This window comes from Beta vulgaris, chromosome 4 (genome assembly GCF_026745355.1).
Source record: "Beta vulgaris subsp. vulgaris cultivar EL10 chromosome 4, EL10.2, whole genome shotgun sequence".
In the NCBI taxonomy this organism is placed as follows: domain Eukaryota; kingdom Viridiplantae; phylum Streptophyta; class Magnoliopsida; order Caryophyllales; family Amaranthaceae; genus Beta; species Beta vulgaris.
Genome location: NC_079205.1, coordinates 53151563 through 53223324, shown reverse-complemented (window position 1 = coordinate 53223324; position 71762 = coordinate 53151563). Strand labels below are relative to the sequence as shown.

At 34.9% G+C, this 71762-nt stretch overlaps 6 protein-coding genes across 11 annotated transcripts; 4 read left to right on the top strand and 2 right to left on the bottom strand.

Annotated features, from left to right (window-relative positions):
* The first annotated feature begins 2920 nt into the window (after nucleotides 1-2920).
* On the top strand, nucleotides 2921-9733 carry LOC104890815 (uncharacterized). 2 transcript variants are annotated; one of them, XM_010676413.4, is made up of 3 exons: nucleotides 2921-3442; nucleotides 6019-6771; nucleotides 7233-9733. In XM_010676413.4, the coding sequence occupies exons 1-3, from the start codon at nucleotides 3440-3442 to the stop codon at nucleotides 9054-9056; spliced, it is 2580 nt and encodes an 859-aa protein (XP_010674715.2). In that variant the 5' UTR covers nucleotides 2921-3439; the 3' UTR covers nucleotides 9057-9733. The 2 variants fall into 2 exon arrangements, with proteins under 2 accessions (XP_010674715.2, XP_048497686.1); XM_048641729.2 differs by lacking the exon at nucleotides 2921-3442 and adding an exon at nucleotides 3555-3759.
* A 19070-nt stretch (nucleotides 9734-28803) lies between these two features.
* On the top strand, nucleotides 28804-33469 carry LOC104890816 (uncharacterized). 2 transcript variants are annotated; one of them, XM_010676414.4, is made up of 7 exons: nucleotides 28804-29125; nucleotides 29329-29429; nucleotides 31139-31206; nucleotides 32173-32286; nucleotides 32397-32562; nucleotides 32690-32836; nucleotides 32923-33469. In XM_010676414.4, exons 2-7 carry the CDS (start codon nucleotides 29340-29342, stop codon nucleotides 32947-32949), a joined length of 612 nt encoding a protein of 203 aa, XP_010674716.2. In that variant the 5' UTR covers nucleotides 28804-29125; nucleotides 29329-29339; the 3' UTR covers nucleotides 32950-33469. The 2 variants fall into 2 exon arrangements, with proteins under 2 accessions (XP_010674716.2, XP_048497720.1); XM_048641763.1 differs by lacking the exons at nucleotides 28804-29125; nucleotides 31139-31206.
* Nucleotides 33470-34569: 1100 nt separating this feature from the next.
* On the bottom strand, nucleotides 34570-52880 carry LOC104890817 (E3 ubiquitin-protein ligase JMJ24). Of its 4 annotated transcripts, XR_007272946.2 has the most exons (16): nucleotides 52751-52871; nucleotides 51687-52277; nucleotides 50031-50173; nucleotides 49854-49953; nucleotides 49600-49732; nucleotides 49447-49501; nucleotides 48594-49269; nucleotides 46195-46524; nucleotides 44268-44660; nucleotides 44090-44162; nucleotides 42050-42135; nucleotides 41277-41396; nucleotides 41075-41145; nucleotides 40745-40866; nucleotides 38662-38875; nucleotides 34570-35272 (listed from the first exon to the last, which is right to left on the bottom strand). XR_007272946.2 is itself a non-coding variant. In XM_010676415.3 (15 exons), exons 2-14 carry the CDS (start codon nucleotides 52230-52232, stop codon nucleotides 40767-40769), a joined length of 2826 nt encoding a protein of 941 aa, XP_010674717.2. In that variant the 5' UTR covers nucleotides 52233-52271; nucleotides 52751-52880; the 3' UTR covers nucleotides 34570-35272; nucleotides 40745-40766. The 4 variants fall into 4 exon arrangements, 3 of the variants coding, with proteins under 3 accessions (XP_010674717.2, XP_048497682.1, XP_048497681.1); XM_010676415.3 differs by lacking the exon at nucleotides 38662-38875 and having other exon boundaries at nucleotides 51687-52271; nucleotides 52751-52880; XM_048641725.2 differs by lacking the exon at nucleotides 38662-38875 and having other exon boundaries at nucleotides 34570-37842.
* On the top strand, nucleotides 34965-36793 carry LOC104890818 (psbP domain-containing protein 7, chloroplastic). Its single transcript, XM_010676417.3, has 3 exons — nucleotides 34965-35298; nucleotides 35458-35674; nucleotides 36395-36793. The coding sequence occupies exons 1-3, from the start codon at nucleotides 34965-34967 to the stop codon at nucleotides 36705-36707; spliced, it is 864 nt and encodes a 287-aa protein (XP_010674719.2). The 3' UTR covers nucleotides 36708-36793.
* Nucleotides 52881-60117: 7237 nt separating the features above from the next.
* On the top strand, nucleotides 60118-61071 carry LOC104890820 (hypothetical protein). The gene has a single exon (XM_010676421.4). The coding sequence runs from the start codon at nucleotides 60422-60424 to the stop codon at nucleotides 60743-60745; it is 324 nt and encodes a 107-aa protein (XP_010674723.2). The 5' UTR covers nucleotides 60118-60421; the 3' UTR covers nucleotides 60746-61071.
* Nucleotides 61072-67597: 6526 nt separating this feature from the next.
* Nucleotides 67598-69035, bottom strand: LOC130591195 (pentatricopeptide repeat-containing protein At1g62930, chloroplastic-like). The gene is made up of 4 exons (XM_057394132.1): nucleotides 68861-69035; nucleotides 68362-68426; nucleotides 68051-68306; nucleotides 67598-67695 (listed from the first exon to the last, which is right to left on the bottom strand). The coding sequence occupies exons 1-4, from the start codon at nucleotides 69033-69035 to the stop codon at nucleotides 67598-67600; spliced, it is 594 nt and encodes a 197-aa protein (XP_057250115.1).
* Nucleotides 69036-71762: the final 2727 nt, after the last annotated feature.

Sequence of the window (71762 nt, the reverse complement as noted above, 5' to 3'; positions counted from 1 at the left end):
GCGGCGGGGTGGGGGAAAGGGTGGGGTGGGGAGGGGTGGTATGTGGGTGGTTAGGGTAGGTTTAAGATTAGAGGGGAGATTAGGGTAGGATTTAGGGTTAATTAGGCTAGAGGGGGTTAGGGTTTAGGTTAGTTAACTTGGGTTAGGAGAGGATTAGGGGTTAATGACTAACGACCGTTAATGTCGTTAGTCATTAAGGGTAAGTTGGTGTATTTTTTGAAAAGTGAAGGGTATATGGTGAATTTCGAAACTTGAAAGGGTATATGGTGCAAAAAAAAAATTGGTCAGGGGTATACGGTGAAAAAACCGTATAATTTATAAATGAGATTAACAAATTTGACTAAGAAAGTTAAACGTGTATGTTATTATTTTAAGTTGGAGGGTTTTTATTGAGCTTTGCCCAATCTCAAAAGGATATACATTACTCTCATGTACATCAAGGATATTTTTACTATAAAACAAATTACAACATTTTAAAATTATATAAATTATTTGATACCTATAAAAACATGACTAAATAGATATGTAAGATATGTACTTGCATAGAGAACATAAACTAAGAGATACGTTTCGCCTAGTTGTTTGGAGGCCTTCCTTCCACTCTTGTGACAGAGTTCCATTCTTGCCCCTTGTACAATGAAATCTCCAAATTCTCTGACACTTACAAAAGATCTTTATCTTACCTTGAAAAATATACTTAAATATACATTCATTGATCTGTAAAAACATTAACTTTTTTACAACATAGACATTGATATATGTGAATTTGATTCATATTGGTTCGAGATTTGACAATTGATCTACTGATCACTTAAAGAGGGGTGATAGACAAAACCCTTCAAGTGCACCTTATGATTGAAGACTAATCCCTCTACCATAAGGACATATGTTGAATTATTGTGACTGCTTACAACTTGCATCATACATCCGAGAGCGTATATTAAAAGTGTTCGAAATGTATAATAAAAGTTATACGATTTTAACAGTTAGTTAAATATTTCCTTTGTCTTATAATAGTTAAAGCAAGGTGCGTGTTTGACATTTAGTTTTAGATTACAATAAAGAAGGTAAAACAAACAAAATAAATAATTTAATTACCTACTGTTTCTGCTAAGAAATTGAGGGTGATCATGAGTGTTGATGTGTGCTGAGAGACTTGATGTAGGCCCCAAGAAGGTATGCCTGAGCTCCGTTCTCCGTACATCGGAATCCTGCAAAACAAGGTTAGCCTACCCCGGGGGTGGTCCCGGGATCGCCCCTCCGACGCTCAAGTCAGTTGATGATTGAGGTAGAGAGAGAAAGGGATCAATGTAGAGAGAGATGCTCTCGTTTTTGTAGCTTAGAATTGCGTACCTTTGTCTGATGAGACAACCCCTATTTATAGAGGAGAGGAGCCCCAATAAATGAGGGTATTTTAGTCATCTCCAGCTGGTGGAGGATTTGCTTCCCTAGACGTAGGGGTATTTTAGTAACTTTGCCATAGGTGGGCTGGTCCAAGAAATGGGCCCAAACACCTACTAATTCAATCACTCCTCTTAGGCTCTTACTGATGTTTATATTATATTAAATCATTTGTTCATTTATCTTGTTTATCGTACATTAGTACTTATAAAATTACATATCAAATAACTTGATTACAATTACTATGAAACGAAAAATCAAGATGTCTTAATTAGTTAAAGACTCTCATTTCACCTCTGCAATACAGATTTAATTCTCGTCCCTTGTAAGGTGAAATCCAATTTTCTTTAACTCACAAAAAATCTTCTATCTTACTTTTTTTTTTTATAAAAAAAATTATCATGAAACGGGGGAATTATATACCTGTAGGCTGTAACACATCTATCTACGGTGTAGTAAAACTTAGCATGTAGGTCATAGATCTGTATGTTCTCATAAAAGCAATCTCAAAATCCCTGTTATGCTAATGGACTTATTCTTCACTGAATAAACTAATGGCCTTAAATTTCTATTCCACTTGTTTGTGGTGCTACAATATAATTTTGAGGTGCAAGTAATAAATTCAAACTCATCAATTGGTTCTATGTAAATGAGATACATCATATACATATATTGCTGATTAACATATATTTTAGAGGCATCTTCGTAGATTACATGTTAATTATTACTATTTACTAGTGGGATACATGCATCTTAAAGAGTACATTTCCATTCCACTATTAGGTTTTTTTCAAAAATAATCTAATATTGAAGGATTCTTTTTATTTATATATATTACTTGATTACATAAGAAGGCAATTTAGGAAAAAGATAATTTACAAATGAATTTTTCTATACATTCTATGGGGAAAAAAGAATCACGATCTTGCCTTGTCGTTTAATATAGCAATCACTCAACCCATCAACAAAGAAAATCGATTATTCACTAGCTCGTTTGGAATGGCCAAAGGATATCCAATAAGCGTAATTTTTATACAGGTGCATGGAATTTCGGGTATGTGATGCCTTTTTCCTCAAACGATCTTGGTAGTAAGATAAACAAGTTATAAATAATTCATTAAGAAGATAGTAACAATCCTTACTCTCTCTCTGTCCTTATAATTCGACCAAGTCATAACAACCATCTCCCCATCATTTTAAACCCTGTTTAATCGATTCATATAAGGATAAATAATTATAAGTAAATATTACCTCTCTATTCATTTTAACCCCTAAATGATTGGTTGAGCTTCTCTATAGAAACCATTATGAAGAGTTTCATGAAGGATTTTGCTTACTAGGTAGAATATCTAAAATTACAATCTCCAGATACTTATTTCATGCACATTTATGATAGATAACTCTAATAGAAAACAAAAATAATAGTATATTTTAAATTATATACAAAAAAGCTTAGAGAACCCATCTCTCCAATAACAATCTAATTTTAAACCAATCAACTTTCAATTTAATATTACAATATAATTAATAATTTCTTTAACCTTAGGCAATGTTTTTCCTCATATCCCAAAACTCAAACTTCTATTTCACCTTTTTAACCAAATTAATCCAAATAGTAATAAGATTAAATCCCCAAAAACTTTACTAAAAAACACACAAAAAAGCCATCCAGCCCATTGTATTAAAATTCTATCTCCTAACTTTAATTGAAAGGTCCAAAAAGTCCTATAGGACAATTTAGTTGGCCATATATTATTAACACACTTATGACAAGTATCAACATAACATACTATGGGGTTATTTTTGACATTTCTCTTTCACTTCTCCAAATATAAACAAAACCCAAAAAAAAAACTAAAAAAAAAAATTAATACCCCATCTCACTCTCTCTCTAAAAACTCGTAAACACAATTACACATTCTCTCTCCTCTCTCTCTCTTATGCAAAGAAGAGGACGACTTTGGCTTTCTTATTTCTTCTATCAAAATTTTTGTTGCTAAACCAAACACTTCCTAAAGCTTACACCTCTGAAGAAACTATGGTAAACTATTTTCTCTCTCCTACCCACCATTTATATGTAGTTTTTGCTTTATGGGTACTTATATTTTATATATTATTTTTATGTCTTGTTTGGTATTGTGTACAAAGAAATAACTTAAGAATATTATCAAAAGTCCTTAATCAAAAACTAACCCAAAATACCCATTTGTTCAAATTTGGTTCCTCACGTTTTTTATGACGTTTTAAGCTTCTTTAATAATTAGTTATAGTCAATGCAAATGTTCTTCTTCTTCCCCTTTATATTTTGTACTCATGTATTTTTGTTTTTATGGTTGTAGAAGAAAATAATGCGTTAATGTAAGTGTTTGTTTGAACTATTTGTTGGGTTATTTTTCTATGATGATTTTATATAGTAATAAAAGACTTGGATCACGTGTTATTTTTGCATATTTGTGTTTTAACTCTTGCATATTTATTTTTTCTTCTTGGGTATGTTTCGTATTTTTGTTTTGCTGCTTTTTTTTGCTTGTTTTTGTTGCAGGTATATGTTGTTGCTTTTGAAGTTGAATTGTATGGTTTATTTGTGTGTAATTTATGGTTTGAACATGTTTGTTGTTGATGTTATTATTGTTTGGTTTACGTGCTTGGTGGTTTTTGTTCAAATTTTGGAGAGAAAATGGATCTAAAATGCTGGTTTTTGTATCATTGGTTGGTGATATCGAAGTATTAAATGGGTTTTTGTGGAATTTGGTTTCTGGGCTGTTATGTAAGTTGTGTTATAACTGTTTTTTGCTGTCAAATTTGTGCTTGTTTGAGCAGAATAATTCTCTGCTCGAGGGGGAGGGGGGTGGTGGTGGTGCTGGAGAGGTGGTTAGGAGGGTGGAGGAGAGAGAAAGTTTGGAACTTCTCGTCCCCGGTCGGGCTTACCGTTCACTCTAAGGATGGGTTTGATTGGAATCTGTGATATAACAATTAGGTTTTTGCTACATGAATCTTTTGGAAAATTTCATATCAAGAATCCTGAATTTGTTGGGTGGTTTTTGTTATTTATGGGCATGGTTGAAGCTTTTCTAATATTTTGTAAATTTCAGTATAATATGTTGAGTGCAAGGTATGTATCCTCATTGATTCTACTCATAAGGAACATGTCTTGATCAGATACCAGATCAGATTTTTTTTTATGAAATGGAGATTACTGTGTGTGTGCATTTAGGTGCTGGAACTGTATAAATAATGTCAGATTTATCTTGCACAAATTGTTGATAAAGAAAATGACACGACTATTAAGGTGACATTGTAGATCGAGTTCAATGAAAATCCTGGGTATTGTTGTAAATCTGATTACTGGAAATAAATAAAATTAAAAGGAGCCTCATTGTATTTGGTTGAATCTAGGTATCCAATTGTGTCATCATATATATCTTTATGTAGGGATTGTTGTTTGGAATGAGGAGTAGGAGTAACGAACATTAGAACCTTTCAGTTGGTATTGAAACTGTGGAAAGTGCTTAGAAGTCGGTGGAAGACAAAAGACTACATATTCACCCAACTCTCTAGTCTTTATTTGAAGCACTTTGGGAGATATCTTCTCTATGATTTGGCTATAGCCGTCTTGGAGATTGGTTTGACAATTACTCCTTTGTTCATTCTCCTCAAAAATGTTAGAATTTTTAGGTTTAGCATTAATTGTACCTTAGTGATTTACTGCAATTAGCATCTTGCAGTTTAGAGCACAATTTGGATACATGGATGCAAATGTGCATAGAATAAGAGGGGGATATAATGAGAAGCTAAACCAACAGATGGATAGATGCAAGGGTAAAGATCGTCTTCTGGAATTGTCATAGTTGCCAAGCCTTGGTGCAGTAGTAAATTAGTAATGTTTCCCCAGTGTTTCTTGTGATTTATCGGTTTAAGCTGATATATATCAGATTGTTCAGACTCTTCATGCAGTCCGCTGTGTTATAGCTGTTGATTGACGTGTATGATTTAGCTTTGCTCTTTTGTTCTTTAAAGTAAAATAGTTTCCGGAAAAAATATGTTGAGATTAGTCCTAATAAGAGCTACCCTAATTCAATTCTCAAATGAGTATAGTTTTGATAAGCTCGATTGGAAGTTCATATAGGTGATGATACCAAAATCCAACTCTTGGCAAATTGCCATCCAAATACTGCTGTTTCTTACAGCAAATTTGCTTCATGTCTTGCAAGTTTTGTGTAATAAATGTCTTAAGAGCTAAATTTGACTCCACCTGGTCCAGTCTTAATGAGACTTTTCTCTCTTCTTTTTTTTTTTTTGGATTTTTGAAAATTAAGGATTGCATCTGATAAACTTCGTTTGATTGTACTGACTTTAAGGTAAGCATCCATTAATGTGCTGATGCTACAAAATTTATAGTTGACATTGCCTACGGCCAACAGAAGTCGTAATTTATCGAAAAGTTATTCGGATTAGATCATAATTGTGCCTTTTTTTTTAAACTTCAATATTAGTGCACTACATGAACTAGGAGAACTGTTCCAATGGTTTTGCTTCCTGATTTTGTGAAGCAGTTTTCCCCCTTCCCCTTGCCTTTTGCAAATACTCATGTGGTTTCTCTCCAAACTCCGGTTGCAGATGGATTCAGGTCACCTGGATCAAGCAGACAAAAGCTCACCAGAAACATTATCTGAATCCTCTCTCTCGCCGGATTCTCTTGATTCAAATGACATATTTGGAGAACCGCTGGTGCATCCACGAGTTGGTGATGAGTACCAGGTGGAAATCCCATCTATACTAAACAAGTCTGAACATCTTCAGTTAATGATGAATCCAGCAGACACAGAAGGCTTAATGGACTCTTCCCATTCTTTTTTGATGGGACTTCCCTTACCAGTGATGTGGGTCTATAACAAGGCAAATCTAACCAAAGATGGGATGGAACTTTGCACCAACTCCCATGCAGTTTGCACAAATGGGGTTGTCGAATCTGAAAAAGTTGCGGCAATGAGCCAGATGGCTTTAGTAAAGGAAGAGTCCAATGTCAAAGCTGATGCCCCTAACCGAACATACTGCCTCGTTCCCGGTCAATCAAGGGGTTCATGGAGTGATTTTGAAGCTGATTGCTTCCTACTTGGGTTGTATATATTTGGGAAGAATCTTCTTCTAGTGATGAGGTTCATGGAGAGCAAACGGCTGGGACAAATTTTGGCATATTATTATGGGAAGTTTTATGGGTCCAGTGGATATCGTAGATGGTCTGAATGCCGGAAGATGAGAAACAGGAAGTGTGTACTTGGACATAGATTTTTCACAGGATATAGGCAGCATGAACTTTTTGCTCGTTTATCCCCTCATCTCTCTGAAGAATCCAAAACTAAATTATTGGAGGTATTTGCTGTTATTTGCCACTCATACTTGAAAATAAATTTAAAGGAGTATAATTGCATGGGGTCTTCGTCCTTGTATTATTTACCTCCAAAGTGTGAAGGCCAGTATATCCAAAACAAAACGAGAAAGATACAAAGACATCAGAAGTCCCAAGATTATGTGATTAGCCTGATAATAGAAGAAATTGAATTATTGAAATACTTTTACTTGTGAGACCACCACTGCATCATATTCTCCTCATTGAACATATGCATCTAAGCACCATATAGTATCTTGATCTAATCTCTCACTTTTAGCATTTCTTTAGCAAAATTACAAATAGAAGATACACTGTTTCTGATTTTCAAAATAAATGGAGAGATGGACTTGGAGACATTGCTTAGTTACATGTTTGTTCTCCATTTATCTATTGTCTCCTGCTCTTCTTGATCTTAACAAGGATCCATTTGAACTTTTGTCAGGCTTCTAAGGCATTTGCTGAGGGAAGGACAACATTAGATGAATATGTTTCCTCACTCAAAACGTTGGTTGGCATACATGCTTTAGTAGAAGCTGTAGGAATTGGCAAGGGAAAGGAGGATCTCACGACATTCATCTTGGATAGCTCAAAGAACAGCCAAATGTTCACTCACCGGTCTGAAATTCCTTCCGGCAAGGCCTGTTCTTCTCTTACCTGTGCTGAGATAGTAAAGTATCTAACAGGAGATTTTCGTCTTAGCAAAGCTCGATCAAATGATCTCTTCTGGGAAGCTGTTTGGCCTCGTTTGCTAGCAAGAGGTTGGCATTCTGAGCAGCCAAGAGGCGATGGCTATGCAGGCTCAAAGAATTGTTTAGTTTTTCTTATGCCCGGGATTAAGAAATTTTCCCGTAGGAAGCTCTCGAAGGGAGAACACTACTTTGATTCTGTCAGTGATGTCTTAGCTAAGGTTGCCGGTGAACCAGAGCTTCTCGAGCTGGAGGCTGATGAAACTGGACCTAGCAGCTCCAAAGTAGAAAATGGCTGGGCCATAGAATTGAAATCAGACAATGATCAAGATTCTTCTGATCATGAACGCCATTGTTACCTGAAGCCTCGTGTTTCCTCAGTAATTTCAAATCTTTTCAAGTTCACTGTAGTTGATACCAGTCTGGCTAATGAAGATAACCCAACGAAGGTGAGAGAACTGAGGAGTTTACCTCTTGAAGCTAAAAGATGTTCTTTTAGAACAACTGATATAAAATTGGAGGTTAGTACTGATACTATGAGAAGTGGTCTTCAAAGCCAAACTTCTTTTACTCATTCAAAAGGATTAACGAGTATAACTGGTCCAAGCGAAAGAATGCCAGGCAGTAGTAACTTGGAACCTCTAAAAAAGTCCGCTGATGCTAATATACTGACAGACCACAAATCAAGAACCATAAAACACCAATTCAGCCGTCGTATAAAACCTGGCCCCTCAAGCTGCGCAGGTTCAGTCACAAAAAGACGGAGGGTAGTTTCTTGCGTTGAGGCGGAGGTGACTTGTGTTTTGAGCTTACCAGCTAGAGCTAATAAAAGAGGTGCTGCTTCTAGGGCTATGATGACAAACAATGCTGTTCCGTCTAGTGAGAGTAAGCCTGGAAATGTGAAAGTATCATCTGCCGAATCTTTAGTTGCAGGAATTGCCAATGTGAGGATTCTCCAAGGAAAATGTTTGACCCATGATGGTTCTATATGTCCCCAGGAAAATGAAAAGTTGCCTCGAGAACAGAATGTTATCGACTTGAACTTGCCTCAGGTTCCTGAGAGTGATGACAACGTAAAGCTGGAAGAAGGAGAAAGTAGTTCCCCTCAACAGCCAGACGGTGAGAAGCCAGAGCATACAGATGCTGCCACCATTGGCCCCTCTGATACAAAGGAGCCCTTGGTGTGTTCTGTCTCTGTGGGATCCACTAAAAAGAGCGAAGATCCATCAGATCAACAGCCGAGAAGACAAAGCACTAGGAGTCGACCTCTTACAACCAAAGCACTTGAAGCTCTTGAAATTGGGTTCTTAAACCCAGTTAGGCAGAGTCGAAAGCGCTCTTCGTCTACAGCACAAGATCAAAAGCCTAAACGTACTCGTCAACCACGCAGCAAAAGCAACATGTTCCCCTCTGGTATGGATTTTGAGGTGAGGGAAGCCGTTGATGAGAACTGTAATGGAAAGATGGATACTCTGATCAATGCTATCCCTACTGAGAAGGCAACTATAACTCGTGAATTGCTAGGGCGTTCAGAAACTTCCTTTTCTCCAGCAGCGACATCACAGGAGATGTTTACATAGTCAAACACTATTATGTGATATCTTAAGTGATATTAACCAAAAGCACACCTCTCTGCTATAGAAATCATTAAACAATTTAGGAGTGCGATCTTTAGGCTCGTATGAAGTCATGGCCAGGCATTCCATGATTCACAGCTGCTTGGTCGTGAATCATGAACGTTGCTGATACTGTATATACAGCACACAAAAACAAGAAAATTTTTAGGCTGAAATTAGAGCTGTCGAACATGAGTTTGCGGAGCGCGAAAGTTAAGCTAGAAATTTGACAGTTTATTGAGGTGAGGTGGGAGGATTATTTTAGAAATTGCTCTTGGCTTGTCAAAATGTCATTCACTGGCTGACATTGTTTATAGAAGTATGTCTAAATACAGGTAAAAGACCAGAAAGAGCTCTTTGATACCTGCTGATTGACATTTCCTTTGATTCAGTAAAATTTCAGTTTCCTACATTCAAAAAAGTGTATTATTTTTGTTACAAGTTTTCATATTTCTTTCTTTGGATATATTGTTGGTAGACTTTATTTAGATACAATTGATCAAAGTTTTTTGAACACTATGGCTGAATCAATCGAGCTGTGCATAGTCCAGTTTCATATGGTGTATCATGTAGCAATGTTGCTTGGCTAATGACCTGTGATTGATGTTGGTTTTTTGTTCATTGTGAACACTGTAATATCAGACATGTGGACGTATTTAGACTTTAAAGGATGGTACACCTGAAGTTATTCACAGCTGTGTACATGCATGCATTAAGTATTGATAGTTGCACTGCTCGGGCTTGTACGCTCAAGTATTGATAGTAGACTAGAACTTGATTTCTCATTTTAGAAAAATAAGATAGACGTACCATCGTCAAAAGGATGTTGGTTGTCCCTAGATCCAAAATTAGAAATAAGGTTGCGAGAAAAAAAGAAGAAATAAAATAAAGTTTCTTGTTAAGTTATTTTATTACATTTTATGTGTATTTTGGACTCAAATTCAAACTCTCTTTCGCTCTTTATAAGCATGCTAAGATTATCATATGTTAAACTTATTTTAATTTTGTAATATAAGTTTTAAATTTCAAAAGAAATGTGAACTTATTTATGAAAAGAGAAAATTGACCATATTTTAGGTGTAAAGGGATCATATTTTGTTAGTTAATTAGCATTGTAAATTTGTAATCCTTGTAAATATACTAATATATTAACAGCGATTTTTCAACAAAGAACTATGTCACGTGGCGCTATCCGTTAAAGTTAAGATTTGATCTCATGGCTTCAATCTTATATAAAAGTCTCAACCACTATCCGATGTAATCTTTGTTGTTACAATTTTAAAGTAAAATATTAGTGAATGGAAATTATAATTACTTGAGACATAGTCTAAGCCGCCAAAAAACTAATATAACTCATTTAGGGCCTGTTCTCTTCGGCATAAAACAGATGAACTGAACTGAACTGAACTTATTGGAGCTGATCTGAACTGAACTGAACGGAACTGAACTGAATTGAATTGAATTGAATTGAATTGAATTGAATTGAATGTAATAAATATATAAATAATATTTAAACAATAATAATATGAATATTAAATAATAATATAATGATAATTAATAATAATGAATAATAATAATAATAGTATTTTGGATATTTTTAAATTATAGTTATAAATAAATAATATTAATAATAATAAATTATTATTAATAATAATAATTAATGATAATAATGATAATTAATAATATTTATCATATTATTTGTATTATATATTAATACTTGATGATGATATATAATAACAATAATATCTAAGAAGTAAATTAATATTACTATTTTAATAATTAGATTTAATAATATAATAATATTTAGTAATAAAAATAATGATTGGGTTGGATCGCGAAAATTACATCATAAATCATAAATCATTTTGACGCGATTTGATCGGTTAATGGGCTAAAAAACGTGGGTTTTTGTGCGTTGACGTAAACCATGTTCCTCCTAATAATAGTAGTAATAAGAATGAGTAAAGCTATAATAAACAAAATAATATACAGAAACAAAAACAACAACAACAATAACAATAGTAATAATAATAATAATAATACTTAATAGTAATGATATAAAAATAATAATAATAATAATTAATAGTAATGATATAAAAATAATAATAATAATAATAATAATTAATAGTAATGATATAAAAATAATAATAATAATAATAATAATAATAATAAGAGTAATTAGTAAAATAAATTATACCAGCATAATAATAATATTCAACAAAATGGTAGAGGTGATCATTTTGGCCCGGCCCGGTCTTTTTTTTGTTTTTGTTTTTGGGCGGGCTTTGGGCAAGCTAAAAACGATGTTTTAGTCTATTTTTTGGCCCGGCCCGTTTTGGCCCGCAAAAGCCCGCTAAGCCCGGCCCGAAATAGCGGGCTTTGGACACAAAAATTCGGCCCGAATTTAGGCCCGGCCCGGCCAATGGGCAATTTTTTTTGGCCGCGGCCCGGCCCGACCCGGCCCATGATCACCTCTACAAAATGGTTACAAAAGAATGTAGCTGAACTGATTGGAGCTGAACTGAACTGAATTGAACTGAAAATAAGATGGGAAAACAGGCCCTTACTGGGTAAATTTATCAAGGTAGTGTTCAATTCAACTTATCTTGGTTTACATACTAAAAACAAGTTATAATAAGTTACAATAAGTTACAATAAGTCATCTAAACAAATCGCAATAAACTTCTATAAGTTTGCATAAATCAATACATTCTAATGGTTGAGGAGTAATTGATTTTTGTAGTCCATGAGACTTGAGAGAGAAGGGGGCAATAATTAAGTAATGAACTACTCCCTCGAGTCTTTATTAATTTATTCGTATCCTTTTTTTAGGATGTCCCTTACTAGTTTACCCCTTTTTTTGTTTATATTTTCGGAATAGGACCACTAACTTTTCATCACACTTATAGTTTCTCTTTCTTTCTATGACCCACAACATTATTTCTCCTAAAACTCTGTGCAAAAGAGAGGGTAAACTAATAAAGACTTGAGGGAATAGTTATTAGGCTCGGGCTATGCCCCGAGTAAGAAAAAATTTCATTTATTAATATAATATTTTATGATTATAACACTAAAAACAACTTAATTTAGTGGTTAAGACTTTAGTATATGTACTTGAGGTTGGTCTCGGGATCAAACCCTATACTGTGCAATTTCTATTTTTTTATTGTACATAAATTACATGAACTAAAACCTCCGTGTTTGGATCCTCTAGAATATAACTCTACAAAATAGAGTTTGAGCAATATCAACCATTGAATAAAAGTTCAATGGCTCTTATATTCTTTTGCCAAAATCCTCCCTATTTTATCTCATCAAAATCCACCCCTAAATCTTTCCCCTTCCACCAATACGAGCCCTTGATTTTGAAATATATGGCTAAGATACAACTCTACCTCATAGAGTTTTACTAAAACTCTAGAAGATCCAGACTCACGTGAAAAAATGTCGGGCAAATTCAGCAATTAGTCTTCCTCCTGCATGTGAGTTCTTTTTTGTTTGACAAATAATCAGTGATAAACTTTCTTTCTAATATAAAAACAGAAACAAATTAAAGAAATAATCTTGATTATTATTTTTCAATAATATGCAAGATCTAGAGTAAAATCAAAGACACTCCACTAAATGTAGCCAATAAACAAAAAATATTTATTAATTTTATTTATATATAACTAATTTGACAAATACAAGAACCTATTGAGCTAAACTCATAAAAAGAAAAACACTAATTTCTGTAAAACTATAGGATAATTTGCCTCTAACAAGATTAAGATTCTAAAACATTAAAATTCATCAGAATACTAATTAGGCAAAAACTAACAAAAGCTCGGAATACTAGATAAGAAATATATTGGAGAGTCCCTTACGAGGATAGTACTAATTATTATAAAAATAGTCCCAATCCATCGTGAGTATGATCAACAGCAACTCCAGAGATGTCGGACGATAATGGTGCTGAAAATCGATAATTTCCATCATTGATCGTAGATGAAGAAGATAAACGAACTTCATCAATACGTTCTTGATTACGAACTTCGGTAAACGTTACATTAAAAATAAAAAGACTGATTGCCATTAAGCAAATCATTATCATGCCCAAATAAAATACAAAATTTGAATCATCTTGATCAGAATATTTTGCTCTTCTTGAGTAGCTCATTGTCACGATTTTTTAGTGGAATAACGTATGATTTAATTATGAATAATAATGTTAAACTATGTGTGTATTTATAATGATTTTGATACGAAGTTTAATAGGAGTTGGATTTGTAATTGAACTAGGACTATAAGATATTGGATTTATAATTGAACTAGGATTTTTTTTTTTTGAGAAGAATTAAACTAGGATTTTAAGATCTAGAGTTTTGAACCTTGTGGACTTCTTTTATTTGGAACTCTATAGAGTTTAGGGATTCATGTCTTGTTGGCCGATAATAATATTTTAGGATCGTGAAATCTGAATCGAAATTTTAATAACAATAATCTACAACTCTATATCGTTACTATTTCGGTTTTAATATTGTCTTAGCTTGTTAATCGTAGATTATCTTGACTAGAGGTCTGTTCTTCCTAGTTTATTTTTAGTCCAGTTCAGCTCCATTCTTTTATAACCATTTTGTTAAATATTGTTATTATTATTATTATGTTGGTCGAATTTATTTTACTAATTACTCTTATTATTATTATTATTATTATTATTATTATTATTATTATTATTATTATTATTATTATTTTTTATTAATTATTATTATTTATTATCATTATTATTATTATTATTATTGTTATTTATTTTTATATCACTATTATTAAGGGCCTGTTCTCCCCAACTTAGTTTCAATTCAGTTCAATTCAGTTCAGTTCAGTTCAGTTCAGACCAGTTTAGTTCAGTTCAGTTCAGTTTAGTTCATCTCTTGACAATACTTTTACTCTCACATATCACTATTCATTTCAGTTCAGTTCAGTTTAATTCAGTTCAATTCAATTCAATTCAGTTCAGTTCAGCTGTTTTATGCCGAAGAGAACAGGCCCTAAGTATTATTATTATTATTATTATTATTATTATTATTATTATTATTTCTATATATTATTTTGTTTATTATAGCTATACTCATTATTAATACTATTATTATTAGAAGGAACATGGTTTAGGTCGAAAACACAAAAGTTTTTTTAGCCCATAAACCAATCAAATCGCATCAAAACGGTTTATGATGTAATTTTACGTGGTCCGACCCAATCATTATTTTATTACTAAATATTATTATATTATTAAATCTAATTATTAAAATAGTAATATTAATTTAGTTCTTAAATATTATTGTTATTATATAATCATCATCAAGTATTAATATATTAATAAAAATAAAATAAAATAATAATTATTAATTATCATTATTATCATTAATTATTATTACTATTATTATTAATTTATGATTATTAATATTATTTATTCATAACTATCATTTAAAAATATCCAAAATACTATTATTATTATTATTTATCATTATAATTATTATTTAATATTCATATTATTATTGTTTAAATATTATTTATATAGTTATTACATTCAATTCAATTTAAATTAGCACTATTTCAGTTCAATTTTCAACTCAGTTCAGTTCAGTTATTTTATACCGAAAAGAATAGGCTTTAAAAAGGAACATGGCAGATTGGTCTAATGTTTACGAAAACAAAAAGTAATGGGCTAAACCAAAATAATTTTCTCCAACCTTTCAAATTTGTATTGTGACTCACTCACTTTCTCATGTTTTAATAACTAACTAGTGTTTATCCCGGACGACACGCCACGTATTATTTACCAACATGCATTTGAAGTCTTCAAAATAGAAATATTATCTTGTATTTATTTTTTCCTCACAAAGACACATTATTATTGTAGTGTAGCTTAATGCATTAGCATATCAAATGAGAGTTCATGAGTTCGAGTCTTCAAACACACATTTTTATTGTTTAATATTTGATATAATTATGTGGAGAGGGGAGAGTACATATGGCAGCATGACATTTTTTTGTCTTAAGTTTTAGATATATATATATATATATATATAATATATATATATTTATATTATATATATATATATATAAATAAATAAATTAATTATTATGAGGCCACTCGCAGCTTGCCGCCTAATCAAGTACTTCCTCCGCTTTATATTACTCGTCACACTAGCTTCTCAATTCACGGACTCCTAGGTAATTTTTTGAGAAGAAAGTGGTGGAGAGTAAAAAGAAAAGGGGCATATATGGTGGCGTATCCAGGAATTACGAGATGGGGGTACGGATGAGAAAAAATCAAATAAAACAAAATGCAATACTTGAGTTGATTTACGACTAAAAATTCAAATCAAAATACAATGACAATATCAATTTATGATTCAAATAACAACTAATTTAAAACGACAAAAATACATAAGTTTCAAATAAATAAAAATTACAAGTGCATCCGACGACCTTCCAAAAAGATTCTAAACTTTTGTTTTTCATCTTCCAAATATAGTATAAGGAAACATATTATTAGATATTAATACCAAAATTCCTTGTTTCAAATTACATTTCACAACATTTAATTCCAAATTCAACTAATTTTAATTCACAACCTTTATTTCAATTTAACAATTTCTAATCTCTAATTTCAATTCAAGTAATCTCAATTTCAATTCAAGTAATATCTAATTTCAATTCAAGTAATCTCAATTTCAATTCAAGTGATCTCTAATTTCAATTCAAGTAATCCCAATTCCATATTTCACAATTGCACAACATTTAAATTTCATTTTTCATAATTTCTTATTTCAATTTAAAATATCAATTCACATCAAAATGAGAATTCTATAATTTATAAATTAGCAGAAATTAAAAAAAAATAAAAAAAAGGAAAGTGGCGGCCTAGTAGCTACTGGAAGTGGGTACTGGTTGTGGTGCTGCCGTTCTGGCCTTTTGGCTTCTGAGTTCTGGCGACTGGCGATGGCGAGTATGGCCGGTGGGTGGTGGCGTCGTGGCGACAAGAAGAACTTCGGGCGACTGCAAAGTGACGACATAAATCAAGAAGAACTCCGGGCTCCGACTGCAAAGTAGCGACAAGAAATCAAGAAGAACTCCGGGCTCCGGCTGCAAAGTGGCGACAAGAAATCAAGAACTCCGGCAGGCGGCAGTCGGCAGAGGCGAAAAAGAAAGAGAAAGAAGAAAAAATATGAGAGAGAAAAAAAAGAAACGTTAAGAGTTTAGACTGACCAAAGGAGAGAGAAAGAATGGGAGTAGCTGAGTAGGGACGCGTGAGTGAGTAATGAGGAGCGTTGTTATTAGTCAATCTTGGGCAGCTTTTTTTTTTTCTTTTTGCTTTTATTTCCTTCAACTTCTTTTTTGAAATGGGGGTACAGCTGTACCCATTGTACTCCTGTAAATCCGCCCCTGGACCTATGTGAGAGGAGAGAGATAGAGAGAGTTTATTGCCCAAAAAAAAGTGTAGCAAGTAATATGAAACTTCTCATAATAAAAAGTGTAGCGAGTATTACGAAACGGGAGAAGTATAACAATTCACCTGATTATTTACCCTTAAAAACAGCAATCAGCAGTAATAACGGTCGGGTTGTTTATCCATTAGTAATAATAGAGTTTAATGTATGTTAGAATCTAACTCACTATCAAGGCATTAAAGATTGGTTTTTAGTAGTTATGTCCTAATAATACCACTCAAACTAGATCTTCTACTCCATCTCCTTTTCTCTGAAATATTTACCCTTTGACTTCATTATTGTTAATATAAATTTCGAGCATTAGGGATTGCCTAAATCAAGGGTAATGTGCTGAAAATTTTAAAGGAATGATTAGTATGATCGAGCTCAAACCACATGCCTAGATAAACTGTTAAGGTTACTTTTTAGACTTGTATTACGGCTTTCTATACAAATTAAAAAGCATACGTGATACGTGACAATGTATACAGGCTACGTGGCAAAATTCGCATGTAACAAGATTTGAACTTGTGACCTCTTGCTATTATAAATGACACAATTATCATCTCAACCAACGACTTTTAATTGTAAGTTCTATTGACTATCAATCTAAGAATAATAGCAAACAATAATAGAATATCAAATAATAAAGCAGGAAAGAACACACCAGAAATTTTACGTGGAAACCCAAGAACTGGGAGAAAAACCACGAATATGCACTAGGAATCGATGAATATTCAAGAAAAATTACAAAAAGCACTCCAAGAACTCTCTCTATTACTTTTTCTCTCTCTAATATGTGAATAATGATGAATAATACAATAAAAGGCGTATTAGGGCACCTATTTATACCCCCCTCGAGAAAACCGCGTTTTCTGATCGAAAACGGCCCAAAACAGACCCCGCCCGATCCGGTAGGGCGAGACCCGCCCGATCGGGCGCTTCACGCTCGAAGAAAATTTTGCTCTCGGGCCCGATCGGGCAACGAACGCCCGTGCCGTAATTCGGCCTGCCGCCCGATCGGGCGAGATGGCCCGATGCCATCGGGTGAGCCAACACGAGCTGCCAAACTGCCCAGTTTCACGTTTCGTTACAGGCCCGATCGGGCTCCCTCGCCCAACCCGATCGGGCGAGACTTAAAACAGCCATAACTTCTTCGTTTCTTATCGGAATTGGGCATATGACCTATCGTTGGAAAGATTTCGGAATAAGCTATCACCTCCACTTTGAATCACTTCAAAATATTTTATAGATTGAAAGATATGACCATTCAAAGTTAGCCTTATGCACAATATGACGTTTTCCCTTTACGCAACCTCATCTCCACACCCATACATCTCCATGAGCTCCATATCACGCCATATACCCAACATTAATCATGCTTGAAGTATCCACATTATTATATTTGTATCTTTTATATGTTGAGTTTTCCTTAATATACTTTAGTGAGAATGGAAAAAAAATGCATATCAAGTTCAGGAAATACAATACCAACCCGGGGCAACGCTTACTAGTTACCCTTCATAAGACGGTAAAAGTAATATCCAAAGCACCGTAGAATAACCGCTTGGAACAATTATCATCCAGCTCAACAGGTTCCTTGTTAGGACCTGTTCTCCTCGGTTTATTTTTCAGTTCAGTTTAATTATGTTCAATTCAGTTCAATTCAATTCAATTCAGTTCAGCTCTATTAATACTTTTACTCTCATATATCACTATTCATTTCAGTTCAATTCGGTTCAGTTCATCCGTTTTATGCCAAAGCTAACACGCCATTAGAAACCAAATACAAAATAAACTTTATTCCATTTATTTATTGTGTTTTTCTCGTACTAAAGTAAGATGCAAATATTGTTCTCCATCACCTTACTATATTAGGGTTGTCGGATAACTACAATGGACTAATATTGGAACTTAATTAGAAGCACCACTATACTGCTCATAGAAACACTTACTACTCCTACAATAATATAATATAGCGCATCTGCATATATCTTAAGATCTTTGCTATATGAATTTTAGAAAGGTTTTATAATTAGTGACCAGCAAAATTAAAGTGAGATGCATGATACCAACAGGCAACATGGTACCATAGATGCCGAGATGCGCCAGCATAGCTTAAGTATAAGACATTTACGTATGAGTTTGAAAGCTATACAAGTGGATGGAGGACTATAAATTAAAATAATAGTCAAATTGCCGATGCAACTTCCTTAACCAGCGGCGGGCAGAAGCTCAATGAAGGAATAAACTTTGCATCTCAAAAAATTAATCTCTCGACTAGCGGCAAGCTATTTAATAGGCGACTCTTTTTCGACTTTACCTATTTTTGTTTTTTAGGTATATAAAAGCTCATAAAACTCCTTTAAATTTTCCTTTATTTTCTGTGTGCATGTTTTTTCGATGTCAAAAAACAATAATCCATATTTACTAACTATAATCAATGTATGTTATCCCGTCTCTCCTACTAGAATAAGAGTTTTGTGTCTTTGAAGATCGGAATAATCACTCATGATATCTTCTCTATATTTTACTACGACAGTTTATTTATGCAGATCTATTTATGTGCCTATGCGGTTTGTAATACATGATAAATCATGCAAGTGTTATTGAAGTTAATGAGAGTCGAACTCCCGACCATGAGGTTGGGAGGTGAGAGCTCCAACCATTGGACTCGCATTTTTTTAATAGTTGTTCCACTTTATAAGTTATATTAACATAATTATTACAAGTATTTGCTGAGTCAGCATATATTGTTAGAGAGTTAGTTGTATAAATAGGGGTGTAATACTAGCTCTTAACTAATTTTTCTCTTGATGTAATATCTAACTCATTGAGTCTTCTTCCTCTCTGAAATAAACACATTCCTTCTGTGTTTCTTCTGCTTTTATGGTATCAGAGCCACAATCTCGTTCGTGAGATTGAGGTTATTAGCTTAATTTCGATTGAAATTGCTGTTTGCAATATTAAAATTGCAAATTATTCTGAAATTGAAGATTATCTTGAAGTTTTCTTGAATCTTTTCTGAATTGTATAATGGCGGATTCGGTTGTGAATTCTACTCGAATCAATGAAGAAAATGTCCAAAATTCGAATAATGGAGGTAATTGTGATCCTCTCTTTGTTTCAAATTCGGACAATCCTACTGCTTCTCTTGTTTCTGCTACATTCAATGGAACGAATTATAATAGGTGGAGTAAAAATGTTAGACGAGCACTTATTGCCAAGAACAAAGAAGGTTTTATAACTGGAATGATACCTATACCTGAAATTACTCATAAAGACTATTCTAGGTGGAATAGAGCTGATTATATGGTTACAAGTTGGATTCTCAGTTCCATGAATTCTCAGATTGCTGATGATTTTGCTTATATCAATAATTCTGCTGAATTATGGAAAGAATTGCGTGAAAGATTTGGTCAGACCAATGGTCCTTTGATCTATCAATTAATTAAAGAAAGAAATTGATGGATTAAGGCAAGAAAATATGACAATAATTGCATATTATGGAAGAATTAAGAAGCTGTGGGATGAACTCAAATCTTTAAGAGTTTTTCCAGTTGTGAATGTGGTGCCTTAAGTAAATGTAGTTGTCAATTTCTTAAAAGGTTGACAGATCTTGATGATGAGGACAAGTTAATGCAATTCTTGTTAGGTTTAAACAGTGGTTTTGACAACACTATTACAAACATATTATCAATGGAACCTCTGCCTACTATAAATCGAGCTTTCTCAATTACTCAGCAAATTGAGAAACAGAAAGAGATTGCATGTGCTTTGGAAGTTACTGAAAGTAGTGCTATGGCTGCACAGAGGTTTAATCATGGAGGTATGATGACTGGACAGAAATTCCAAGGAAAGAGAGATTGGAAGAAGGAGAAAATGGATAAAAAAATGTGATAATTGTGGAGTCAAAGGTCATACTGTTGAGCAGTGCTTCAAGATTATTGGATATCCTGAATGGTATAATGCCATTAAGTCTGCTAAAGCTGGTGTTCCTGGAATGTTTGGTAACAAAGGTGGTTATAATTCTGGAGGCACTTTTAATTTTCCAATTCTCAAACTATAACTTTGTTGACCGATCGGTTTTTGAATCATAAATTATTTGATTTTTCCTTTTATAGATATTAGTTAAATAATAGTATTTGTTTCATATACTCCACTTTATTTTACTCCCTCCGTTTCCTAAAGATCTTCACTCTTTCCGTTTAAGGGTGTTTCCAAAAGATCTTCCCTCTTTTGCTTTATTCCTTATTTGACAAAACAAATTTCCATATTTACCCTCTCATGTCACTATTGGTAGGCGTGTCGCGCACCTATCAAAAGTAATTACCTAACTAACTTCCTAACTATGTAGCAGAGCAAGTCAGGGTCGAATCCACAGGGACAAACGTATCAAACACTAGCTATCTTGACTCAATTTAACTAAACGAGTGACAAACAATGATGAAAAGGTATTGACTAAGACTAACACTAAACTATGACAATCACTAGAAACGCACAAGGTATAATCAGTTAATTAAAACATCTAGAATTAAGCATCACCACTAGCAATGACTAATACATGAATAATTTCCATCCCAAATAAACATGATCAACGGTTCAAGAGGAGTAATGCACCCTATAACTACCAAAGACCTCTCCCGAGTACTAATGGCTACTCTAAACAAGCAATCAAACCTATTCCCATAGAATCATGCAAGAAAGAGGCATTAAGCATAGCATCACAATTAAATTCCTAACAATCCCATCTAACTATTCCCATAGAAGATATTCATACCATTGATTGGATCAACAAAACCATCTAGATTCAATTCCCATTGAAAATAAGATATACGGAGTCAATTCAAAATCACCTATCCCTACACTAGTACAGAATATGCGATTTGCGTCGGATGTGAGGCGCCTATTTGCGTCGGACTATGGTGCGACGCCAAAGCCCTCGACGCAAATGACTATCAATGGTCTGCGTCGAATGCAGATCCGACGCACATTTTCGCCTATTTGCGTCGCACCTCGTATACGGTGCGACGCATATGGCTATCCCAGCCTGTAATGCAGAGATAATGTGCGTCGCACGTAGCCCAAGGTGCGACGCACATTAGTGATTTGCGTCGCACCTTGGGCTACGTGCGACGCAAATTGCAATTTTTTTTTTAAAAAAATTAATTTTTTTTTAATTAAAAAACTAGAATGAGGGTGAAAAAATTGTCTGCATTCGTTCTTCAAACATCAAGATCTCAAACAAGTTCTTCAAGCATCGAGATCTCAAACAAACAAAATGAAAAGCTTAAATTACTGTATGTATTGCACTGCATCATGTCCAAACAAATAATACATGATTACAGAAAATTAAAAAGAGAAAATTAACACCAGCATAAAATTTAAATTTAAAAATCTAAAATGAAAAAAATTACAAGTTACCAAATATTAGAATCGAAGTGACTAATTAATATATCTACAAAAAAAAAAACTAGTCACAAGAAACTAAAATTTACAAGATAATTCCGAGAAATGATAAAAAAATTTAAAACGAAAAAATCCAAGACAAAATTTGCAGGAAATCAAAAAAATTAAAATAATCACGAACACTAGATCTGGGCCCTAGCTTCATTCGTACAATTTTCCCAAAATTGTGTTTCTTCCTTGGCTTCATTCGTAGAAAAATAAAAATTGTTCTTGTTGATGTTGTTGGTTGGCGCTGTTGTTGTAAGCGAATGAAGATCGAAGAACACTTTCATTTTTGTTTTCTGCTGTTACGAACGAACGAAACCAAGAATAGGCGATTTTGTTGTTAGCGAACCAACGAAACCCATATTTTCTTCGAAGATGGTGAACGAACGAAACCTAGAATAATTCTTCTTCCCACTTTGTACTTTCAGATTGAAGAGGGGTTAGAATTTGTGGTGGGTGAGAGGAGAGATCGAAGAGGGGTTAGATGGGGAGGCCTGAGAGAACGAACGGATCTAGGGTTAGATTTAAAGTGAATTGAAGGAGAAAATGGAGAGATTGAAGTAGAAAATGAAGAGTGAAGGCTGCTGAGATGAGAGTGGAAGTGAAGGCTGCTGAGATGAGAGTGAAGGCGCTGAGAGTGAAAGTGAGGGGGGGAGGAGATCTAGGGTTTTTTAGAGGCGTAAAGTGAGAGGGAACGAAATGGGCCTTTTATGTTATGAGCCCATCTGCGTCGCACTTCCAGCCTGTGCGACGCAACATCGTTTTTTTTTATATTTTGATCAATAATTCGCCAATACATCTGCGTCGCATGGACCTCTTCGTCCGACGCAAATCAACCTTTTGCAACGCACCCACATGACGTGCGAAGCAGATAGGAGTTGTTTTGCGTCGCACTTTGCTCCCATACGACGCAAATTATATTTTTGCGTCGTGTCCGTTTTAGTGCGACGCATTTGGGGGGACGCAAATCGTCCTTTTTCTACTAGTGCTAGTATGATAATGAGCATAAGAACAATCCAATCAAACAAGAACAATCGATCATATAAATTGGGATTAATGGAGAAATTCACATATTAAATCATTGCTAGGGTTTTACTTAACCCTAGATTAATGGACTACTCACACATAATTGAAATAGCAAAACAAATAATGAACAAATTAAAAGACATGATAATAATGAAAGGAAAGAAGAGATTAAGAAAACTTAGTCTTTACTTGAAGGAATCAAAGCGTAGTAATCAATGTTTAACAATGGAGTAAACTCAAAAGCTCTCAAAAAAAAGTTATAAAATGTATTCTCTAGTAAAAAGGCGTAATTTCTAATTCTAAGAAAATAGGTATTTATATGTCTCATAAATCTGGCGCAACACGCGGTTAAAACGCTCAAAGATCGTCTTGCCCGACCGGTCGGGCGGTCGTCAGGTATTATGATCCTTCGTCGCGCCTGACCGGGCGCCTTTCAGCAGGTCTTCGTTCGCCTCGCCCGACTGCCCGGGCGGCTTTCGCCCGGTCGGGCCCGCAAATGAAATCTCCTTGGCTCTTTCAATCGTCTGAAATTGACTAAGTAGAACTCGCCCGACCGCCCGGGCGGATTTCGCCCGGCCGGGCGGTCGTCAGACTGCACAAAATCTCAATCTTTAAAACGCCATAACTTCTTCGTTATTCGTCGGAATTAGGCAAATGACCACTCGTTGGAAAGCTCTTGAAATGTAGAATCTAACACAATTGAAATCACTCTATTTGGATTTGTATAACTTGAGATATAATCAAAAGAGTGGACTGGAGTCATTTTTCTACTTCTTTTATTATTCGCTTTGCTTCAAAAGTCTTCCAACTCAATGCTCGTGCTCTCGAAAGTACATCATCTCTTGTAGTGATATAAATGAGTAGGAAATGCACTAAAATATGCAAATTCCTACAATGATCAATCTGAAAATACAAACACACTACAAGGAGCACATTAGTACTAAAATGGCTCCGAAGAGCGCATTTAAAACCAATAATGAGTGAGGGACGGAGGTAAAATCTCTGTATAAAATAGACATATCAACTATCATATGGTCCACCATTACATTATTAATTCAATTTTACTCCCTTTCTCTCTCCTACTTTATTCCCTTTTTATTTGTTTATTTATCTTAACCCCTTTCTCTCTCCTACTTTACTCACACCATGCCCCACACAACTTGATTTTCCTTGGTATATGTAGGAACAGTAAGTGGGAAGATCTTTAAGAAACGGAGGGAGTACATGACAAGTCAAAAGTGGAATAACTAATAAAACAAAGGAGTATTATTATTAATGTAAATAGAGTTTGACAGATAATCAATAATAAAAATTGGAAAATGAAAGAAAGGATCTTAATAATTATTTTTCAATAATATGCAAGATCTAGAGTAAAATTGAAGACACTACACTAAATTTAGCAAATAAACAAAAAGTATTTATTAATATGTAACTACTCCATCCATTATGTGAACTTCCTATCCATTTCGGTCTGTTTTGTGAAGTTCTACTCGCTTTTTACTTTATTCTCATTTGACAAAAGATATACAATAATTTAATCATTTTTGGCCCACATTTCCTCTTGTGTATGTTCTTTAACTCTCTTAAAATATAAAAAAAATCCACTCTCTCTTCTCACTAAACAAAAGTTAAAAAATCAAGTTGACCCACCTTTTACATTCTCTCCAATTTACACTAGAGCGTGTATCCACAGTAATAGAGTAGAACCTCAAAAAACGAAGGCAATAATTTGACTAAAACTAGAACCAGATGGCCTAAGCTAAACATACAAACACTAATTTCCCTAAAACTATAGGATAATTGCCTCCAACAAAATATTAAAATTCATTATAATACCAATACCATTATACCAATCATTATAAAAATAGTCCCAATCCATATCCTCGTGACTATGATCAACTCCAAGGATGTCGGACGATATTGGTGCTGAAGTTTGATGAATTCCATCATTGATCGTACATGAAGAATTTAAACCCACTTCATCAATATGTTCTACTTCTTGATTAGGCTGTTTCAGTTTCACAATCTTAGATGGAGAAGATAAACCAGCTTCATCAATACATTCTTGATTACGAACTTGGGTAAACGGTTCATTAAAAATAAAAAAGACTGATTGTCATTAAGCAAATCATTACAATGCCAAAATTAAATACAAAATTTGAATCATCTTGATGAGAATATTTTGCTCTTCTGGAGTAGCTCATTTTCACGAATTTTTAATACTATGTGATAGATAGTGAATCCCCTGATTAGGGTTAGGATTATCATTAAGAATATATAGGAAACATGACTAAGCTACATAAGGAAACTAATAACATATTAACATAAGAATGAGATACACAATATAATACAATCTAATACACCCTAGCTCGCAGTCGGAGCGGGAGGAGGACAAATGCTCAGGCTGGAACGAAAGCTAGTGGAAAGGTGTCGGGGCAGCCCTTTGGTGAAGATATCAGCATACTGGTGCTCAACTGCTCATAGGGAACAAGCAAGACACGGATATGACCAACCTGAACTTTTTCGCAAACAAAATAAATATCAAGTTCAACATGTTTAGTTCGCTGATGTTGCACGGGGTTGCTAGAGAGATAAACAGCAGAGATGTTGTCACAGAAGACCATAGTAGCACGACGGATAGGGAGATGAAGCTCAAGTAACAAGTTACGGATCCAACTGGTCTCGACAACAGCATTGGCAACACCCCTATACTTGGCCTCAGCACTAGACCGAGAAACAATGGCCTGTCTCTTGGATGACCAGGAGACAAGGTTGTCACCAAGAAATACACAATATCTATCCGAAGTAGAGCGACGAGAATCAGGACACCTAGCCCAATCATCAATGAGTTAGACGTGGAAACCGAGAGACTGAGACCATGATGAAGAGTACATTTGAGGTAGCGAAGCACCCGTTTGAGAAAGTGAAAATGAGGCTCACGAGGGGAATGCATGAAGAGGCAGATCAGCTGGACAACATAGGTGATATCCGGGCGGGTGAAGGTGAGATACTGAAGAGCGCCGGCAAGACTGCGGTACAAAGTGGCCCGGGGTCCTTGACAGGAGGACCATCAGTGGCACTGAGCTTCGAGGTGGTATCAATAGGAGTAGTTACAAAATTGCAACCAGTCATAGAGGCTCGAGCTAAGATGTCTTTGGCATACTATTCCTGACTCAGAAATAGACCTGTAGAATTACGAGAAGCAGTAATACCAAGAAAGTGGTGAAGAGAACCAAGGTTGGAGGCAGTCAATATAATATCATCAACATAAAGTAAAAGATATGTCATTTTGAAATACCATGATAGATAGTGAATCCCCTGATTAGGGTTAGGATTATTATTAAGAATATATAGTCATACAAACTAGGAAACATGACTAAGCTACATAAGGAAACTAATAACATATTAACATAACAATGAGATACACAATTTAATACAATATAATACTATGATATTGTGGATTAACGTATGATTTGAATATGAATAATAATGCTCAATCTTGTGTATGTATTTAGGAAAAATTGTCAAAAAAACTTTGTAAATGTTTAATTTTGCGAGAAAGCGAGAAAAAACCTTTTAAAACATTGTTTGCGAAAAAAAAAACCAGGCCGCAAACTTATTTTTTTCTTGCAAGATGAAACATATTTCCATTTTTCAGTGTGGTTTTTGAGATGAATAGGGGTGGTGTTGCAGTTAATGGAAATAGGAGGTTCAGAAAGATAGAAGGGTCATCGCTAGAATTTAGAAAAAATACACGGGAAATTAGGGATATGTTTATTTCTTCTTGCAAGAAAATTTTAATTTGTGGTTTCTTTTTGCAAAGAATGCTTTATAAGTTTTTTTTTACACAAAATTTGACCTTTAAAAAGTTTTTTTTCGCGAATTTTTCATGTATATATTATGATTTTGATACCAAGCTTAATATGACTTGAATTTGTAATTAAACTAGGATTATAAGATATTAGATTTGTAATTAAACTAGGATTATAAGATATTGAATTTGTAATTAAACTAAGGATTATAAGATATAGAGTTTTGAACCTTGTAAATTTCTTTTAGCTGGGAATTCTATAAAGTTTACGAATTCATGTCCTCTTGATCGTCGGATAGTAATATTTTAGGATCATAAAATCTAATCGAAATTTTAATAACAATGTCTACAGTTCTATTTCTTTACCCTTACTACTTCGGTTAACATTGTCGTGTTAATAGTAGATTATCTTGAAAAAGAAAGGAACATGTTGCCAAATGGTACCAAACTTCCTTAAAATGCAAAACAGTCGAAACAAATTGAAAAAAGAGGTCTTTTGTTAATAATACTAACCCTTTCTTTTGTTTGCATCCTCAGTTTTAAAATTCCGAACATGTGAAGATGACTTTAAGATTTTGATGCTTGCGGATAAATCAAAATATCAAATACTTCCTCCGTTTCATAATAAGTGCAACATAGAGAAAGTGGGGAATACCAAGGAATGTAGAGAGAGAAAGTTGGGACCACAATAAAGTAGAGTAATTCAAGTGATGAAACAAAAAAGTTGTGGTCCCCTCTTGTTTTTTGGTGGCATATTTGTAATAATGTTGAACTTTTTTTACCATTTTGAGCCTGGTTGCACTTATTGTGACTATTCCAAATAAGGGAAATGTTGCACTTATTAAGAAACGGAGGTAGTATGTTGTTGCTTTAGACTTTTTGAGATTTCTTTACTTGTAGGAATTATTTTGGATGCTTATATCATGTATGTTTGAGGTAGGAATTACTATTTACTACTAACTAAGTTCAATGGCGAATTTATAAGGGTGTACAATGGGTGCTGTTTCTGCTAAGAAATTGAGGGTGATCACAAATGTTGATGTGTGCTGAGAGACTTAATGTAGGCCCCAAGAAGGTATGTCCGAGCTCCGTTATCCGTACACCGAAATCCTGCAAAACAAGGTTAGCCTACCCGGGGGTGGTCCTGGGATCGCCCCTCCGACGCTCAAGTCAGTTGATGATTGAGGTAGAGAGAGAAAGGGATCAGTGTAGAGAGAGATGCTCTCGTTTTTGTAGCTTAGAATTGCATCCCTTTGTCTGATGAGACAACCCCTACTTATAGAGGATATGAGCCCCAATAAATGAGGGTATTTTAGTCAGCTCCAGCTGGTGGAGGGTTGGCTTCCCTAGATGCAGGGATATTTTAGTAACTTTGCCATAGGTGGGCTGGTCTAAGAAATGGGCCCAAACAGGTACAATTTCAAAAAAAAAGTCGAAGGAAATAAAAGCAAAAAGGGAAAAAAAAAGGGGAACTATATTTTGAGAGAGAGGGAGTAATATAAACAACTTTTAATTACCAAAGATGTGTCAAAAATTCCAATTTCTTTATTTTGATTAGGAAATTAAGCCAGCCAGCATAATGCTGGAGGTAAGGATCGAACCCCTAACCTCAAAGGCCAAGGGGGAGCGCTCTACCCACTTGAGCTAACTCCTATCCTTTCAAAAATTCCAATAATAAACTAAAAAAGCATTTACAAAATAACTTGATATAATGAGAAAAATGGTTACTCAATAATAAAAAATTACAAATTTAATTTGACTACAAAAATTTACATCTAAATATTAATCTCAATTTCTAAAACCTAAATAGATTACAGTAATTTGTATAACAATAATTATAAATCACATTTTTATAATTATATTTTGATGAAATTTATTAAAAATAAATCCAAACAATTGATGCGCGTCGCGTGCATAGAAACATTTCCCCTTGCTAATTGCTGTACACCACAAAATTTTAAAAAGAACCGGCAAATTTTGAAAACGTTAAAAAAAAAAAAAAGGGGAGAGAAAAAATGAAGAAATAAAGCAAAGAAGATGAAGTCCCTAAACCCTAAATTTCTAACCCTCAATTGCAATTTTCAACTCTCTTTCTCTCTCTAAATTCATCAATTCCAGCTCTCCGTCAAAAAATTTGACATATTATTCCACGCATTTTAGATTTCCATCATCAATTACTTCCCCCAATTCGAGTAACACTCAAGAAGAGAGCGAGAAAAGAGTTTCACGCAATATCAACTTTTTCAACAAGATCTTTCAAGAATTCGAAGGTATGTTTAGTAGTAATTACAATATAAGTAGTAAAATTGAAAACTTGGATCTTCCGATGTTAGATTACTATGTTTAGGAAGATGAATTTCTAGCAATTATTACTTTGCACATTTATAAAGACTGAAAACTAAACAATATTATTATGTATTCATATTGAAATATTGGGTTTGCTTATTTATTCGATGACATATTTCATTGACAGGATAAACTGCAATGGAGGCTACGGAGATTTATGGTAAAAGGGCTTCCCAGCTTGTGAAAGAGCTTGCTTGTGCCGAACCGGGGCAAGTTACTCGGTTCAATGTGAGCTTCCTCCTCTTGTTTTATAGTAATTAGTTACTCCTTGAATCCTATATTGAACTCCTTTTTTGTAAATGGCACATGATTTTCAGAAAATTGTTCGAATGTGGATAATAATATTTCGAAAGAGCTTTAGTGAGGAGAAAGTAGTAAGAGGAAGTGTATGAATAAGGACTGAAACATGGTTAATGTTATGGAGAGAAATATGTTAAAAGAGAAATTTAAATGTGACTTTAAATTATTTTAGGACATCTTAAGTTGGGAAGTGGGAATTTTAGATGGGAAGGAGGGAGTATAGTATAGTTTCATGCTTGTGTGTTACTGAGGCTCCGTTTGGTAGGGCGTAAAACGTTTTCCCGGAAAACTGTTTTCCTCTATTTTCAGTTTTACATTGTTTGGTTGGCAAAAGAGTGTAAAACCATTTTCCCTTGGGGTAAAATTACTCTCCCAAGGATGGAAAACCATTTTCCTTTCAAAATGAAGGGAAAACTATTTTCCTTCTCTCTCTTGTACACTCCTATCACTACCTCCTTACTTTCCCTTTCATTTTCCTTTCATTTCATCATTTTTTTTACATCGAACCAAACAATGGAAAACTAATTTTGGAATTATGTTTTCCACTGTAAATTGTTTTCCATGAAAATCATTTTACACTGAAAATATTTTACGCCCTACCAAACGGAGCCTGAGTGGTGACATTTTTAGTGATATTATATCCTTATTTTTAAGGATTTCCAATTCAAGAGACATTATGTCTTCCATTTCTTGTATTTTGTTTCTCTGTTTGGTGTTAAGTTTTTATGAATGGGATCTCTTATGTTTTGAATAAGTTTCTTGTATAATGAAATGAACTATTACTGTATGGAAACAGGAAAATGTATGTAAGTGACATGATATTAGTTTGGCATTTTTAATCGACTTTGATGTCAAATGGAAAATTTCATTGTTCTTCATTGCTAACTTGTGTGCTAGTGTTTTTTTATGCGGATTTTCAAATTGCCAAAGGTTTTAGGTCAGACGATTTCGAGGTAATAGGATGTGGATTTCAGGCTTCATTATTTGCCTTTTTCTACAACCTGTGTGATTTTTTTTGTTTGGTATGACACAAAATTCTGTTTCAGAAGATGAGTAACCTGCAATTTTGTTTCATAAATTCAATCAGTATTACAAGATGTAATGCTTGCAAGGGGGTTTCACAAGCTTATTTTGCTCTCAATATTGTCGTTAATTAATCCTATATTTCCATTCTTGTATCTTTTGAAGATCATAATAATTTTATGGGGTCTATCACGGTCGTGAACCATATCTTTAATTTTGCCTTAGATGAGAACAGTCCTCTTAGATGGGAAATATATCACTTACTAGTTGGCTTGTGTACTAGAAAATGGGACAAGCTTGTCAAATCATAATATTAGACATCATTAAATCCCATAGCTTGGACATCTCTTCAGTGTTTCTCTGTTTTATCTCTCCTTACCTATTAGTTATTCTTCTTGTTTTGAGATATGTTTCGCTAGCAAGACATAAAAGTCAAATTACTTGTTGTAGTATCTTTTATACCTTTTCCTTCACCAGGTCCAGATATGCGATTTTCTTCCTGCTTGTATCTGGTTGTTATATGTGCTTTTGCATTTACATCTTTGTTTCTCCCATTAGGGTTTCAAGTTGGTAATTGCTTCCTCTTACATCGATTTGATTCCTGTGTCAACCAGGATGATTTGTTTAATCAAGCTATTAAAGAATGTAATGTGCACTACAGTCAATTTTACGAACTTACCAGGTAAATTAGTTGTTTATTTATCATTCAATTCTTTTTGCCTTATCCATTCCTAAGTTTGTTTAATCGTTTTTTGCATGCCAATCCCTTCCTTTTGGCACTTGGAACCTAGAGTGTTACTGTAGTATTGCCTTCTCTAGGATGTACCGTGTCTCTCCTCTAGAATGCCACATTGATAAGCCAGCTATATTTTTATATGTGAACAACCATAAAGATAGTTGCAGAACCATACCCTGTTCTGTGGACTTCAAGGAAATCTCATTGGCTCTCTGCCGTCCCTGTCTTTCCAAGCTTTTCGTTAATCCATTCTACTTTCTGCCTAGTACCTTAGCTTTTATGCTAGCTCTGATGACCGCCAATTGCTTTCCGAACTGTCTTCCTTTTATCTATCTCTCTCATAAATCATTCAACTTTAGGATATTCTATCGTTACTTTGTGAGCCGTTCATTCTCGCTGTACATAATTTGAGTATAAATATATTTCTCCCTCCTCAAATACCTGTCTTGAAAGTTGTAACTTCCAATAACGTGAGTCACAAGTGTTGAAGTTAACAAATATTTTTGGAATACTAGTCCATTACTTTATTTTTATTTTCCTTTTATATCTTTTGTCGCCAATTTGGGAACTTACACTACTTTTGGGTAGCAGTAGCAATCATGGAGGCAAAGGAGAGGGAAGGGGAAAGAAAAGAAAGGGAGGGAGGGAAGAGTGAACTTGCATATATCTTCTAAACATATAAAACATTGGAAGGATGTATTATGTAGATTATAATGAGGGGAAGAAAACTGAAATCTTTGAATTTCACTTTGCTTCTCCCATGTTATATCCAAACAAAGGAATATGAATGTCTCCATTTCCCTTCCCTTTCTCTCCAAATTTCCTTATCCAAACACTCTTAAAGGTACCTAGCTAGCCTGCACTGATTTAATCTAGTGATACCTGAACCTGAAGAACTGGATCTCGTGGCAGGAAAATGCAGGAAGAAGGATTGGATGTCCAATCAGCTAGAAATGCTGACCACTTTGGAATGCTTATCCACCATCTTTCCCTATTACGCAATAAGCGCTGCCTAATGGCATATGTGTAAGTATTATCTCACAATCCTTATCACTCTTGTCGTTTAGCTATCAAACTCATCTTTCGTTTGTAGTTTAGTTCATCACCTGTCAACTATCAGTTTCTGAAAACTGCAGGTATAAACGATCTGCAGTTATACAGAGCCTAAGCTGGAAGGTTGGGCGGGTGCTTCCTGAAGAAATTGAACAGAAGCTAAGTGATCCAGAAAAACGCTACTTCAAGAGCCACTCTTCAGCTCTGCAATTTTATATGAGGGAGATGGGAGGCCTTGATTTGACCGTGGTATGCATTCTTTCTTCTCTCAGACTGCCCCCCACTCCTCATTTTTCCTGCATCTTCCTACTGAAGGTTGCAAAATATGGACATTTCTTCCCTTGGGCCCTCAAGTAGCTGTAAATTTATGTGTTAGGATATGGTGCCACCAAAAGATCCGTACATAAAAGTACGAGTCCTTGATGATATTGGCGTGACAGCAATGGGAGACCGAGATACCAACCTTGCACGCCACTCAATCCACTTCCTTAAACGAAGTGATGCTGAGCATTACATGTTTCAGGTAAATTGACATGGTAACAACCTCTTTTAACAGTTCCAAAAAAATCAGTAGATGGACTTTGACTTAAAAGTTTGTTTTTCCAATAGGGAATGATGGAAGAACTCCTAGGCTGATGTGAATCCTGCGATCTCGCCATATGTGCAAAGTTTTACCTTTCACAATCATCATGCTGGCTCTCTTTCAGCTTCATGTTCAGTTGCTTAGCTTTAAATGGGCAAAACAGAGCATCTACTGATTGTGTACAAAGTGCAAGACGTGTTTAAACTCAGAGACGTTCTTTTGCTGGGATCATCAAGGACTGTAAAGTTCCAGGTAATGTTACTGTAAGCGATGTATTGATGCCTGCAGTTTGTAAGCTAGGAGCTGTAACTTTAAGCAATTGTATTGGCGAAGCTAGCCTCTTGTGAGGTTGTGTCTCGAAGTAGGTATTCAGTTTCTTTCTGGCAGTGTATGAATGTTCTGGCCAAATATACAATGGTTCTGCTAATTGGTAAACGGCACGTCACCAATGTGTTAAAGTAAATTTGTAGGTACAGCAATGTTTTCTTAGATCAATGTTGTGTGGTTGTACCATGGTGCAAATCTACAAATGTAAACAAGAGCATCCAAGAAAATGTTGAACTCTCTTCCAAATGGGATTATTTGATTTATTTTGCACCCAAAAAACAGGATTATCTGACTTACTGTAGGCGAATGTTACTCCAAAATCCAAATAGTTCCGTTTAGCCAGAAATTGAAACATCACTTTTCATTACCCAAAGTTTGTTAAACTGCCATCAAAGATCAGGCGTTTGGTTCAAGCATCTACACTTCATTTGGATTCCGTAATGTTATTCTTAACCAATGAATTGCAGTATACGTAAATTGATCCAATTGTCAAATTATTTTATGTTATCCAAATCAATGGTCGAATTATTTTAAATGTTATCCAAATTTAGTGGATTTCAAAGATTTTCTGAATGGTCAATTATTTTATTGAAGAATAGCTCACTAAATAAAAGTAATTTCTCAGGGCCTCAACTTAGTTTAAAAAAATAATCAATTTCAACTGATTTTTTAATAAATTAAAAAGGTAATCAAATGAATGGTCAACTTAAAAAAGAAAGTCAAGATTTTTTTAAAAAAACAATAGAAATGGTCAAAAATCAAGAAAAGTTCAACAAAATTAAGTTGAATAGATACCCCAAAATAAAAATACTTTAGCAACCTAAATATACATACAAGTAACTGCTAGAGTGCATGATATTCAAGATGTTATTTTTGAAATGAATTGTGTTACCATTAAGAATCGTTTGTGTAGAGGTGCTATTTACTTTTCAGATATAGATACGATACCTAAGGATGCACTCACCCTTAGTAGAGATTTTAATTCTGTTTCTTGATCTCATGTGCTTCCGGATGGCAGTACTGTAACTATCACCTAGTTAAATACATTCCTTTTGGTGTTGAACAATACTGGAAGCGTCATTGTCCAACATGTGTCTTCTTATGTTTTGATAGACATTTTGTCCGCTTCTTAATATATTCACCTCACTTTCCCCCCAAAATAAAAAGTAACTCTTTTTAAGTAAATTGTGTAGATAAGTTATTATCATTATTAATAATATTATTGAGAATAAACGTTTAGCCCTTAATAGTGACCAGAAAGCTAACACATGCACATGAGAGTTTTAAATAAAGAATTCTGGCCAATCAGAAATTTAAAGTATTGCACAATTTTAGATCAACAAAGATGAAGGACGAAAAAAGTCGAATTTTCGTATTATTCACAATCACATCTCACTAAGGGTCACTTTGGACATATTACATTACTAAAGGTTACTTCATTGACAAGCACCACATAAATAAAAGTGTCGATGTGGTTAATAACTTTCTTTCTGTATAAGAAGTGCATCGTTCACTTGAGCTTCAAGGCAATATAACAACAAACGAGAGCCACTATATTTGGATAACATTATCTCATTCATGGCAGGCAAGAGCTTAAATTCTCCATTTTGTACACCAGTAACATGCTTCAGGAAACCAACAATTCAATCATTTCTGCGATTTTGGTATCACTCTTCATAACTCCTTTAATTCAGAGCATTAAAGACACAAGGCCATTGTGATAGAGATATACAATAAAAGAATGGCACTGCAACACCCTTACCACTACCTTACATCAGCATCCAATCCTCGTCGAATATATCTTACACAACCATCAGGTGATAGGAAAGGGAGTGGCACTGGCACCCAATATGGAAGATCACCTGCTGAGCAATTCGCACCGCTAGCATCAACATTCCAACGACGGCTTATAATAGGCATTGGGTCAGCTTCTTTAGTAGCTATTGGTGCTAATTTTACCGGAATCACGAGCTTCCTCCTTGGGCTTTCACCAGAGACTGGGAGAAATCTCAAGCTGGATGTGCTTTATCCAATAGGAGGATATAGTCGCTGCATTCAACCAGATGAAGGATTTGGTTAGCAAGTCTATGTGACTATGTCTATAGTTTATACATGCAATTTTTATTATGTTTCAAGCGAATAAATCAAATTGCATCTCAAGATATAAAAAGAATCTAAATTGGCTGTCACTGATGAATGTTGCATGTTTTACTGGAAAAAAAATATATAAACAGAATTCATATATCCAGCTACATGGGTTGCAGACCAGACATTACTGTATAGAGCAGCAGAGCGGGCAGAACGAGAGAGATCACTCGATCCCCTTCCTCTCAGTTCTGGTAAACGACGCAAAAGAAATGTGAATGAACCAGTCATTGCCTTTGGTCCTCCTAGCTCGACTGGTGAGCTTAATGTCAGCGTGATTGTTTCACCAGTCTCTGTAGATTTCAGGTAATAACAGTCAAAGCTCTCCATACCTTCAATATTCACATCTGGATAAGACCAACATGCAGACACATAGATCTAAAAGCATCATCACATCTATATTACTTTGATCCTTCACCTACCAAGCCATACCCATGCTGCTACGGTGTCGTACATGTATGTAATCCTTACAAAATAGCAGAAAAATCTAGAGAAAACTGCATATTCATGTTGGACACCATATCCAAATCAAACACTTTTGACAAATCTGGGTGAGTAATTTACTTAACATAAGAAGTTGAATACAAAAGTTAATGTTTCCTTGTGCTTTATTCTTCCATCAACAAGATCTTTCTCGTTTATTATCAAGAACTCAAAGTTGCTGTATTCTACTAGTACTATTTTGGAATTTATAGCTTCATAACGAAACTCTGTATACACTATGCTACTCATATCTTCATAAAACTTTCAAACTAGAACCTCCAAGAAACAGGCAAAATGTATGGAATAAGAGCAAAATAGGTGAATTCTTTCAAAATAAAGTTGCACATTTTCACTCGAGATTATTTTGTCACATCGGAAACTACCACTGATATTTCTCATATATTAGCTGCTTCAAGTGGTGCATTTAAATTTCTTGAGAGTCCAATTCAAAATATCTAAAATGTAACATCTCAAAGCAAGTTTAGACCTCCACATCAACAATAAGGAACTTGTTTTCTTTTGTTATCATGGTTTTGTTCACAGGATAGAAGCATTTGGAGGACCAAAAGAGGTAGGAGAAGCAGTTATCAAAACTATAACAGCCCCCACACGGCGCCCGGATGTGAAGGCTACACTGCTGAGATCAAACCTGCGGCAGGATTTGCTAAAAAATATTAGTTATTATGAACTGGAATTTAGGGTTGATAGCCCCTCATTCCAGCGCCATAACGTGACTGTATGCTGCGCCCAAAATGGACGGCTATACACACTGAATGCCCAAGCCCCAGAAACAGCATGGCCGGAAGTGGAAATAGAATTCTACAACATGGCTGCTTCTTTTAGTCTCACTTCATAACATATGCATGTAAAAGAATGTTGTAACGACGCAGGTTAAAAATAGAAATAAAGGATCAGGAAATAAATTCACGTAGTTCGACCAAATTGTTTGCTATCATCCACATGCAAAGATACATGATATAATACTCCGTGTCTCAAAATACTAGCTCTCCTTTCCATTATTAATAAGTGCTTCATAATGCTTGATGCCTTGATCCATCCATTTATGGTAACCTTCTACATCTCTACTTTTTCTCAGTTGGGTCCCACACCTACCAATTTTATTCTCTAGTTTTTCACTCTTATTAAACAGTGAGCCAAGCTGCTATAGAACAGGTATTTGAGACAGAGGAGTATGTGAGAAGACAAGTAAAGAATACAGACTTCAGAATCATTTGGCTAAGGCATTTGTATCGATAAAGGAGTTTGTATAATATCCCATTTTAAAAACACAAAAATTAGGATCGTAACAGATACTCACTAATCACAGGCCCAATGACTGATAAGTGATACATACTAGATTCTTCTAAACTGAAGTTGTGTGAGGGTGGGGGGGGGGGGAGAGAGAGAGAGAGAGTGAGTGAGAGAGAGACAGAGTGGGGGAGGGAGAGTCTACATCTATGCGTGTATGAAGGCCTAATCAGGTCGGATCTTGATCAAAACAAACATATTACCACTAACATATCTAAAATTGAGGATCCATTCACGAATCTCTCTTTTTGAGAGATTAGTAGTTAGTACACACAATATAAGCAATTCTTCCATTCTACACCATATTAATGCCAATCAACACATTTGTGAAGCATATTCAAGACATTAATCAATCGTCGTCTGTAACGGCTCAAATAATCATCAAATTTCAGAAAAATAGAACTTTTAGCACCAAAGTCCTCAATTGCTAATACCCCTCCCTTTTTTTATGTAACTAAGCAGGTATATACATGCAGTTCCATAATAAGTATCAAAGACCGAAGTACACATATTCTGGTCCATGACCCTTAAGCCTTTGGCTTGTGAACTTGGGAGCTAGCCTCATGATACTTCACTCAAAACAGCCTCATCACAGATTAGCTAACTGATAGGTCGTCGACACAAGACATCACAGCAAAACATAAAGAAGAGAACAATACACAAATCTTTGACAGTCGATGCAACTCCAAAACAATCAGATTAGAAAGATCAGAGGACAAAACAAGGAAGAAAGAAACAATTCATATTTGCTCATCACTTTTGTAATGGGAAGAGATATGCTATATGCAGTACTGGACTGCTATTGGATGATTAATACGTGTTACTGTAAAAAATTGTGTAATTGATGAGAAGAATGTCGAAACATAATGAGAACCATGTAACAACAGATTGATGCACTGCTTTGGGGAGGATGAGACCTGAGGGTTGCATTTTAGTATTATTCCAGGGCATTAGTGAGAAAAGTTGAGCTACTACAACCTCATATTGACATATGTGCCAGCTGACTAGAGATTCTTTCACACACACTCTCCCTCTGTCCCCCATAACCTTTTCCAAGTCTTTTGAGCGTAAGTATTTAAGGAATGTCATCATTGGGACAAACATAAATTGTAAAGATGGGAAAGACCGTGGGGGGCGTAGAGAGTAATTTTTGAGGAAAAGAAAGTGAAAGAAGACAACTGATAAGAGTCAAGAACACAACAAGTTGAAAACTTTGCTCCAAAAAGAATGACTACAATACTGATCAAGGCATATAGAAGTGCAAATTTGTTCGACTATTTTGACCAAACTACTGAAGGTCTTATTTAAGGGACCCAGCTTCTGCCAAATAACATTCTCTAAATATTCCAAGAAATTATAATAAAATAAAAAAGTAAGAGATGCTCATTAATCTCTGTGTAAAAATTGGGAAACTAAGCTTTTAATGACCTCCTCATCAACAGATCATTTGTTTCTAATTCTATAATATATAAGAAAAGAGAGTTCAAGGAAAAACACTTAACATAAAAATCTCTGTCCTGCCAAAATGAGATCAGTCATTTTCTTCCCATCTTTAATAAATCCAGAGAGCATTTCTCATCACATTTCCATGTTCAGGTGAATAGCTTCTTGTCATGGGTGTCGATTCTGATAGGTGGCAGTTGGATACAGGTATGGCTGTGCGCACTAAACTCCCCAGACGGTGCTGATGGTAGGATCAACACCAGGTTGCTATTGCTGTATTGTTATGGATGGGAACATAGAAACCCTTATGTCCTGTTATAAATGCTCACAACTCTGAAAATTAAGGTATTATCACATCTGATCTCTCGGCCATTTCTACACACTATCAAAGTATCAATGCTGCATAATTGATTTTAAATTCCATGCTTAGGCCATACTTGGAAATTCTAGGTAGCATCGATACGAATACGGGTACAGATACGGGGACGGGTATCAAAATTTCTGAAAAAGGGTACGGCTTGGATTCGGCAAAAAATAGATAAATATAAATAGATAATATAATACATTTGATGAATAATATTACCTTAAATTTGAATTTTCATAAATTAAATGGAAATTATAGATTTATTAATTTTACAGTATTTCAGTCATAATTAAAATTAGATTATTAAAGTATAATGTTTCATACTTATAACTCAACACATTATACTCTTAAATAGATTAGAGTAGAGAGTTTCCCTTAACTGTATTCCCAAGAATAAAAAAAAACAGAAGAAAAGATTAATGACAACTGTATTTCCCAAAAAAAAAACAGAAGAAAAGAAACAAGGTGGATGACACCTGTAAAGTGTAAACGACATACTCTCTCTCCACAAGATCCCCCCTCTCGCCTCTCTCTGGCTCCTTCCTATATGGTAGATCTGTGCTCGACGTTCTACATCCTCTGGCGAATGGCGCTTCTTCACGAATTAAGATTCCTAGTTACTTTTGGGTTAATTCCTTTAATTTTTTTCCTCTGGAATTTCATGAAGCATATGGGTACATTTCTTTCGGCCCAAAATCGTATTGAATACGTACCCAATCTTCAACCCAGCCGTCCCCGTGAGAAGCCCACGCACCCACCATCTCAGGTACAGTTCAGGTACGAATCCACCCGTACCCGTATTGTACCCTAATCGTACCTAGATAAGGGATACGGCATTCACAAGTGTACAAGTGCTTTATAGCTTGGAATGAGGGAAGTTATTAAATATAGGATCTAAGCTTAAGGAGGTGGTAGATAAGTGGAAGTGGCGTGCTTAAAGGAAAGAAGCAGCAGAAATATTACTCTCATTGAGGGTAGTCATTTACCCTAGGCGAGCGCTGCCTCACTGGGATTTACCATTGGGGAATAACCTATTACATTCACTCCCTACTTCTCTTTCTTTCACCATATACTAACAACCACCTCCTCCTCCATTCACATTTCACAACGTCTTCATTAAACTCTATTCCCCCCATTCCACGCATACCCATTTTACAAAACTACTACTCACTCCGTCCCGTAATATAGTGCCTATTTCATTTTTGGTGGGTCAAACTTTAAAATCTTTGACCGAATATTCTCATTTGTATATATAAAAAAACATATTCACGTGGGATCTTGTTAGATTCATCTCAATATATAGTTTCACAGTATCAACTTTTTATAATTTTTCATTAATACGGAATTGAAGATATTAAAGGTCAAATCTCTTGGAGACCGTGTAAAAAAGAAACAAGCACTATATTATGGGACGGAGGGAGTATTACAGAATTAATTTCACTTTTAATACCACAAATTAAACGTCAGGCATAGTACTGAACTGTGTTTTGATATCTTCAACCCACTTCTGCAAATGAAACTATTCTACCTACGAGCTATAGCTCTTAAACATACAATAGCATCATTTTGCAGGAACTGGGTGGGACAGAGTAATGGATGTGCAAACCCTCTCTGTTATGCAGGGTCTGCAAGATTAACATTTTCTACATATAGATTATAGACACTTCTCTCTCCCCCAGCTTAACTTGTAAAATGAAACTACTAGTTCACATGGATCCAGAAACAAACATACAAGGAATTTTAATTAAATAAGGAAAACAGAAAGAAGCACAAGTTACCCAAATATGCAAATAGATTGATCTACGCGCAAACTACTTGTCTTTGTTTCATCATATTCTCCAGATTTTCTGCAACCATTGCGGTTAAATTACGATCCTCAAATACAAGCTCCGCACCAAGCCTACAGCAAAATAAAGAAACAACCATGTTGAAATTGAAAACAGGCTAAAATAAAATAAAGATAAAGCATTCCAGAAGTCATAAATAGAAGATCCCCAAAAAAGCAAATGATCTAGCCATCACTTATTGACCACTCTCGTCAAAAGGCAGGCACACTAGATTCAAAAGCTTAAGCACAAAATTATTTTGCAAATCTTATTCCAGCTTACTTTTGATCAAGAACCAGCTTCTGCACCTCTTTAATAGCAGAACTCGCTGCGTACAGTGATATCTTTCCAACCTGAGAGCACAAGAAGATGCAGTAAGGAAATCGTTGCCGGTGTAAAGTAATTCCTTTGCCAGCCACACCAGAAAACAGATAAATTTGCAACTAAATAGTAAACACTGCAAGAGAGATATCCTTTCACGTACCTCCACCATTTGAAGCTTTGTAGCATGATCATTTGGAAGACAACGTATCTCTTCAGCGAGTTTCACTGCATGCTCTAAGCTCTCAGGAGACAAGAAATCAAGACCCAACTGAACTGTTGACTGTAAAGTCACCAAATGAACATATTAGTTATCTCAGATATCAACAAAGCAAGTCATAAACATCTTGGAACCAATTCAAGAGTAAAACATGTTTCAAGAAACCAACTTCAAATAGCAATAACTATGTAATGGAAGATAACAAGAATCTTAAAATTTGGAACCTATGAAGCTGCCGATTGATATAAATTGCTACATATATGATCCTTAACTTAGTATCACAATTGATAATTTGTACTATACTATCTTTTATGAGCATGACAAGCCAGCACGACACGCGCTTTATGAAATTTAATTCTACAATTTATAGCTCACGGCTCACCTCAGACATAACTTTAAGAATAAGCCTAGTTATTCACACACAAACAGGCATCGGCATGATACAAGTGTCTACAGGCTTTGACAAAACGAGCGATGAAAATGCAGACAAGTAGAATATATTCTATAACAGCACAACTGCGCAAGCACGCTGTTAAATATTAATACTTCAAACATCGTCACTGACAAAGAAATCAATACTGAAAACATTGGCTAAAGACAAGAGTAAGATACAAGCATCAAACATAAACATTAACATCAGTACCAGCATGATTAAGATAGCAGCTTATTAGGTCTGAATATAAACAACAAGAACAAAAGTACTCAAATAAACTCACCTGCACATTCCTCACTTGGAATGGACATCCAGCTGGGACAAACACCGCTTGACCTAAGTACTGTTCAAATGACCATGGTTCAACCCCTATACAAAAGAAAATGTTATTGCAACCATATTATTTTGTTCAAAACCTGACAAGCATTCCAAAAATATAAAGGATCTGGGTAAGGCACACTAGAAACATGGTCTGAATATCACAAAACAATGTTATGCTATAGAAAGTTTATAATGGCTAGATAACACTCTGAAGATGTTAGATGGCCAAACCAGGACCAGTAAAACCTGAAACCCCGCACATGTCTCCAACTGAACAGGGAACTTCAAAAGCAACAAAAATCGAGAGAAGAGCAGAGAACAGATTCAACAGGAACAAACTAAAGGTACAAATCAAGGAGATAATTAATCATCAATATATGAATAGAAACGAGAATGTTTTTCATCTCAAAGCAAATTGAAGGAGAATCTTTTCAGGAGCATAGCGCCACCCAAACATGTCATGTCACAATTTTTAAAATAAGTTGTAAAAGAAATATAAATTTATACAGATAAAAAAAATACATATATTAGAGTATTTAAAAAGAGAATAATGTAGGTTAATTTTGAATAAACAACCTTAGAATATTACATTATATAAACTGAGTATAAGTTGCTTTACATAATTCAAAATATTAGTTAGTATAATATTTATACAATCAGAGAGTGCTCAATAATACGTTAAAATAAGCTCCATTTATCATCTAATTATACATCCTACACAAATGTATACATTTTTAGATGAACAATAATGTATTATTATTCTTCATTCTTAACTGCGTGCATTGGAGCAAGTAACAGTGAGAAATATATAACAAGAATAGAACATACTATTACAAGAATAATATAGTAGGAGTAGGAGCATAATATCATAATAATAGTGTATATGTAATTTTTAATGATTTCCCTTGTGTAATGCAAGGGTTTAAAAACTAGTCAAGTATATAAGGTATGACATTTGAGAGTTGCAGCAAAAGATAGGATAATAAAAGAGCATGAGACAAATTGATTGTTTGGTATACATGGGAGTTTAATTACCATGATGTTCCATTTCCTAGGAAGTTATTTCCCTTTTGTAATTCCTAGGAAATTGACTAATGTGTTTGGTTGTCATCAAGGAATTTGTAATTCCCATGACTTGATGTGGAAATTCTGAATGACCAAGGGCGGCTATGTGAATAAATTCCCACGTTTTGAGGGAATTTCAATTTCCCAAGACTTTTAATTACCCCCCATTTTCCCCACTTCATGTCAACCAAACAACTAACCAATTTAGAAAATCATAAGAGTTTCTATTGCCTACATAATTTATGTATACCAAACAACCACTAACACTAACTTTCTCGACTTCAACACAAATATTAATAAACTAGACCAAGTTAAGATTTAACCATCTAATTATCAATTAAAACCTTAAGGGTTCAATAATCTAAACATCAGCACAATCTACAGTAAAATTTAGATAACAAGATCATACTTAATGGAGATTAAAAAAAAAAAAAGAGGAGACCACAAGTCACCAAAATCAAGTGGAAACATTAAAAACAGCTCTAGTTGTGTTGCATTAGATAGGGAAAAGCCCAAGAAAACGGAAAACCCAATTAACATAAGGCCAAAAAAAGCTAAAAGAGGAAAGCCTGATCCCACAAATAATCTTAACTGACACTAATTCACTAAATCCCGGAAGATCCTATTCAGTTACAGGTTTAAACTTCAGAGCCATTTGGTTCTATCACTAACTATCCCTGATTAGCATACCAGCTATATTTTCCTGCATGGATGATTTTTCTCAGGCCAAAGCATATCTCAAAACCATAAATCTAAAGTATGGAAAGTGGCCAATGGAAGCAAAAACGTAAGATGGAAGTAATGCGGGCAATGACAACCTCCTGGATGGGAAACATAAATTATACAATGCCTTCACAGTTATTTTCAATAATAATTTAAGTTGCAGTCAGAACACAACCTACAAACACAAAATTCCTGAACGAACAAGCAGCCTTACCAAATTCCTCCTTCAGTTTTTGCTTATGGTGACCATTCAGATACACTGCTTCACCATAGAGAGGGCTTATGACCTGCAATTTTTACAAATTAGTAATTACTATCAGAAAAATGTATCAGCAGAAAAAGAACGAACTTAATTTATAGCTGTGTAATTTTCTCAAAAGATCATTGTATACCGTATCGGACTTTCCAAATTCCATCCAATGGGCTTTTAGATACTCCGTTATCTTTGGAATATCCTCCCGTCGAAAGACATCCCAAATAGCCCCAGGATGTGTGCCGGAGGAGCTTAATCTACCTTCCATTTGCCCATGTTCAAGGTCAATTGTCTGGCGTTCAGCATCCTCTATTTGCTCATCTAGATTTATGTCTAGCTTATTCCTATTAACATTACTTCTCTCATTTTCATCAAAGGAAAAACTAGGTGGAACTTTCTCGTTCAAGTCCCTGCATGGATATCCAGAAGAATCTTGAACCATAGTTTCCCCACAAGGTTTCTGTATATTGTCAATGTTTGCCTGCTGCCATCCTTTAGCTTTCATTTCACAAGAATGCACCAAAAGGTATACCTACAAGCAGATTCAAGAAACCCAAGAAACATAACCACCAAGAAATTGAGAAAAAATCTTAAGCACAAAAGTTAACAGAGAGGAAGAAGAAAGGTCAGCCCGAACTCAGCAATGCTCAACTTTCAACAACATTTTTGAACTTATCAGCTTGGAAGAGTTTCATTGGTGTGCCGTCAAATCAAATTCATTTAAGAGCGATTGTGTGATCACAATGCCACAGTACTGAAGTAGGGTAAAGTCATCCAAGAGAAATTCATAGCAAGATTCCTTTACTTCCCAACAAAAGACAACAACCTTCATACGCAGATAAAAGTTCTGCTGTATAAATCATGGATTTAAGACTTTGGTATGCAATTCCACTGCTCAAAGGAAGAAAGCTGTGAAGTGAGTTAGGCCATGCAATAAACTACACTTTTTTTGTTGGGGTGAACCTAATCTGGGTAGCTCTAGGATAATCTTGTCACATGGTAAAATAAAATAAAAAATATTCACTCTAAATGAATTTAGGGAGTGGACGTAGACCTTTAAGATGAAACAAACACACAGAAACTCTCATTTACTCATCTGGTTCCTTTCCCATCATCTTCACGATCTATAATTTACCACAAGAAGCACAACGCTCTCTCTGCTTCAATTAAGCATCTCCGAAATCTGGGAAGTTAAAATTCAAGAAAGGAAAACACACTTCTACGAGCATCAAATCAATTGGTTTCAAAATTCAGACAAGATCTGATATCTAATTACCACTTTTCAGCTTGACTCCCTTCTTTCCTTGTGTATCTCTGGTTCGTCAATGCACTAACATAAGGCTATACAACATACGTCGCATATCCAAGCAACACAGTTTTCTAAAAAGGAAATTCAATGGTGGTTTAATTCCTCAAAATAAAAATAAAATCAGATATATCAGTAACTATAAAAAAATCAGGTGGCTATCTAGATTGTTGCTAATTTTCGACTTCTCAGAAAACAAGATCAAGTAAATGCAAAGCTTCACGACTACATAAAAAAGTTTCCAAACTCCCATTGCAACTTTTCATATATAAGAGGATTGATGTAGCAAATTTAAGGAATACCCCAAATGCAAATCCATATTTAGAAACCCAAAGCTGAAATTTGGTTTTAGCACGAATATCACAAGTATCCATAACTGCCTAAGCACAATCCATTGACTACCAAGCACGGCATATAAGCTGTTTGTATCAAAGTGGACACATGAGTGTTAAATATTCCTATCTCGATCATACATGAAGCATTTATGCGCATGAGAACAGATCCATAAATCTCACTTCGGCAAAAAATTATTCATAGGTGTCTAACTTACTATAACAGAAAACAATCCTAAAGTAGAACAACAGAGAACCATAGACACCGCAACTTTTCCTAGTTTAGTTCGATAGTTTTGACATCTAAAACAACGCAAGACCACCCCTCAAACTCATGCAATTGGGACATTGAATTTACAGGTTGTATGTCAAATGTCCAGAAGCAAACTCAGAGAACATAAAGAAATAACAGAGTAAGAAAAACTCACCATATCACGCATGTTCATATGGAGATTGGTCACTGAGTCACCTCTACCTAACTCTTCAGACAGTCCATATGAGATTAATATCTTTGGTCCAACGTCATTTTGCAGGGAATAATGTGGCAATTTTGCAGCAACATTCAGAAGCCCCCACTTGGAATGAATAAATTCAAGAAATGGCACTTTACTAATAAATTCAGGTCTTTGGTACAAAAAGAACTCTTCAGATGCACTTGGTGACGGCCAATCCTTCAACTTCAACATTTGTGGCCAACCATTTTCATGGAGGCGCCCCTCTGAGTATCCTTTCATAAATTGCCCAAGTTCTACATCAACCTAACATCACATGACACAAGTACGGTCAAAATTAGACCAATCACAATGTTGTTAGTCTTACACGAAGATCATTCATCAATTGAAAAATGACGAACATCAGAAGGTCTCCAAAAGTAAAAAGGTAAGGGAAACAAAACCAAAAAAATCACGTTGCGCTTCAGATTTAGGGAAGTTTATTAAAAACTTCCTTATGAAAACATGTTTTGAGAAACTACCTTATAAAAAAATTGTTGTAAAAACTACCTATCAAAACAAAATGTTGCTGAAAGCTACTGTTGGCCGGATTTTGGCCATTGATCGCCATTTGCCACCATTTCCGGCGTTGACCTTTCCCTCTTTTTGCTTTTTTCCCTTCCTTTTCCCCTCCAATTTCACCCAAAATATTCAATTTCCTTTTATAATTGGTATTAAGGTTTGGTAGTTTGGCAAATTTTGACAAAAAATAAGTCAAAAACAAAGGGAAGAGAAAAGGCCAATGCCGAAAAAGGTGGTCAATGGTCGGAATCCGGCCAAGGGTAGCTTCGTACAATATTTTTGCTCTAAAAAGTAGTTCTTTACAGTATTTTTTTATAAGATAGTTTTCGCAAAAAGTATTATTGTAAGGTAGTTTTTGAGAAAATTTCATCAGATATAAAAGATAAATACAAAAAACTATATTTAGAAAAACTAAAAAGGACCTCGAAGTCATAAGATAAGAAGTGACCAAGTAGACAACCCTATACAGCTCAAGCCTCAATAGAAGATGAGCACCCAAAACCCTCTCTCTCCCTTCCAGCCATAAAAACCACACGCTAGCCATTGATAGGACCCCCGAAATCTTCTGCACCTTCAGAAAAATATTATTATGCACCTAAAACTGCTAAATAATTTTTGTATCAACTAAAGTAATTATAACTAATACTATATCAGAAATCATTCAATCTCTTCCAACGAATAGAATTTCTAATTGAGCCACCGCATTCCTCCAAGGCCAGTTCAATAGGCAATAATAGATGATGATAAATGGTAAACTAACTAATTTTAGAGCTTGTTTGGTTAACCTTCAAATGCATGGGAAATTAGAATTCCTAGGAAGTAAATATATGTATTGTTGTTTGGTTGGCAAAAACATGGGAAATAGAACTTCCTAGGAAGTTCTATTTCCTACAAAATGTAGGAAATAACTTACCCGAGCCTTCCTAGGTAAGTGGAAATTCTCATGGGAAATAGAATTTCTCATGTTCAACCAAACGAAAAAATGTACTTCCTAGGAAATATAATTTCATGGGAAATGCAAATTCACGAGAAGCTATACTTCCCAACTTCAACCAAACGAGTCCTTAGTTTGAAGTATATCTTGATCTCTTATACTCCCTCCGTTCCATAATATAGTGCTTCATTTCCATTTTGGGTGTCCCAAAATATAGTGCTTGAATCTATATTTAATTCCATATTTTTTCGTGATTTGCCTAGAAAAACCGTGTCATCATCATTTGTTTGCTTCTTGAAATTAGTTTTTTTGCTTTGTTTATTCAACCCAAGGGTTACATTTAATGCTCTTTTACCAATTATTCTCCATTCTCTCTCCTAAAATCACCTTTTTCCACACAACAATTTTAATAATAAAAAGTCTTTACTTTCCTCTTAGATTCTATTTACCTTAATTCCCATGAAAAAATGTAATCAAGCACTATATTATGGGACGAAGGGAGTAGTAATTTATTGGATGTAAAAAAACTTAAAAAGGAATATTTGATATTGACTAAAATATACAAATCAATGAATTAACAATGGCACTAAAGAACAAAAAACTTTAAATACTTCAAAATTTCTGGTTGATGATGGCACTAAAGCCACAACATGTTTTTCAACCTAAGTCTGGTAAGATGTACCTAACTCGCAAGATCATCACAACCCCGCAGTTACAGCATATGGGGCTACTCAATCATAGCTTTTAATTTGATTTATCATAATGATATATGTTGCATTTCAATTGGTCGACATATACTAAGAAAAATTTCTGAATGAAGTCAGGTTAAATGGCTAAACAAATACTCCCGCAAAAGCCAATTAAAGTGTGGAAAGCATACCTCAGACCCAACTAGACAGTCAACAGCTTTCACCATTCTACCAGCATCATTCATCCTCTCATCAGTAGATTCACAAATTTCTCTCCATATAACCATGGGGTCCCAACTTGTACTTGACGAATCATTACATACCTGCTTGACAAGGACAGGTTCACCCTTTGCCCAACGTTTTCTGAAGTAAACAACCCCATCATGCTTAATGTCTTGAGCTGATGGACAATACAAGAAATTATCATCACTGTCCTTGCGTGATGCACATTTACAGAAGCTAGATTTAAGTGATCGTGTGTCTGAAGAAAATATAGCTTTAACCCTGCAACCACCAACCATTTCCTCTAAATTTTTTACCAGCCTAGCAACCCAATTCATCTTAAAAATTCGCCGAAGAGTTAAATAAGAGCAACCACAGCCACCATGTTCTCTGGGAAGGCAAGGTACACTGCCATCTTTACTTGCTCTCCAGCCAGGAAACAAGACACTTATCAAAAGCCTATGGTTTGGTGAAGCTTGTTGCTCTTTCAGAACTTCTCCAAACTGATTTTTTTCAGAGATATGATCACCCACTACATTAGCCAACATTGCACTACGAAGATCTTGACAGCAACTGAGGCAGAGATCATATGAGCAGCTTGAGCAGTGCCGATGATAATCAACAATTGGAACTCTGCAGCAATCACTGACAAAGAACCTTTTCAGTTACTCATGTACACTATTTCAGAAGAAAAAAAAAGCATAAACTGATTAATTGAGAATATTTATGCACAATGGAATTATAAAGATGTGAGATTCTTGATGAATGCTTGATCATTGACTGTGAAAAATTAAACTGAGTACACAAAGATGTCGTGAGTACCAGCACATCTGCTCATCTGCATTCAATTTTGTCCTCTCAAGATCTACATCAACTCCTGAAGAATGCATAAATTATTAAGATAGACAGCACACACTTATGCAAGCACAATTGCCATAATTACGACGAAAAGACAAGAATCTCCAAGCTTCTTACCACGAAGCTTCTTCTCTAATTCCACTTCAGCACATTGTTGCTGGTGGATCTGCTTAACCACAGGAAGCACTGAAGACAGCAAGCAATAAAGGTATTGCAGCTTATCCAGCACAGGTATCTCCCTGATCTTTGCCTGCAACAACGAAGAAATAGTAGTCTTTGCCGTTAAGTAAACGAGATGTTATTACAACTAATTTTTACAGGTAAAAGTGATACAGAGAAACATCATCGACGGTAAATGACTGAGATTTTACCTTTATCAAATTATCCACCCTCGAGCACACCTTACAATTACAAATGCCACGACATGCAGGGCAAAGTCTTCGGATCTCTTCCAAAGGGATATTTGTATACCTAATACAAGAATGATTGGTCATGCACCACCACCATCATAGGCTACAAAATTAATAGTGTATACATGCTGATCTCACCATGTACTGATGCAGCTACCACAATACCCTCTTCTATCACATTTAAGGCACCAAACAACTGAGACTTTGTTGGTCCTTCGGCACTGATGGCAAGTTAGTCCACCAGTCTCATCAGAAGAATCAGAGCTCGCATCAGAATGAACCTATAAAGCAACATAGAACTTATAAAAGAGCACACACACGCACAAACACACGCTCACACGCTACACTCACTCACACACACATACACACACACACACACACACACACACACACACACACACACCAAATTATAAAACCTTTATAGGGAAGGCGAAAAAAGGAGATTCCCCAAATATTATATATACAACCATATCATAGTTATCCAATGATTATAATTTAATCTTAAACAAAACAATACCATTCACATTTCATCCAATAGGGAGAGTATCACCAACAGGTCATTTCTGAAAAAGACATCCCGAGATTCCCGACACTTACTAAATATTAATAGAAATTAAACTACCAAGATAATAAAGTTAATTATTTGTAGTCGTATTTACTTGCTAGAGAATAAATATGAATAGTAGGACAATATTGATTGGGTCTACAACTAAAATATATTAATCTTGTGAGGTCACACATCGTAGTACAAGTTGGACAAAGCAACCCAAGTCAATTTAGGATTGGGTTGGCCAGGAATAAGGGGAATAGTAAGAGAATTAGTTCTCCTAACTTGCCTAGGATTCTTCTATTATATATAAGATATAATATTCGGGTTTAGGCAATTACTTCATAACGGAGTTTCTTTTCACAAAAAAGAAAGCTTGAGAAACCCTAAACACCTCCCCTAGTGACTGACGGCTGACGGCGGACGCCTATATCACCAAAAAGCAAGAGAATCTTCCTCCTCCATTCTAGCAGGGTATTCAGCTGGTGTTCATAGACTGATTAGAGGAGCAACACTTAGGGCTCTCATATCTTCGAAGCTTGCATACAACAAGGAAATCACGCTACAAATGTTGTACATCTAATTCTTATTGATTGATTCATGTGTTTGATTATATTCATGGTCCTATAATAGATGCTAGGAAATTATTCCTGAAATTCCGCTATATATGTATCTATATGTTCCTACAATTTCCTCAGCTCAAACAACCTAGGTCGCACAAAGGCGGATACTGGTAAGGGTTCAAATTCGAGTACGGGTCGGAAAACGTCAAGATTTCAAAATTTTAAGAATGGGTACGCGTACCCATCGGGTACCGGTATGAGGACGACTTAGAAGAAGTACCCGTGCTACATAGCAAACAACAGTTGTTCCATTTAATTAGAAACCTATGAGCGAGACTACACTAAGCATTAGCAACAGCTCAATTGACTAATAAATACAACGTGCCAGTAGAATTCATGGAGGATTCAAGTCCCAGCTCTCTCTAAAAAGGGCGTTTTGAGAGATAAGAAGCTTAAGTCAAAGAACTAATTATTGGTCACTATAACAAGGTCTCAAAGGGATATCTAATAAGAGAAGATTAGCATAATAGAATCCTCCCATCTACAGTAGGGTGATAATTTAAAGTGCAAGATATTATTAGCACTTAGGACCCCAAACTTCTTATATACTACTTATTTAGCCAGTTGATCTTAGCACAAGCAAAGAAAAAAGGCAAAGGAGTAGATATGAACAGTGGCCTGTACCTCACTCATAGCCATGGCACCATTATCAGTACTCTTCTGTGACATGTTCCTTGAGGATTCTAAGGCGTAAGGAGGCGATGCTATGTAAGACTTCCGACTTTCATCATAAGGATCCAAGTCTGTCTGCATATCATCCTCTAGATTCAACGGATTCAGCATAGACAAACTTTTCACTGATGGAGATTCAGGAGAACCGAGAAGTTGATTGTTCACGACCCGGTCCTTAGGCCTCCTTGCGAAACCTGCAACAGGAAAATCCTGAACCTCTACATCCATAGGAGGCATATCCTTGTCATCACTCTTGCTCTCCAAATAAACTGGACTTTCACCCATAGGCTTCCTCTTTGCTTTCTTCAAACTAGCTCGTAAAGCAGAGTTCGCTGCCCTCTTCTTCGCCTGAATATAGTGCTTCTCACACACGGTTTTATCAGGCATAGACATGGCTGTACATCTCCATTGTTTACCATCCGACCTCTTACACCGCAAATCATCAGGAATCCCCACATGATCATCAACATTGCCGACCGCAGAACGTAAAACGTCCATTTTAACAATTCTATAATCTGCCTTCAACCAAAACGAAACCTGCAACTAGTGAACACTATAATCAAATAATATTCCTCACTAAATCTCCTCATCAGGCCCGTCCCTGAGCCAGGGCAGGAGGGGCGGCCGCCCTGGGCCCGGGGATGACAGGTCATTCATTACTGATTTCCAGCCACAACACTTGAAAAATTGATCTCATGAAATTAAACAAGAACAAGTGAACACAAATATGCGCATCTACAAATTGTAACATAAATTTCCTTATTATTTACTTCCATGAAACAAAGATGAAATAAGAAGTTAAACCAGAAACTCGAGTCATAAGTTTATAACATGTAAATTATCACTAAAAACATGAGATAGCATATATGAGAAAGAAAAAATAAGTTGAATTCATGAAACAAACAGCATAAAACCAATCGCATGAATAATCTCATGAAGTAGATCTCAAAAATCGCAATTCCACACCAAAATCCGCAACAAAACAAGTAGATTCATCTAAGGGACAAAACAATAACCTGGAACGAGCTTCTGCAATTCGCGCTTTGCGTATGACATATGAGAGGTTCCAGAGGTTCTAAAGGAATTCAATGGAGTGTTACTCGCATATAGGCTATACCTATGTAGTTTAAGATTTTTTTATGCACCACACTCGAAAATGTAACACAAATTGACGAGTTTATCTCTATTATATAAGCAAAGTGACGAACTATGTCCTCTTGTAATATTACTATTTTACCTTTTACTTATTAAAAAAAAATACTAACTATAAAATATTCAATTTTTTCTTGATCTATATTTATGCATAATACCTGTCTAAAAAATATATATTTATGCATAATAACTAATAAGGAAACTTAAGATTGTCTAATTTATAATAAGATATAATGTACACATAAAATATTTTCCAAAATAATATGCTTAAAAAGAGATATTTTTGATTGAAAATTAAACTAATCTAACTAAAACAATTTCAAACAATTAAAAAGTAAGAACGTATACATTAACATAAATGTGCATATGAGACTAGTAATAGCTTATTGTACATCGATGATCTGTTAGGATTGTAAATATTATCATATAAATAGGATTATTCCTAACCTGTTCTCTCCATCTTATTTTCAATTTAGTAAAATATTTTCTGTGAAAATTAGTTTCCATGTTCCTCTCATTTTTCATTGTTTGGTATGCTAAGGGGTGTAAAACAAGTTTTCTATCAAAGTAGCTATAGGTGGAAATTATTTTCCTTTAAAAAAGAAGGGAAAACTCATTTTTCTCCCTTCTTCTTAGCAACCTTTTACTTCCCTCTTATCCATCATCTTCCTTCCCCTTCTATTTTTCTCATTCCATAACTTTTTTTTAAATTGAACCAAACAAAAGAAAATTAGCTTCACAATTGGATTTTCCATGTAAAATGTTCTATATCGAAAATGTTTTACATCCAACCAACAGAGCCTCGGTTCCAATCAGTTTCGTTCACTTCCTAATTATTTCTCTGATAATAAAATAATATAATTTATTATTAATAATTACGATTACAATTATTTTATCATTATCATTATCATTATCATCATCATCATAATTACTATTACTGTTACTGTTACTGTTACTGTTACTGTTACTGTTACTGTTATGTTACTGTTACTGTTACTATTACTGTTACTGTTACTGTTACTGTTACTATTACTGTTATTATTACTGTTACTGCAACTGTTACTATTACTATTACTATTACTATTACTATTACTATTACTATTACTATTACTATTACTATTACTATTACTATTACTATTACTATTCGAGAGTATAGAGAACTCCTCAAGATTTCGAGAGTGTATATCATGCCATTAATTTAATTTTTTGTTTTGAAAAATAGAGTAATGTATAAATACGAGTTTTGGATGAGAGAAAAATAAGATTTTTGATTTTTATTAAATTAAACAACCTAAAATTTTATACAATGTAAATTGAATATTACTTTTGCTGCATAATTCGGAATATTATATTTTTATAACTAAAATTTGACAATCTTTTTTTAAAAAAAATATATACACACTAAACTGTAGAATTTTTTTGACAACGGTCAATTACAGAATTGCAATGGAATTCACCAGACAGTTGCACAATCCACCATTAACATTTATTTTGGTTTATTACATGTAATTACAAAATTAATTTAACTTTGTATGTTTTTCACACGCATTGTGTGCTTATAAAGCTAATCTAATTAATAAGAAGTAGAGTCGTGATTATTAAAATCAAAATTTTCTTTCTTAATTACTTTTTGGAACCCAAGCTAATTCTCTGTCACTATGCTTTACCTTTGACTATTATTTTTGAGTTGTAAATAGTTAATACTCTTTTTTTTTTTATCTTTCTCACTTGGAATCTTGACACTATTCATACTTAGAGAGAATCTTCTCAAATTTTTTCAATTTATAAGAAAAGTTATAGTCATGCGGGGTCTTGTTTGATTTGTCTCAATTAGTACATTATTAATATTCAATCGTTATAATTCTTACTAATATATAATGAGAGATATTATTTCAAAGAGGTGCATTAAGAGACGCGCACAGGAAAGTGAGAATGATAAAAAACAGCGGGAGTATCTTCTTGGATACAAATATTTTCCCAATATTTCAGTGTTTTTATTTTCCTTTTTTGTATCTCTAAATTCTTTAAATCTTTAAGCAAGTGCTACACAATTGTTGATGTCTTGAAATTATTAACATTCTCTCTAACATTGAATTTTTTTATACTTCCTCGGTTTCGAATTAAATGCAACAATTTCATTTTTTCACCATTCACACTTTCACTTTGACTAAGGTTTGTGAATTGTACATAATGAAAAACATAGTGAAGTCCGATCTTGTTAGATTCGTCTCATGACGTACTTTCATAAAATGTTATTTTTTTATAATTTTTTACTTTTATGTAATTATAGATATTTGTGGTCAAAGTAATGCCTCAACATGCGTATGTAAAAGTGAATTTGTTGCATTTAATTCAGAACGGAGGACGTGAAAAAAAGTAATCTTTCTTTTTCTTTCTCGACGCTCCTTCTTCTCCTTTTTTCTCCTCTGCATCTGGGAGGGGATGTCATGAACGTTCTCATCCATGGTAAGCCCCTTTCTCCTCTTGTTTTCAATTTTCGGTTTATTTTCTTATTATGTTGGATAAATTATTCTCTCTTTACTCAAATCCTGATATGGGGATTTTTGTTTCTATTGTGGAGGTCTCCTTCTCCTCTATACTAGTTGTGTGTCTTGTTTATTTGTTTGTAGGTATGAGAAATTATTCTCATTGGATGAAGTTCAAAACTATCAACATGAATGTATTGGAAACCAGATGCGGTCAACATTGTTAGATCAAGAATGTTCTTCTCCAAACTATGTCGATAGACAGTTCCATTAATAGATGCAAGATTCACAAATACAAGGGGTATGTGCTACTTTGATCGATCTAGTTCATTATAGTTTTATCATAGACGAGTTTGATTAAACGTGGTAATATACGCACGCATTTAATCTATACTCTAAATCACATAAGTATCTTCTTTTAAATAATGATATTATCTTGGAATATTTTCCCTACATATTGATTATTGATAACATGATAAAAACTTCCCATTTTACATCAAAGTGTAAAATAATTTCCCACGTATCGTCCATGTAGGACAATATCACGCAACATTTTTTATTGTCCTAAAACAAAATCGCTAAGTGGAGTAGCAATTAACTTAAATAGAGAAATCGCTACTTCAATTAGCGATTTATTAATCATTTGTTTGAAATGAACAGGTGCTTCTCAAATCATCTAAGTAAAATTAATGCAAGAACAAGTTAGTAATATTTCATAGCTCAATTGGGTGAACACATGTAGTAATTACATGTTGTGTTCACTAGTAGAATAATTGCTTATTGTTGCGGTCATGGAGTGACCTATTGCGGCGGTTTTAGCCGCGCGATAATTAAGGGCGCATCAATAGGTTAACCAAAATCGCAGCAATAGGTATAGGTGTAAGTAATTTTTATTTTTTTTGCATTTTGCCATTAAATTCGAAAGATAATAAAAATTCAGAAAAATCGCAAAAAATCAGAAACTTCCAACAAAACAATACAGAATATGAAACAAAACTAATGAAGAAAAAAAAAATCAATAAGAAAACTGAACAAAGAGAAAAACGAGATATAGAAAATGAAATGAAACTAACAAAAAAAAATAACAACAATAAGAAAACTGAACAAAGAAAAAAATGAAAATGAAACTAATGAACAAAAAAAATCTGAGATACAGAAGAAAAGAAATACACTTGCACAATAAACGAAAATGAGATACAAGAAACGAGAATTAAACTACACTGAACAAAAAATCTGAAACAATAAAAACAAAAAAATTCTTAGCACTCGACGAAGGTCAACGAGTTCTCAGCAACACTCGACGAAGGCCGGTGAGCCACGAGCGACGAAGGCCGGCGAGTCACGAGCGACAAAGGTTGTGTGACGGTCGGAAGCAGAATTTGACGATGGTCGAAGCCTTGCGAGTCACGAGTAACGAAGGTTTATAATTGACGACCTTTTGGGTTTTCTTCTAGCGAAGTCGTTGAGTGGTTCAGCAGAGACGCCACCATCGACGACCTTTGGGTTCTCATCCATGGTGGTGGCGCGCTTCACAAGCGACGAAGGCCAACGAGCCACGAGCGACAAAGAACGGCGAGCCACAAGCCTGAAGGATGACGAGCGACGAAGGATGACGGCGAGCCACGAGCGACGGTTAATGTGAGAGAGAGAGGGGAACCGCAACGCCAAAGAGGAGAGAAAGGAGAATGAAGAGAAACAACTAATGAGAGAGGGGGGGGGGGAACAAAACCATAGTTGGGCCGCGAATTTTTTTAATACTTAAAACAGCCTATTGCTGCGGTTTTTTTTAAGATTTGCAGCAATAGGTTAATATTTAATCTTTTTCACATGGTTTATTTTTGATTATTTGACCAAACATATTGCTGCGGATTCTGGAAAGAACCGCAGCAATATGTTTGGTCAAATAGTCAAAAAAATTTCAAAAGATTTCCGTTTAAACCATATTGCTGCGGTTTTCGGTCGAAACCGCAACAATATGGTTATTTTATATTTTTCTTTTTTTTACGTGATATATTGCTGCGTATGGGTAAAATCACAGCAATATCACCGCAACAATAATCAATTATTCTACTAGTGGTTGCTAGGTTGAGTTATACCACAACTAAACTCCTATTCCAAGTAGTGGTTTGCCTAAATAAATCGCTATTTAAAATAGCGGTTTTGTGTAAAAGAAATAAAATTTTTGGGAAAATTCCTCAGGTACCCTTGAGGTCAGATACCCCTGAGGTTTGTGTTTGGGCTCAAGACACCCTTATTATGGACAGAACCCTAACGCCGTCTGGTTTTCCTTCTCTCTCTCCCTAATTTTCTCTCTCCTCCCATTCCGCCCCCTACTGCCAAACCCCCCCTCCCTCACTCCGACGCCAGCGACCCTACCCCCTCCCTTCCCCATTCCCGATTCCCTTACCCTCGACGTTGGCGTCGGCCAGAATAGTAGAACATCAGCCTAGGGTGGTTTCGAGGAGGGTTAAAGGGTTTGGGGGCGGCGTATCTGGGTTGGGAAGGGGAGGGGGCGACTCACGACAGGAGACATGGAAGGGGTGCCATTTTCGATAAGGGGAAAGGGGGGAGGGGGTGGTGTCGGGGTGGCTGGGGTGGGGGAATCAAGAATGGGGAAAGGGAGGGCTAGGGTGGGGTGTCGAGGGTGGGGGAAAGGGAGATGGTGGGGTCGCCGACGGGTGCTGCTGTTCTGGCCGGCGAAGGGAAGAGGGTGGGTTTGGGGGGGTGTTGCTGTTCTGGCAGGCGAAGAGAAGAGGGTAGGGTCGCCGGCGCCGAAGTGGGTGGTGGTCGCCGGCTGTAGGCCGCCGGCTGGGGGAGGGGGGTTGGCAATGGGTGGGGGAATGGGAGGAGAGAGAAAATTGGGGAGAGAGAGATGAAAAACCTAACGGCGTTAGGGTTCCGTCCATAGTAAGGGTGTTTTAAGCCCAAACACAAACCTCAGGGGCATCTGAGGAATTCCCCAAACGTGGGGGGTAATTTGAGAATTACGCCAAACCTCAGGGGTACCTGAGGAATTTTCCCAAAAAATAATTTACCATACCCAATCCTATGTGGACGGTACGCTGGAAATTATTTCAATAAAATAACTTTATGGTTTGTATTGAATATTTAATTTGATATACAATATTATTTATTATGGTACTACTTCTAAACACCATCAAACTTATCATTTATGATAATCCGAATCGAAGATTTTGGATCAGGGAAAATGTGATTTGAATATGATCCGGATTATCGAATATTCGAAAAGTAGGGCCGGATTGGATATACGAAAACTAAAAATTTATATTTTTCATCGAAAAAGTTCATAAATTAAGTTTTGGATCATCAGATACTTTAGTTATCTGGTCTCGAAAACGAATATTTTCGAATCATATATCCGAAAAAATCCCAATGTCTCGGATATTTTCGGAAATCCGAAAAGAAAATTTTCGATTCGAAATATACGAAAAATAAAAAATCGGATCAGATATCCGATTTACAGGATCGGACCTGGTTCAAATATTTTATTGACACCCCTAATCAAACTCAATTGTATTTAGGGATCAAATAATCTATATCTATATCTATACAAATATATTAAAAGCCGTGCGAAAGAAAACTTATGTGTCCCATGACACTCTCCTCAAATTTCTAATGCAAATGTTTTATGTCTATGCATGTATACTCACTTTTTTGATAAAAAAAGTGTAAGTGCAAGGTATCAAACACGTGACCTTTGGAATAAAAATTAAGCAACCATCAATACAATATGACTTTGTTGTCTAATGTTTCAAATAAAATATGATGAAGTCTTGTAATAATTATAATTAATTAAAAAGATTTAAACAAGTATATACATCTCTAACACTCTTATTGCATAAATTACAAGAAAATATTAATGTCATATTCTCTTACCACAATTCCTTTTAAGGTATTGGTTTCAAAGTCAAACCTTCCATTTTTTTTTTGTTATCACTTTGTGACGTGTTTCAATTTCTTAATGGACAAAAAATTAGCAATATAAATAATAAAATTTAAAAATAATAACATATTTATTTGTTTATTGTAACTGATACGAGGCATCGTCCAGGCAAAAAAACTAATTATATTAAAAGGGGCCCATAAGAAAGTTTGTGTGCCACGTGACACTTTTTTCTAAGGCTCTAATGCAAATATTTTATTTCCAAGACAAATCCTCAATAGAAATTTTTTTTATGTAGTTACAATTTACAAGGTATCGAACACGTGACTTTTGAAATGATAAGTGATACTTAACCCTGAATGCGACACCGTTATTTAGTATTTCAAAATAAATATCACAAGGTCTTATAATTCTGTCTCATTAAAAGATTTACCAAAGTAATGAGATACCTAACCTTTTATGATAATAACAAGAGACTATTACAAACTTAAATTCTTACTCCAACTCCTCGTAGAAAACTATGTTATTGCTTTCATCCCCAAACTTTGAATGGTTTATTTTTCAAAATATCGTGCAATTACCTACCATGTCATTACGTCAATTTTCTCTCGATAGACAAAAATTACGAAAAGTAACAACTTAGAGCAATGCTCGGAACACTCACTAATTTTATATTATTAGTTGTAGAAAACTTGTTTGTTCAGGAAAGTTATATCATTAATTTCACACCTTCAAAAAAAAAAAAATCAAAACTATGTATTTCCAAAATTACCCTTTGTTCACTCCTAAAATTTTTATTCATCAACACTTGAATACAATAAAGAGAAGTGCCACTTAGTAGGCTCCACTAAACCTACAAGCATTATTTATAAGTGGAACCCGACGTCTAACAAGATGAAGCACCGTTACCTTCTTTCATAGTCACAAGCACTAACACAACTTTGCATAAAACCAACCACTAACTCTTACCATTATCAGACCAAAAAGCAAGAACAAAGCCATATCAGTAATTAAAAAAAAAAAAGGAACAAGCATAACCAAATTCATCTTTAACATTCCATCTTACATATCTCTTCCTGTTTCTTGCAAAACTAGAACACCATCATCTTGTTCTTCGAATCAAACATCGAGTTTATTCTAGTAAAATGTCACGTACATTCACAGCTTTTCGTGAACACATTCTAACCAAAAGAAAGAGCCCAAAAGTTGCTGATGAGACAATGTTTGTCAATGGCATAGGTGCAAGAATACCTACATATGGTGAAGAAGTTGATCACAGCAGGCAACCTTGGAATGGATTTTTGATAATTTACACCATTGTTCGTATCCCTTTCTCTATTCTTTCCTGCTTCTCTAATCGCCATGGAAACACAGCTGATAGGACATGGGTTACAGGAGATCCCATGAGAACGTCTGAAATCGATCATCTTATGGTAAGTGACAGTATGCGCTACGCAATCTTGATGTAGTAATTTCCACCTTATACAGTAGTGAGCTTGCTAGAAATGTATTCTCAGAACATAATCAAAGCATACTACCACATGTAATGATAAATCACCCTTTATGTGTAGCAAAGTCTGTATATTTCAGCATACAGCATATAGTCATGTGAAATAAGAGCAAAAATCTGAAGCCTCTAGTGGCTTTTCAATGCTCACAGTAATCCCTTTATGGGAAGTTCCTATGTGAGAATAAGTAGAGTTGTAGTGTAACGAGTTTACAGTACTAAGCGGTCATTTGGTTGTATATAGAAAGTATTACACTTCCAAGGAAAGTGCAAGTCCATGATTTTTCACCTCCCGGATAATGTAAAAAGTTGTTTGATTGACTGCAAATAGATAGAAATTCCAACAATTTTTACCTAACGAGACCGCATAAGCATCTTCCTCTACTCCCTCCGTTTCGTTTTAAATACAACAAATGAATATTTTATATACTTCCTCCGTTTCAATTTAGGCTCTGTTTGGTAGGGCGTAAAATATTTTCAGTGTAAAATAATTTTCATGGAAAACAATTTACAATGGAAAACACAATTCCAAAATTAGTTTTCCGTTGTTTGGTTCGATGTAAAAAAAAGATGAAATGAAAAGAAAATGAAAGAGAAAGTAAGGAGGTAGAGAGAGGAGTGTATAAGAGAGAGAAGGAAAATAGTTTTCCCTTCATTTTGAAAGGAAAATGGTTTTCCATCTTTGGAAGAGAAATTTTACCCTAAGGGAAAATGGTTTTACACTCTTTTGCCAACCAAACAATGTAAAACTGAAAATAGAGGAAAACAGTTTTCCGGGAAAACGTTTTACGCCCTACCAAACGGAGCCTTAGTTGACACTTTTAAAATCACGGACTCCGAGGCAACTTTTTGGAGAGGAGAGAGATATAGAAAGAAAAAAGAAGGGTCCCATGTGCTAGGAGAGAAATAGAGAAAAGTTATTACCCAAAATGAAAATATCGCAGCTAAATTGAAACTTCCTAAAATAGAAAGTATCACAACTAAATTGAAATGGAGGAAGTATCACAAATAATACCTCTTTGTTACATTTAAAACAAAACAGAGGAAGTGTAATATTTTACTTTCATGAAAGCGGAACTTTATATTTTAAATTAAGTCCACGAAATAACCACTAAAATCCTTCAATTGTTCAATCAGTCAGAACAACATAAGTAAAAAAAATGTTTAAGCAAACTAGATCAATCATAAAAAAAATCTGGCACTTACCAAGCAAAGTATTGGTGAAATTGACTTTTGCTGTTCCCCAGCTGAGAATGACATTTAAAATTGTGACATGATTCCATGACCTGGGGCATCCACTGTTCTCTTTTAGATAGAAAGTAAAAAAAAATGCTTTAAGCCAAAGCTAATGATACTTCAATCAAAAGCAAAACATATTGAAGTAAAGTAAGCAAATGAATCATATAACTCAGCAGTGAACTACATGTAACTGGGACAAAGTGCTTCATGCTTTCATTCAAAGATTCTCTTAAATGCTTAAATATGAAGATAAGAAAGGAAAAATATCTATGCTTCAAAGTGCAAATATCTAAATATCCTTGTTGCAACAATTAGAAAAAAAAAGGAAAAAGTTATATACAGTCCTAAGGGCTGTATATAAGAAGCTAAAAATGGAGCTAACGAATATCGCATTCGAGATCGCGAAAATGGCATACCGAAAAAAAGAAACCTTATTGGATTTGAAGCGATGACTTAAGCATAAATTAAATTGCATTAATCGATCATTTATTACATCGGTTGATGCAAAATTTTTCCATAAATTCACAACTTATTTCCATTTTAAATAGTGTATTTATGTCTTATATGCAACCCTAAGGGCTGCATATAGCATAACCCAAAAAAAAAAAAGCTGAAACATTAAACATGTTGGAAAAGAGTATTATAAACAAGAGGAAGTGCAAAGAGAAATGATTTGATATGAAAGAATGAGCATATTATTACTGCTTGAGATAAAAAATCCATCAAGAAAAAGATGCTTCAGATAAAGTACTAAACAAAAATCAGAAGAGAATCCAGTATTATGATTTATGCTTACACTTAATTTTCAAATCAATAAAACAAACATATTCTTTTGTATGCCACTGTAAAAGAGATAAGCATCATGTGATAAGTATATATAAGGGGAACCAATAAAGGAAGAATGGGAAAAGAAATGCAGGCAGGTAATAGGTTCATCCAAAGCATTTCAAGCAAAATAAAAAGCAGGTGTTCCTACTGGTTCTACATATATCAATGGTACATGGCCTCCTTCAGGAAAGGAAGTCTCAGCAGTACTCCAATCATGGAGGCCACTGAAGACTACAATGTGACAGCAAAATATGCTTGTACACATCAGAATGGCATGCTATAAGAATCACTGCATCACCAAAACTTGAAGACATTTGTCAAATAAAACTTGTGTTACTCGGACTGAGGTACTCGTGTTAGACACCCGGTACTTGTCCAAGCCTATGACTAGGCTATTTTATGAAATTTCTACATAACTTTGATCCAAAATGAAGTGTCAAAGTGTTCATATCTATGGAACAGTACTCAGGATTTGATACACATATTTAGGTAAAATGATAAGTCCGGTATATATAGAATAAAACACTATTTAGCACTCATGCTAAGACAGCAAGAAAGAAAAAGTGCATGTACTGTTTCTCAGGTTCCTCTTTTATTATCAGGGTAAGGCACAAGAGAATGGTTCCTTATAAATCTGATTCGCAGGTGAGCGAAAGACCCCTGGGAGCTCAAGAAATTCACTTCGTTGCAGCTCAAGCACAGAGCCAGAAGCAGCGAATGCTAAATCTAGTGAACAAGCCTAATCTACAATAAATCAGCCATTACAGGCACTTGCAAAGTTCTAAAACCAATCATGACCACTAAGGAAGCCAGTCTGCTAGTCCAAACATTCATCAAACCATGGCCATGTTGCCATATCATTATCGACATTTTGTTTCTTCACTTTTCCAAGATAAAATTAGAAGAGATAAAAGTTTGGACTGCAGTATTTGAGGACAATATACTAGACGTACATGACGTCTTGATTCTATTCAAAGATGAGCAATGATACTATGCACCTAACTTGGCCTGCTGACTCGAATCAAACAAATGCAAAGATACATAAATAAACATAACAGCAAGTAAACTAAAAATAGCATCACTTGTACTAACAACATCTACACATCCTCTCAGCAGATAGCTAGGCTAGCTCCTGCAGCCATTTGCAATTTAGAGGTATAAACTTTACACACTATATTCGGTCACAACCAGAATTTACTTCATTAATACAGTTAAGATCCTCACATTAAAAGGCTAATTTTACGTTACGTTATATCTGGACTGGAGATTTCTGCCAACCATATCCATAGGCCTTTAGGGAAAGCAAATATAAATCTCAAGGTACAGTAGCACTAAGGAAACCATGGTTCCATCAAAAACCACTGAGAAAAATGTGAAGCAACTTTCAAGCTTTGATTCTTCTACCTTTTTCTTTAAAGGTGAGTTTCCAAATGTTAAACCTGATACCCCTCTTTACTTCACATCATCATCTACATGTCCGAAAATGACAGAATTAATAAAGTAGTTCAACATGTATAAGTGGCAATAAGGAGGCCTTTAGACTGATAAGTTCCTTCTCTATAGAAGAAGGGTGTTGGACGGATAGGGATACCTAAAATTCTACTCTCCACCAAGAAGAGGAAAGAAATAAACAAGTGGAACCTTTATAAAGAAAAACTTAATGGATCCGTACTTACCTCAAAATATCATAAAAAAAGGAAACTTCACAATGATGCCATGACTAAACTGAAAATCTAAACGAATATAAATCAAAAGCTACTATTCTCTTCGTCCTAATATTTTCTTCACATTTGGGATTCGAACATAGACTAAGAATATTGTTGTTACATTTAGAATAAATATCGAAAATGGGTATAGAGAAAAAATGTAGGGAAAAGGAGAGAATCGAGAAAAGTAAGTGTGAAGTTCTTTCTAGGACACCCCAAGATGGAAAATGTTGAGTTGGATTTTAACGGGAACGAACTAAACTAACATGGCCATAACAATCCACACATGACAAAGGGAGGAAAAAAAATGAGCATTGAAGATAATATACTGATTGAACTCAGGCTACTGAGCTATTGTCCAAAGTTTGAAGTTGTTCTAGTATAGTAATGTACTGATGTGTGTGGCTATAATAAAGGGCACATTTAGTTACAGGGAGTGATACATGAATTTGCATGAAACATTTGCCTAATACTAAATATACAGAACCATAATAGCAGAAATAACTGCGGTCACACAATAGCAACAAAGATATGTAGCCCTATACTACGGGGTTACAGATCCTACTGGGTCTCTGCAAATCCTGAATGCCCAGGGATCAAGGGTTGAAATCATCACATTCCTTTGGAAGAGGATAGCAGATATCCTAACAAGAGAAATGGCAGAGTTCATCATTTTCTTCAGACATGATCCTTAATTGCTTCACTGCACAATCCCCAGTATCACTAGATATTAAGACAGAGGAAATACGCACTCGTATGTTCAGACACGCACATGCACACAACTTTCCTAGCATCTTAATAGACACACATACAGGCAGCATCCCCAGCATCTATTACACTAAGAGGGTAAAAGAAGATTATGTATTCATTTACACACACAAAGACACATGCGCACAATACCAAATATTCAAGGAAGGCAAAATCAGCTTCATTATCCAGTTGCTCGATTTTCAAAGTTCGAAGGACTCAGGTTAAACACGCACATGAAGTGGCAAGAAGCCGAAAACTACAAAATATATCTTCTTGCTTTTAGTAAAAATCTGTAATTTCTTATAGTTTAGCATGTGTCCCAAAGAAAGACACTTTTAGACACTGGAACATTAAAGATTACAAGAAGTCACATAAAAATTACACTTTTCTGCTACTTTTACCCTCATTTTTCGCATAGAATGGCCCCTATAATTTTCCATACCCTATATAAAACTATGGAGGAAACAGACAACCATTCATATTTCCAATTTATGTTACAGATATAGAACGCCAAGTAAAACCAATAATCACTTATGCATTCAGGTCTATTATGCTACAGCTCCTTTCCATATTAAACTAAGATGGACTTTCAATTATACCAAGAAATAAGAAAAACAATATAATCACACTCATTCAAATGTCCAACAAAAGAATGTAAAAAGACATAAATTTCTACTTCTTGTCATGGTAAAGAGGTATTGGATGCAAGTAAGGAAGAAAAAGATTCTTCAAAGAAAGAAAAAAGGGGGTGGAATTTGCCAGTGACAAATATAGATGCTTAAAGTTCCAATAGTAATTCATTACCCGCTTCAAAATAGACAACCACCAGGAAATCAGGAATCCAGTTCATGAATCCAGATCAAGAAGCTTATAGGTTTCGGGAAGATCGAATAGCAGCCACATGCTAAGCTATCTGTAGCACATATATAGCAATGCACCTCCCAAGCTCTTGCAATACGCATCTTCACGAGCTAATAAGCATTGCAGGACATAGATTTAATTGCGGACAAATAATGAATATAATGCAATTAGCCAGTGACAAAGCTCTTGAATTTCACGCTTAAACTACATGCTCCTTACAATTAACGCTGATGTTCTAGTAACAAGAAAGAGAGTCTCCAAAAGGACAGCCAACAAGAGAAAGTACTAAGGTTGAAATCTGCTCGATGAAGCTTCGGAGCATTAAGATTACCATGTTGATAGAAGATTTTGAAAAGAGAAATTGCTTCTGGTGCCCTTATTCCTCCAGAGCATTTTAAACCAGTTATGCCAGCATTATTTGATTGTACGCAGCTGGTTTCATGCAATGAAAGAATTGGACCACATCCCCCAAACTTATCATTGGTACATCCATAGTAAAATTCCTACAAACCAAAATCCGATAAGGCGCTTGCACACATTATGCATGGCTCACATGTAACAAAAAGGGTGCACTCTGAAACCTTTTCAACACTTCAGATTGTGAAAGTCCATCTCTGTGCCATTTATGTAAAAGGCCATCAATAGCTGTCCATCTCTGTGCCATTTATCTAGAAGGCCATCAATAGCCTCCATCTATGCATGCTTAGTAGAATTACGTGTCTCATTAGAACGATGGCTACCTGATGCAATCACCTTCCTGTTCTCGACGATTTCACAACTAACTGGCACTTCAAGTCTGTGAAGAGCAGCTTTTGCTTCCTGTATTGCCAGCTCCATAAATGCATCAGAATTGAGAGAATCTTTAGACTCAACCAAACCCATCAGGAAGAGGTGCTTTAAGATTAAATCTGACAGCTTTAACTCCAAAAAGACAGATAAATTTAAGCAAGACCCCTTTGATTAAGAAGCAGATTAACAGACGACAATAGGCCAACCAGTACGAAAAAGTGTAAGTAATAATTGCAATTTGGAATCATATTACCCACATCATTTCAAGAACTCCCTAAGAAGATCCTTAGATGAATCATTTAAGTTACCAGACGACAATAGGCCAACCAGTAACGAGAAAGTGTCAGCATCACCTTTGAGTCCCTTGCTAACCATAAGATCACAATAGTACAATGCATTTGATGAGTCATTATTGAGAATATATCCTCTGATAATCGTATTAAAGTACCATCATTGGTGAGCAACTGTCTTCCTCCATTTCCTCAACAATTGGATAGCCTCATCCATGAGCCCTTTCTTGCATTAAAACCTTTAATCATTATATTATATGTTTTAGAATCAGGTTGCAGGCCCTTGAACGCAAGATCAGATATAAAAATTTTCTGCATCTTCAAGTTGCCCAGCCTCACACAAACTATCCATTAGATATTATAGATGACAACATTAGGCTTAACACGATTATCCTCCATTTCTTCAAGTAACGCCACTGCCTCATCAAGTAGCGCGTTTTTTGCATAAGCTATCAAGCAAGGAACCATATGTGACAACATTAGGAGTAATTCCATGCCCTTGCATATCCTTGAAACTCTGGCGTGCAAGTGGAGTCTATTGACTTTGCATAGTCCATCAATAAGAGTGGTTAGGTAACAACATTAGGTGTCACCCCATTCTGAAGTATTTCTTGGAACAAGTGTAGGGCCTTGTCAATGGTTCTTGCCTTGCAGTATCCATTAATGATAGTGTTGAAACTTACGATATTAGGCTCACAACCATTCTTGGCCATCAAATCAAGTAATTTTTCTGCATCCTCCATCTGACCACGCAAACAATAACCATCCAGTAAAGCACTGTAAGTTTAACATCTGGAATCTCACCTCTCTCAATCATGTAGTCTAGAATAGCTTGTGCTTCATCAACATTCCCATCTTTGCAAAACATGTCAACAAGCATGCTGAAGGTGATAACACTTGGTGCTATGTTACACTCCAACATCTGAGCTAGCATATCTTTAGCCTCGACCTTGGAGCCGGAGTTGTAGAGACCTCTAATCAAGGAGGTATAAGTGACAACGTCAGGTTTAATGCCCTCACTTTTCATGGCAGTGAACAGGTCGAGGGCCTCTTTCAAAGCCTATCCTTACAAAGACTATCATAATGGTGCTTATAGATGACAAGATTAGGCTTACAAATACACATTGCATCTTCTTAAGCAAGTGAAGGGCAGCAGCATTGTCACCAATCCGACAAAGGCCTTTGAAATAGCACCATAGGTTCAATGTTGGGTTGGAAACCTAGCTTAACAATTGATCTAGCAATTGAAGAGCTTGAGGAAGCTTATCACAGTGGATAAAGCCATTGATTAAAGTAGTAAAAATAACACAATCACCATCAAAGGGGTAACCAAGCTTAAGTTCTTTGGCGAGAAGAGAGAAGCCGAAATCAACACGGCCCAAATGGCAAGTAACAATTGGTGAGAATACCCAATGTATGCATATCGGGTGGAATACCAGAGAATTCAGGTCCCTGAGGAGAGAGATGATGATGGAATGAGGTTGAAGGTGTTTCAATTTGGAAATGGCAGTGAAGAGTTGATTGAAATAGATAATAGAAGGAAGAGGGCGCAAAGAGAGTATTTGATGGAAGAGAGAAAGGGGGAAATTGAAAGATTTGAAAACCCTAATTTACAGTGTTCTCTAACTGAATGGAGAAACAACTGACGATCTTGAATAACAGCATCAGTTGCAATGGAGTAATAATTGCGTGAATGAAAAGAAGTAAAAGGAGTAATAAGAGTAGTACCACCATGAAAGAAGGCAGCAAAAGCTTCAGGAGTAAACTTGAGCTTCATCTTCATCGTCATCTTCATCCCTGCTCTGTTTCTGGGTTGTAATTTCAGTAAAATGAACATATAGTAGTTCATAATCCAGATTCCAGAATAAGATAAAATGAGAGCCAAAAATATCAAGTTAAATTCGATCTCTCTTCTGGAGCTTCATTCATGATTTTGTAACACTTCTCCTGATTGCAATTTCATATTTCGTAGGCGTGTATTTTTTTTTTCTTTTCGACGGGTTATAGGCGTGTATTTTATTTTAGACAAATTCAATTCAGTTCAGGTTTATTAAGTTTAGTTCACTTTTTTCTTTCACAATTTTCAATTATTTTAGTTTAGGTTGATTTAGAACAGTTCAGTTTAGTTCAATTCAGAAAAATTCTCTTTAGTTGAGTTGAGTCCAAAAGAACAAAGTCTAAGTACTACATTTCATGTCAAAAAACAAGTACTACCTTTAAAATAAATTTCCAAAAATGAAACCATTACATTAATTTTTTTTTTTGAGGGGGGAAACCATTACATTAATAATTACTTAGTAATTCCCTTCAAAAAAAAAAAAAAAATAATTACTTAGTAATTTGAGAAAAAATAAGGTTGTAAAATAACAAAATATATAATGACAAAGAATAGGATTACAAGATAATATTTTCATACAAAATCTAAACGACTCATTTTCATCTTTGCCTTTTTTTCTTATTCATATTAATGTATTATGTATGTATAATCTGACTTTGACTTTCAGAAAATTTTATTATATAAGATTATTCCATTAAAGAAATGATTGTTAAAAATAATAGTAATATTTAGATTATTTGTACTCTATAAGATTTTCATATAATTATTAAAAAAGATAGTAATGACTGGATTATTGTATTATAGAAGATTTTTCTATTATAAAAAAAAGCGAAAAATAAGTTGGATCGGGTTTGGATTCGGACGTTTGGATTTTAAGTGGGTCGGATTCAGAGTCGGTGTTCGGATTTTTTGTCGGGCCAGAGTCAGGTTTTCGGAATTGGGTGTCGGTGTCAAACTCGGACCCATATTTAAAATCCGACTTTTTATAGGGTCGGAGTCGGATTATGCATAATTCTATCCGACCCGTTGCCATTCCTAAACACCACCCACATTTTGGATAATTCTATTTTGTGTAGATAGATTTCATCAAATTTTACGTATAACTTTAGTTGTATTAGCTTCTCATTTGGATTTAGCTAAATGTCAGTTAATTAAGATAGCTTAAGTAATTTTAAAAAAAAAAATTATATAATTTGCTGGAGAATTAAATGCAACTAGACTTTATTTGATATTAATAAATGTTTGAGCTAAATATCCATAAAAGGAATTTCATACAAACATATATAGAATTAACAACTTTTTAAAAGAGAATCATATTTAAACAAGGATAAATCGCATCTTACCACCTAGACTTTTCACGTTTTTAGAAACTCCCACCTTAATGAATTTTTTTTATAAATTTCCACCTACCATTTTCAATTTTATTAAAAACTCCCACCACTTAAACAATGAAAAACAATGTCGAACAACCATTATCGTTAAAATTTACTATTTCCTTATTTTATATATACTAGATGTTTGGGCAGCACGCGCATGGCTAGGAGTAGCTACATTGGCATCAATGTCAGTCAACTGGCTTACTATAATTTGTTGTTGGTATATAAATTGTCAAATATATGTCACGAGAAGCAATTTTTTTTTTCTTCCGATAACTTTCTTTTCTTTATCTAGTAATATATATTGCTACTTTTTTTATTCCAAGAAAATTTTATATCCCACTCATATTTCACCCCATATAGCCATATCTCCCATATTATTCCTCTATTTTGCTAGTGAATCTTCTTTAGACTATCAAAGTGAAAAATTATTATATTTAGAATCTCTTTATATATAATACCAAATTTTTGAAAAATATAATACCAAAATATAATTCTACGTTTGAAAAAATGTTTGTGCATAAACATTCTTATCATCATCATTTAGCTCTAAGCATTGACAACCTTCAATACACACTTGTAATAGAAAAGGAAAAGGTTTTTATATCATTGTTTTTTGTATTTTAATTTGGATAGAAACATATTGCTCATAACATCTAAAAAAACATCACAATTTATAAGCGTTAAAAAGGTGGATTTCGAATCTAAATAATTACTTAATAACTTCATTAGTAATATTATACAAGATTAAGTCAAAAAGAATGTGTGAAATGTTGACTTAATAAGCTTAGTTGTCTATCTCCTTGGCTTCACATGCACCAAGTCTCTCAAAGAACTTCTTTTACTTGGTACCTTTAGCAGAGAATGCTCCCTCAATTCTGACTTCCATAATATTATCCTGTTGCCCTCAACAATTTTCTAGCTGAAAAGAGGGTGACCAAAAGGAGGACACTGATAACATGAATTCCACAATAACTGTGAGTTGCAAGCTCAAGTAGAACCAACATTATTAAGAACATCCGCTTATAATCCATGTTTCTTCGAGTTTTCATCCATTAGTTCAGATTGGGTGGTTAGGTTATCCACAATTTCGGGTGAACTTGCCAGCTCTTCACCATCTAGTTATGGTCCTTTTAATTAAAATTTGCTTTCATAGTTAAAAATAAATAAAATTACAAAATATTAAAATTTGCTTTCATAGTTAAAAATAAATAAAAATTACAAAGTTTTTGATATACGGTTAATGTCGAACAAACTGCTATTCGTTTGTAAAATTAAATTTGTGTCCAACAAAAATTGTATT

Coding starts and splice junctions, on each gene's coding strand:
- LOC104890815 (XM_010676413.4), top strand. Junction 6,772..7,232: donor CCAAAACTAAATTATTGGAG/GTATTTGCTGTT, acceptor AACTTTTGTCAG/GCTTCTAAGGCATTTGCTGA.
- LOC104890816 (XM_010676414.4), top strand. CDS start 29,340: ATGGAGGCTACGGAGATTTATGGTAAAAGGGCTTCCCAGCTTGTGAAA. Junction 29,430..31,138: donor GGCAAGTTACTCGGTTCAAT/GTGAGCTTCCTC, acceptor TGTGTCAACCAG/GATGATTTGTTTAATCAAGC. Junction 31,207..32,172: donor CAATTTTACGAACTTACCAG/GTAAATTAGTTG, acceptor ATCTCGTGGCAG/GAAAATGCAGGAAGAAGGAT.
- LOC104890818 (XM_010676417.3), top strand. CDS start 34,965: ATGGCACTGCAACACCCTTACCACTACCTTACATCAGCATCCAATCCT. Junction 35,299..35,457: donor TCAACCAGATGAAGGATTTG/GTTAGCAAGTCT, acceptor ATATATAAACAG/AATTCATATATCCAGCTACA. Junction 35,675..36,394: donor CCAGTCTCTGTAGATTTCAG/GTAATAACAGTC, acceptor TTTTGTTCACAG/GATAGAAGCATTTGGAGGAC.
- LOC104890817 (XM_010676415.3), bottom strand. CDS start 52,232: ATGGACGTTTTACGTTCTGCGGTCGGCAATGTTGATGATCATGTGGGG. Junction 49,733..49,853: donor GGGTGGATAATTTGATAAAG/GTAAAATCTCAG, acceptor TCGTTGTTGCAG/GCAAAGATCAGGGAGATACC. Junction 44,163..44,267: donor AATTTGGAAAGTCCGATACG/GTATACAATGAT, acceptor TAAAAATTGCAG/GTCATAAGCCCTCTCTATGG.
- LOC104890820 (XM_010676421.4), top strand. CDS start 60,422: ATGTCACGTACATTCACAGCTTTTCGTGAACACATTCTAACCAAAAGA.
- LOC130591195 (XM_057394132.1), bottom strand. CDS start 69,035: ATGACGATGAAGATGAAGCTCAAGTTTACTCCTGAAGCTTTTGCTGCC. Junction 68,427..68,860: donor CCATTCAGTTAGAGAACACT/GTAAATTAGGGT, acceptor GCTATTTCAAAG/GCCTTTGTCGGATTGGTGAC. Junction 67,696..68,050: donor AGACTACATGATTGAGAGAG/GTGAGATTCCAG, acceptor CTTGCTTGATAG/CTTATGCAAAAAACGCGCTA.